We start from the raw sequence: 72,089 nt of genomic DNA, 5'->3' as shown, positions 1-72,089 counted from the left end.
CCCGTCAACCGTAGCAATAGCAAAGGCGCTGCGATTGCCCAAATTTTATCACCTGCCTGATAAAGACTGAATAACACAAATATTGGAAAATGCCTTAAATGAAGGGTGAAAAGGAAAATCAAGTGATTTTTTTTATCAATTCTTCTATTAATTATTAGACAAATTTCCAAATCCTGCGAAGTGAAACATCCAAGCAATAACAACGAATTATTTTAAAATAACAATAAGTTTGAAATTTCATGGATCATTTCAAATAAGTACCTCCGCCAATGGCATAACGCTCAGCCTTTCTGTTGACAAAATTCTCGTGGCATGCTCCAAGTTTCTTTGCCATGATTGTCACATCGGGAGCAATAAATTTCTTTCGATACTGAGTATACCACGAGAATTTTGTCAACAAAACACGATTGCTCGGAGGCACTTATTTATAATTATCCCTGAGACTTCGAACAAATTCTAGTTTTAAAATAATTCGGTGTTAGTTCTTGGATGTTTCACTATGCAGGTTGGATTTATAATAAGTAGAAGAATGACTTGATTTTCCATATCACCCTCCTTCAGAACTATTTTCCGGGAAAGAAATGAAGACCTTTGTTTGCTCACCCCCGAGGGATTGTGACGTCATTATCGAGTCTTTAAAAAAGAATTCAACGGTCCGCCGACCTTTTAACAGTCCCTTTGAAGTGAAATTATTTACCCTGTAAAAAGAGCAGGACCGATAGACACTACATCGGACAGAAATTGAAAGACCACTCCAGCAATTAAGCAAGGCCCGACTGTCCTCAACAAGGGCCAAGTGATTGACTCTCTTTGATATTTGGTTCTATTTCGTTCTTCCGAAAATCTTTCAATTTCATCGCCATCAAATATAGTCTCAGCTTGGGGCTTCCAGTGTTTTTCGAAAATGCGCGAGACAGTTAGCGCTCGCTCCGCGTCATTCAAGTCGTACACGTCCGATGGCTCCAGGTTTTTCTTCCAGCCTTTCCACAGGGCGCTACAATTCGTTTAAAATTTAAATAAAAAGTGTGAAAGTTAGAATTAGAATACAATTAGCTGCTCTATAAAAACTTCAAGTAATCGCAATACATGAGAACGCGTGAAAGGAATCAGATTTACCTGGTAAGCCATGAATGAACTATGCGTGAACAAAACGATGCATCATCTTCCCTTGATTTCTTTATGTATGAAAATAATCTTTTTGTCAAGGAATTTTTATAGAAAAATAAAGTTCATATGTTCCATAAGGCTCGTTTACATGTGAGCGAGAATTAAAAGGCCCGTTCGCAAAGGTGCTTTTAGCTCAAGCTGATTGCTGATAGAACAGAATGCAGTTCCCGCTTCCAATTTACTCAATAAGCGTCTGCTTTACGGCGTCAGCTTCAGCTTCCGCGAATTCGTTCACATAAATAGTAGTTTGGTCGCGCTGATTCTTGAATCGAATCACTGGCGTCAAGAAAATAGAGGACGAACACAGGTGTCTAGTCAAATAGGATCGCGATAAAAGAGCAAAATATTGATGAATTTGATGCTAAGCCATAGGAAAATTTCAACAGGTCAAAAGTATGGGATATTTAGGACCTTTCGTGAAATTATAGGATAATATAGGACAGTTTCAGAAATATAAATATGGGTATTGCTTCTGTGGGTTTTAGCAAACGAAAAAAAAATAATGCTGATCAGCTATATATCTTGCAGCGATAGATCGAGGCTGACTTCGACAATCAGCCTCTGCTACCAGCGTACGCTCATATGAAACCCGCCTAAGCTCTTTTGAGAACAGTCATGGAAGACGCCGAGAGCGAACTCCGCATATTCACTCAGCAATCAGCTTGAGCTAAAAGCGCCTTTGCGAACGGTCCTACTTAAAGCTGAGAGTAGAAGTTGAAAGTCGAATATTTTACTCGCACCTAAAAATCGCGTCTGCCAAAAGCGTTTGTTCCCGCTGCTCCACCCGCTCCTTCGTTTACATACGAGCTGGGCGGTAGCATGAGCCTAGATTGCAGAGTTTCCTTTCGGTCGGAAGTAAACAACTAAAATGGCGTCGACTGTCGTTAGTTTACTTCTACTTAAAAAGAAACTATTGCTTTCGAAAAACATTCGACATTTATAACAAAGAAACAACATAAAATTAGAACGGAACGTCGTTGGTGGGTACATCCTATAAGGAGAAATAGAAACAGAGAAGGCTATTTTCGCCTTTTGAAACGTTACTTGATATAATTTGTCAAGGTGCGTATATTTTCTCTACTTGAGCTTGAGAATAATTTTCATTTAATTGTCGAGCTTGAAAGAATGAGGCAATGTGATTACATGTATTTCAAAAATTTTATCTTGTTCTTTTAAAGACATTCTCAATGGTGGTGCCAAGGCCTATTTCGCGAGATAAACAAACGCAAAAATATCAAACGGTAGTCCTTGGATATTATTGGCTTGGAAAATCACGTGACTCTTTGCAACAAGCAAACATGAGCTGAAAAATCTATCACGGCAGATCGGAGCTTATTCGGAACACCCGCTTTATCTATGAGCAACAAGCGCGACTTGAAAAGTTCTAGCTTGTTCGTAAACGGTACGCCTAGGGAACTCAAACCCCAATAGGCCTCATCTCTCAGCTTTATGCTTCGACTTTTTCCATTTCTCGCGCACATGTAAACGAGCCTTCACAGGCGTACATACATACATCATGCAGGAATCATTGTATAGTCACTTTCTCATCGTGTCTAAGCGGATTTTGTGGGAAAAACTAGACTATCATTATGCATGAACAATTTCACCTGCCGAACAATCCATCTCGCTGCACGTTTAACTTTGCGTGCGCACCCGACATCGCATTACTACTAACCCAGAAATTACCACAGTTAGAGAGACGTCAGAATTATGAGTCCTGACTAACCCACAAAACCGTGGGAGATATGGGGGCACAATGATTCCTTTTAGCTCCGTAAGTATGACAATAAAACTTAACTGAGAGCTAAATCGAGAACGGCAAGCGTTACCATTTTGACTTCGATTGCGAAGTTATGTTTTTCGTAGTGCGGAGAGACATCACTCAGTGTGTGTAAGACTAGGGTAACTACTACTAAAGGGTAAATTACCGACTCAATTACCAACCCGAAAAAGTCCTGTCTGTCATTCTGAAATATTTCACGTTTATATTTTGCCGTAATATTAATATTATAAAATGTAAAATAAACCTGAGCTTACTTGTAAATAGTATTTCATGATAATGGATCTCAGTGTGATAGTTTGCGTTAGTGTTAAGAGGAACCAAAACATTGTCAATATTGCGGACAGCACCGTGCCACTCCCTCTGCCGTAAATTATAAGGAATAAAGCCAAGATCTGCAACACGCGAGTGCATTTTATTTCATTAAAAAGTTTTGGATTTTTTTTAAATTGTCTTACATAGGTTCCAAATTGAAGGACAACCGCCAAATTGTCTACGACTTGAAAATCGCCGTAGTATATTTGTTTACCAAATTTTAAGACGCTAATTGCGGCCAGTAACAAAACCAAGTGCTAAAAACACAAAGGAAAACTAGTGTTTTACGAAGTTTTAGGAACTTTTCAATCCCTTGACTGGGATAGACTAATCTGCTGAATGTCTGAACGTCTGAACTGCTGAAAATAGTAGAATTCCTACAATAAAATTCTCCCATCCTACCAAACCGTAAACTGTCTGAACCTTTCTGACTATTTTGCTGAAATGCCGAATTCTGAACAGTGAACATTGAAAATAAAGTAAGAGATCGTCTGAACCTTTTTGACTATTTTGCTGAAATGCTGAATTCTGAACTGTGAGACAGTTTTTAGAAATAATTGTAATGATCATAGATATATTAAATAATTATGAACTTAAGATATTGAAACTTTATTAAAGAGGTTCGTTTTAACGTCTAGGGGAAATATTTGATAATAATAATAATAAAATAAAGCTTACTGCTTTTAAAACATATTAAACTGTCGTCATTGAAATAATAAAAATAATAATAGTTTTAATGATTTAAAATAAAAATAGTTCGTAACCCTGGCTGGGTTTAATATAAATAAAAAATAGTTTATCGAGTTTATATTTACGAATGAATTGATGAGTTGAAACCCGCACAAAAGCGTCCGGCGCGAAAAGTAGATCGTCCATGTACCGGCGCGTTGATTAAGTTTAAGTCCGGAGACTTCACGAAATCCGCGGCGTGGCCCCGAAGGATCCACGCCCGAGGGCGTCGAGCCCGAGGGCTGCAGCGACAGAAAGTCGACCAGATAGGACCAAGGTGAAAGTCAGAGAGAGCCCTAAACAAAGGCCGGGGACCCTTTTTATATCGCGAGCGCGTTAATATTTTCGCGCACAAACACGTGGACCACTCGAGGGTCCATCTTCACGATGTTTACGTTGTTCGGGTTTTTCGTCGACGTCATCATTGACGTCATGGGTAGAATTTATAAAACCACCAGCCAGGTTAGGAAAATAAAGGGAGAGCGTCCATAAAATACTGTTACAACTGCGAACTTTGAAATTAATGTAAGATAGAGACCGTCTGAACGTTTTTGACTATTTTGCTGAAATGCTGAATTCTGAACCGTGAATTTTGAAAATGAAGTAGAATGGAGACCGTCTGAACGTTTTTGACTATTTTGCTGAAATTCCGAATTCTGATCCGTGAATTTTGAAAATGAAGTAGAATGGAGACCGTCTGAACTTTTTTGACTATTTTGCTGAAATGCCGAATTCTGAACCGTGAACTTTGAAATTAATGTAAGATAGAGACCGTCTGAAATATTTTGACTATTTTGCTGAAATGCTGAATTCTGAACCGTGAATTTTGAAAATGAAGTAGAATGGAGACCGTCTGAACTTTTTTGACTATTTTGCTGAAATGCCGAATTCTGAACCGTGAACTTTGAAATTAATGTAAGACAGAGAGACCGTCTGAACTTTTTTGACTATTTTGCTGAAATGCTGAATTCTGAACCGTGAATTTTGAAAATGAAGTAGAATGGAGACCGTCTGAACGTTTTTGACTATTTTGCTGAAATTCCGAATTCTGAACCGTGAACTTTGAAATTAATGTAAGATAGAGACCGTCTGAACTTTTTTGACTATTTTGCTGAAATGCTGAATTCTGAACCGTGAATTTTGAAAATGAAGTAGAATGGAGACCGTCTGAACTTTTTTGACTATTTTGCTGAAATGCCGAATTCTGAACCGAAATTAATGTAAGATAGAGACCGTCTGAACGTTTTTGACTATTTTGCTGAAATGCCGAATTCTGAACCGTGAACTTCGAAATTAATGTAAGACAGAGACCGTCTGAACTTTTTTGACTATTTTGCAGAAATTCTGAATTCTGAACCGTGAACTTTGAAAATGAAAATATTGTTGTTTATCTTCATTGACTTCCCAAATAAAAATATAGTTTTTCCAAACAATAACTGTTTACAATTATCTACTTCCAAAATAAAATAACCTTTCTCGAATTATATTATGCCTTTTCCAAAACATTACTGTTTACAATTATCTACTTCCGAAATAAAATAACCTTTCTCAAATTATAATATGCCTTTTCCAAAAAATTACTGTTTAGAATTATCTACTTCCGAAATAAAATAACCTTTCTCGACTTATAATATGCCTTTTCCAAAAAATTACTTTAACAAAATAACCTTTCTCGAATTATAATATGCCTTTTACAAAAAATTACTGTTTTGAATTATCTACTTCCGAAATAAAATAACCTTTCTCAAATTATAATATGCCTTTTCCAAAAAATTACTGTTTAGAATTTTCTACTTCCGAAATAAAATAACCTTTCTCCTCCATTCTACTTCATTTCCAAAATTCACGGTTCAGAATTCGGCATTTCAGCAAAATAGTCATAAAAGTTCAGACGGTCTCTATCTTACATTAATTTCAAAGTTCACGGTTCAGAATTCAGCATTTCAGCAAAACAGTCAAAAAAGTTCAGAGGGTCTCCATTCTACTTCATTTTCAAAATTCACGGTTCAGAATTCAGCATTTCAGCAAAATAGTCAAAAAGGTTCAGACGGTCTCCATTCTACTTCATTTTCAAAATTCACGGTTCAGAATTCAGCATTTCAGCAAAATAGTCGAAAAAGTTCAGACGGTCTCCATTCTACTTCATTTTCAAAATTCACGGTTCAGAATTCGGCATTTCAGAAAAATAGTTAAAAAAGTTCAGACGGTCTCTATCTTACATTAATTTCAAAATTCACGGTTCAGAATTCAGAATTTCAGCAAAATAGTCGAAAAAGTTCAGACGGTCTCCATTCTACTTCATTTTCAAAATTCACTGTTCAGAATTCGGCATTTCAGCAAAATAGTCAAAAACGTTCAGACGGTCTCCATTCTACTTCATTTTCAAAATTCACTGTTCAGAATTCGGCATTTCAGCAAAATAGTCAAAAACGTTCAGACAGTTTATGGTTTGGTAGGATGGGAGAATTTTATAGTAGGAATTCTACTATTTTCAGCAGTTCAGACGTTCAGACATTCAGCAGATTAGTCGATCCCCATTTGACTTTAAATTAATTCCCAGTAGGAGGCATAATCAGTTGGAAGAATCCTGTGCAACGCATTTTGTGTCGTACAACGATGATCCTCGCTCAATAAGGACTTACACTTTTCGTAATGCAGAGATGAGAATAATGGACGCTTCGCCGTACCGACTTGGCGATCAGCACAACTTCCAACGGAAGGAACAACCAGAGTATCGCGCATGGCACCCAGACCAGAATGGTCTTTTGAAAACACGGAGTCAAGTCCGGATCATCCGTGTACCAAGTCAAATTAGCGTCCTTTACAAAATAATTACAGACTTCATAATTAAAACCGTACGCCATCAATTAATATAATCAGATTCTTGGTGAAGTAATAAAAACGTATCATACCCAAAATGGTGATTTACAAAAGTCATCCAATATGAAGGAACCCATTTGGAAATGAATAACCTTAACTCCGAGCAAATTGTATTAGAGACTAGTCGCCGTGGCTTAACCGGTTATTTAACAAAGCCTTACAACGTTTTCCACTAAACCGTTGTTTTGATGTTTTAAAACAGTACATTAAAAGATCTTGAAAGAGTCTCACTCACAAAAAACACGTGGTTTTTGGGGGCGATAACATCGTTCTAGTATGAACTCCTGTACATTTTGCCCTTATTCGTAATAAAAGTTATATGATAGTCTATGAATCGCTGATTACAGACTATATTTTTTTAACTTAAAAGATAAATTTATTCTAATCGTTAAACGAATAGAAGAATTGGTTTCAATTTGACGAAAGATACGATAGGTCTTAAACTCAATTTACAAAGAAGAAAACAATGACAAAGTTGTAAAGAATACATGGCTCTTCTAAAACCAAATCCAAGACAGTGGATCTCATGGGATGTTAATCAAAATTAGACTTTTAGGCATAAACATTTAGAGGAGGTGACTAAATTCTTTTAGAACCAAATATATATGTTAAACAATCAGGGGATCTTATCACGTGCTTTCTGCGGGCAATTCAGGTCTTTCTCCGCCCCCACAAAATAGCCATGAGGCGTCAAAAATTAATGGTTCACTTTAAGAATTAATTCAAATCGAGATTATTTTACTCAGATTTTAAAATTCTCCGTTTTCGATGAAGGTTATTGAGGTTATCGACTTTTTGCAATTAACAGTGACTGTGCGTAGAGGAAGGAAGTTCAAACCTCTGTACTGTAGACCTTGGTAATAAACGCGAGTATTTTATATCAAAAACCAAATGCCAGGCTTCTCCCTTTCAACGCTTTTAATGGACCTTTTTCTTTTTTTTGCTAGCGTTGCTATTTAAGTAGATCTGTATGGGCTTAAGATTAAAATTCATTGATGTTATATAAAAGCAATGAAAAATCCTCTGATTATACGGTATCGCTGGGATGTATAAAATATAGAAGATAAATTTAAGGATTAAAAGAAAAGTCGCTTATAATAGGCGATAATATAAAGTACTATCCACCAGGGGCGCTCTCATAGACGTGGAAGGGAGAAATGCCTTAAAACTCTGCTTTTCCCCCGTTCCACATTAACAACACGGAGTAGACATTATCGGCAATTGACCGGGACTATTGAAAACGTGTATAATTATTGTCACCAATCGCGTCCACGATTTTTGGAGTCCACTTACCTATTTTTGGATTTTTGTTTTATTTTGCTAAGGTTAATTGAAGAAATGCTTTGGAATTTCAATTTCTAGGCATTAGTAAGGACTTTACGGAATTTAATTACGATAAGGTTAACTGAATGACTGGTTAGAAATTCAAATATCTTGAGAAGGTTGATTTACTAAGCAAATTGAATTTATTTTATACGACCGGGGCTTCGTAACTTTGAGTATGAAGTAAATAGTCCTTCGTTCGTAAGTCTAGGGCAGTTTCATAACTTCAACGGGACTATGAAACAAATCGAAAAGTATTTTTTTTTATTTAATAAAAATTAATCAAAGAGCAAAATTATGTATGTAATAGTAAAGCAAATAAAATTATGTTATAGAGCTTAGATTCTGAAAAGTTTTAAAAATCATATTTTTAAAATTGATGGTGAAGGACAAGCGTCTACTATTTCCTAGTTCGTGTAGAATGTATTGCCGTCTATTAACAAGTTACTAAATATCAAATTACTCGTGATGTTAATTTATAGTAATCGCATCCTATTTAGAGTTTCTGAATGAATGCCTAGTATCATTGTATATGCTTGATCGAAAACTTGGCTATAAACTAAAATAGCATTTTATACATTAGCGTGACTTGAAAAAAAACAGCAAGCTGAATACAAAATAATGAACACAAGTTAAAACAAGTTATGTACTTGAACTAAAACCTCGATATGCTATAAACTGTGAATATATTTAAACAACAATTGTGAGATTCTTAAAAATGCATCGTTACAGGTTACACGGCATCAGAAGAACTAGCCAGACGCATCTATCAGACTGCTTAAACATCGACTCAAATCTATTCATTTTCATAGACGGTAGATAATTTTAGTTATATATCACTCTTTAGAATGATGAATTTCCATTTTCATACTCTACTAGGCCAGATTTTAAAGATTTTATGCCTATATAACGACGACCTAATTTTAAGGCATATCAAATGCCGTCAATTTAATAATCCTTTCTGCGCCATATTTCTAATTGTTTTTAGCAATTACCTTCGCAAGGACTGAAAATGAAATAAAGTATTTTCAAGATAAATATCGATTTTTCAAAAAATTACCAATTCTGACCGTATTGTCTATAAAGTTCGAGGCAAATGTTAAATCGTCTTGCTAAAATAGTTTATTCTAATTTCGAAAAACGGAGTAAATACTTTAAGCAGCATTTGTTTACTAGTAGAGGTTTAAACAAGCAGAACCTTTGGAGAATTTTTTGATTTAGTCTTTTTTATTTCTAAGGAAACAAAGTTTGCGAAATAAGGGCGCGTTGATTAATGAAAGCCGCTAATCGCGTTAGAGAGAAGTTTTAAAGAGGAACGTGGTAAAGCCGTGTTTAGGCACGACGCCTCTTCCAGATCTTTACTAACTTCTGCTTAGACAAGGCTTGAAACGCAACCGGATGGGGACCTTAGAGATTTAGTACAGTATGGATTGTTAAATGTTATAGGAAGGCGGTTTTACCAATGTTTGAAAATATGGTTCTGTGTATTATACTGTGCAGGTTGCGATGAAGCTGAAGACTACACAATTTGACAATCAAGTTCAAAGGTGTACAGATTAAAAAATTTTAACTGTAACTTAATTTGGCTTTAAAATATCTATTACAAGTAAAACAACAGTAAGAACGTCTATAAGTAAAACCATACGTTCATGGCTACTGAGAGGTTGTCATCACATGACGTAAGTGAAACGTCATAGATTCTCGTTAGGCGACGCTGTCAAAAGCTTAGTTTAGACTAAATAGGGAGATGGACTTCAATACCGAGGGTAGTCAATTCACGCGAGGTTGTCGATGTAGCTTTTAGTAAGTCTAATAGCCTTACTAAGTATAGGTTATGTCATACTTATGCCATACGTATCTTATGGTCAAAAGTGTAATGTATTTAGTTTATATGTCATTAAAAACGTATAAAAAATGAAATTATTTTAAAAAACTTTTATTTTATTCTCGGTCATGGTGTTTTTTTTTTTGCAGATAGAATTGAAAAGAAAAACTATTTTGAAGTTGTTGATCTTTCGAAAGAATCAAACGGCATCAAAAAATTTACTTCTACGGTAATTATAAATTGGAAGATCCTCGCGGTATTTGTTAAAAATGTACAGAAAAATTCAGAGTTATTATTATTCTTTAATTGTACGTTTAAATAAAATTCATCGTATCACAATGGTGCCACATTAGTCGTAGAAATTCGATCAGCCTGAATCCCTTTATATTCGGGAGTAATTTAATTAAATTTAGAAACCCTCAATTATTGGGAGGCGATTGGAAATGGGGGCGTTTGTCGCGCAGGGAACATAAGCTCCTCTCTTCTAGAACGAATCCCGAGTCGGCGAAAATTTCGGACAATCGCGAAAAGAGCCTAACAAATTAAATTACGGTTTCAAAGAGTGGAGGCTATTTTTACTCGATAAGTTTTAAACTCTCCTCACCCTCGCTCTCTAAGGTGCAATCTAGAAGATGCAATTTATATGCATATCTTACATTAAAGTTAATGTGAGTTCATGTACATGATTTTCGTGATAAAATGATAGTCATGGTTCATTACATTTTTTGCAGTTCATGTACATGATATTCGTGTTAAAATGATAGTCATGGTTCATTCATTTTTGCTAAACTACTATGAGCTCTTTCATCTTGGATGTGTACCTCGAACGAAAATAACTTCAAAGAACTTCTTTCTATGCGATTCGTTAATGCATTGAAACGAAGTAGCGCAATGTCGATTGATTTCTAAGTCAATGGAGTTTTAGGTCTAGTTGAGATACGTAAATTAAAGGTGCTAAATTGGTACCTAATTAGTAGTTAAAACCAAATCACGTGTTTTCACATCGCCTAGTGACGATGACGTCACGGAGAGGTATTTTACTGGACCTGCTGCGGTGTGTGTCTGTCACCACGTTTGCAGTTGGGAAATTGGAGCAAGCGTGTTCGCAATATCCGGACCTAGTTTGCAGTAAGCAATTTTTTGCTTCTACTCCATTATCCTCGTTAGGGTTAAGATGAACGCTGCGATCGGCTAGGGTTACGAGAAACGGTAGGCTATCAATGGCAGGGCTTTCACCAAAGCTTCACGCAATTGCTCTGTTTCTTATCCATTATAGGGAATCGATCAACTTATATACCCTAAATTTTCAAAAATTACGGTAGAATTCAAACAACAATGGTTTTAGGAATAACGTTTCTTAAAACGACTTAAGTAGAATTAAGGGAAATTACCGACGATTAAAATGATTTATATCAATTATATATATATTCAATAATATTAGACAACCCTCTTCGGTCTGTGGATAGATAGACCTCTTCTCGACTTGGAGAGGTTTATTTTGGTCTCCCAACTTGTTTTAATTTCAGCTTCGCATTCTCCTTTGCTTTATTTGTAATAAAATACCCATTCCAACGTCTCGCTAAATGCATTTAGTCCCTTCTTCAATTATTTTGATTTTTGTCTATTTGCTGCAAAAAATTCATACCTAGTTTCTTTTACATTTGTTGATATTTATTTGCTATTTGCGTTCGATCATTAAACACTAATTATTGGCCGAATGTGTATACCTTTATAACCTTGATCACAGACTGCTGAAAACTCTTTACAAAATTTTATATTTTGGGCTACGTGTGGTAGATTGATATGTTGCGAAATGAAAATGCGATCGCGTGAAATTTCGGTTCAATGAGACTCAATCACACGCGAAAGTGCTTCATTGTGTAAGTTTTGTTTTTTTAGTGACAATACTAAGATTTATTTTTCAAATCGTTAGCCGCCTTGCAAAAAACAACCACAAATGTAAAATTTCTTACAGAAGGAAAAAGTAGAGAATATTTCAATTGATATGACTGACTAATGTTTAAGTCTGTCTCCGGTAGGCAATAAAAAGGGGAACACAGTGAAGTGCCTGCAAAACGTTTGGAGCCCATTTGTTACTTATCAAAAAAGAGCAACAATTGCATATCTTGGTAAATAAGTCTCTCGACTTGGAGAAATATTATTTTGGTTTTCTGAACTTGTTTTTTAAAACAAATCTTTTTATAATTTTACCCAAGTTTGGTTTAACGAACTCATTTCAACTTTAACCCTTACAGAAATCATTCGATTTCTTCTCAACCATTTAACTAATTGGTTATACTAGCTCTTACCCTCGACGTCGCTCGCGTGTAATAAGAACTTCCATCAAAATGATGTAAAGAATGGGTAGATTTTACAGATGACTAATATTTTTGTAGTACCCTAGGTGCGAAGGCACTCGGCGTTGCCCGTCAGCCCCTCGGGACATTTTTATTAGTTTTCATGCGGGCATTATTGTATAAAAGATTATTAAAAAGATGGCAACCAATCGATCCCGAAAGACCACTATAGGTTAAAGGAAACCAGTGTGCTAAATATTGTGCGTTGCGGATTTTGTTGCATGGAGAAGATGTTTTACATTTCTGCGCGCCATTTTTTAAGATGGCGACGGATTGGAAAAATCTTTCTTAGAACGCGCCTACTACTTATGTGTAACGTTTCTGCAAATTTTCAGCCTTCTAGGGCAAGCGGTTTGGGCTGGGCGTTGATTATCAGTCAGTCTTAGAAGCATTCCTCACACGATAAATAGTTAAAAATAAAAAATTAAAAAAAAACTTGTGTAGTAGACAAGTAGCTGTAATTCTAGGGTTTTAGTCCCAATATATATCTTTTGGTTCTTCAGTTCTTTCTTCCTTCAAACGATAATGGTGGTAGCAAAATTTTCTCAATATACGACATACTATGCCTTAAAGATTATAAGGGCATGAGAGCTGGAGAAGAAGCTCATCTTTTTAATTTTCGGAAAAGTTAGAAAGGCGTTATTGATTTCCTTAGTTTCAATTAAAGTCGATAATAAGTTTCGACTTTCATCTGTAAAACGAGGCTTTAATTTTGGGTCGATATTAAGGCCAGCCTTTGAGCGAGATATCTATTTTAGAAAATCAGTTGATTTAGTATCGGCGGCACATTGTAACTAGATTTTTCGTATAGGACCATGAATTTTTTTTAAAACTTAATTAGTAGCAGATGATTTATAAAAGAGAGCTTAATCTTTCTGACGCCAAGGGAATTAAAATGCACCGTACGAAGGTAAGTTAGTTACAGCAAAGAGAATAAATTATTCTAAAGGAGTAGAAGATGCAGCATTATTTAGTAGCCTGGAGTCCGCATGATCAGGGCCGGAAATAAGCACAGGACACTGGATATTGTTCAATAAAATTTTATAATGTCTTATTTCCCATGATCGTGTGATTCGTGTCGTCTGTCTTGTATTCTGCTTACCCCTTGCACTTTTAGATAAAATATTCATTTTTTCGCAAGCCTTTATTATGATTATTTGATGAAATTTCAATATTAAAATCAGAGCAAATTTAGATTAAAACTTGTCCTTGTTATCTTGTCTTTTTTATTACTTATTATTTGGCTTTTCTCGAAATCATATTCAATTTGGAAACCCTAAACCACGGCTCAAAAAATATTCCAGTCTTTAGCAGATAATATATTCCAGCTAATGAGAGATAAGCCAATCGCCCGAAATCCGGATGTAGTTCCATAAAACTAGAAGGAATTTTTTTAACTAATTTTTGTTTTTGCAAGTTGATTAAGATCTTCCGCTCTTTGGTTATGGGTACGAGTTTTAGGATACTTGATCTCTACAATATCAAAGGATTATAGATTACTGCATGAAGGTAAGTTAGCTAAACGTACGAGTTATGGGGATGGTTAATCTCTCTAATGTCGGGATAAGAACAGGGACTTTGTCAAAACAGCGTGGTATCAACTTTGAAAAGTTTTATTCTTACTTTAATCATAAGTTTGTAAGATACATTCGAGAACGACGCGAGAATTGACTACACTCGGTTTTACAGTCCATCTTCCAATTTAGTTTGTACTAAGCATTGACAGGGTCGTTTCAGGAGGATCTATAAAGTTTCAACAAAGTCACTTCATAACAAGCTCTCAGTTACCATTGACAAACTCATGGAACATACTTATTAACTTATGCTTTTGTATATAAGAATACTTTTAACCCTTTATAATAACGACATAATTGTACCATTTAAAAGTAGATTAACCTTAGCTAATATTGTTGATTGATGTGCACATGGAAAGATCTTAATCAATTAACTTATTGTTCTTAGTTGCAAATTTTTCGAAAAGTTACTATTGTTAAATATTCTAGTACTAAAGTATAACGACGGCTTTCTAAAATCTAAACAGATGTGTTCTCTTAAATTTTATACGAAATAGAATAAACAATTTGAGAGAAAATGACTTCCGCGACGCTGAGCTTTTCTCCCGGTCGACCTTTTATATCATAAGCCCAAGGAATTCCATTCTGAACCGACGGATTCTTCTAGAAAGCAAGGAAGCTTTAGTATAAAGGTAGGGAAGTAAATATAACTTTAACTTCATGCCGACTTTTGGCCTTTGCGAAGCACGATCGACATCGCCAGTCTTTACTTCGAGGGGTTCGTCCCTCTTACTCACCTGGACGCACGAGCAAAGCAAAAATGCGTGTTTCATAAAATCGTTCGAGTCCTTTCAGAATGATTTACTTCTTATATGGAAAGCACAAAGTTGTGTTCAGCTGCAATTTCCCAGAAGACAAGTTTGCCTCGGTCAGTGCAGCCTACAACAAGTGCAAAACTTTCAACGGTCATCTTTTAGTTTCTTATGCTCTGTCCACTTTGGGCTAGCGCTCGCGTCTTTGCGCCTTCGTCTAATCACGTCTTCACGAAAACATTTGCGCTACTGTTCAGATACATGCATATATTATGCTTTTCCTATTCTGTGAGCCAATCAAATTTGAGCAATCATTGTGACATCTACGTTGTCCATAATTATTACTAGTGACACAATGCTTCCACCATTGTGAAAAAGTGACAGAAACGAAATTAATAGAGGCTCTCCACACCCCATCCTTTCTCTCGTCTGTGATTGGCGCTTTTCTCGGATAGGCGCAAAATATTTGGCCTCGTTGCTACAGATTTGTATCTTAGGGAATCGAGGACGCAAAGTAGCGAAAACTTAGTAGCGCGATCTTGCCAACTAGAAAATCGAAGCTGCGTACAAGTAAAATGTGCCAGACTGGATAGGTCTTTAAACTAATGTAAGCATATTCCCAGGTTCTAAATTACTTCGTTTTGTGACTTTGGTGCAGTACAAATTTTATTTGACGTAATGGTAAGGCTTTTTATTCAAAACTTAAAAATGAAAGCTAAACTAGATTGGTTTATGTTACATTTAGGTTTCTTTTATGATATATGGAGTAAAGTTAAAACAAGTTTCGCTTTGTACTTATGTAAATTAATCACAACAAAATGATAGGAAAATTTATAGGTTAGTAAAACATTTCTTAGCATTTTGAATGGAATTTTATTTCTTATATGGGATGTATTTTAGTTTTGGTGGTACGAAAGTGGCTTAGTAAATTAAATGGTTTCCCGATATTATTTTGAAAATTTTGTCGAAGTCAAACCATAACTCAAATTCTTAGACAAAACGCAGCGAAATTTTTAAAAAACAAGATTTAGAACTTGCCGACGTAGTTGAAAATATTTCATGCTTTCAAGTTTCTTTGTGCGTGTTGGACCTCTCGGATCTTATAAAGGAGAAATTTCATTTCGGTAGCTTTTCCCCAAGGGCCTGGCGACTCCATCAATTTCCAATCCCGTCCGACCATTATAGGTTTCGCTCTTTCAAACTCTAATTTCTCCACCCATTCCGAAGCATTCGTAGGCGTTGTATTGCATGCTTGCGCCTTGCACATAGATTCTATTTCTCTATTCAATACACCTAAATCCGAGAATGTAGGTCAAACCTAAACTTTGTTTTCTTGAACTTTATATATCAATTAGAGCTGAATTCACTTTGTATATAAATTACTGCAACTTCGGTACGAGAATTTATGAAAACTCCCGCCGTGTTAGAATTAGTGATTTGACTCGATTTTTAAAAATATATGAAACAATAAGACTAATGAGACGTTTTAAAGGTCGGTTCTGTACTAAGCTGTTTCTAGAATTGATGTATAAACATTTTGTTTTGTTTTCAGCTAGCTAATTGGACCAAGTCATCGTGCGACTTATTGCCACTTATCTACTTAAATAGTAGAAGTCAACAGAGAATATAGAAACTTATAAATTATAAGAAAAATCTAGGTATCCTAATTTTCATGTTACCGTAGCAGACGATGCATGTTCACCTCTCGCCCCATCACTGACAGTTTTTGGGTAGGTTCAGTAACGAAAATTTCAAGGAAGTCTCTGTTTTCTTGATGTTTGGTTGATGGGCTCGAGATGTCAAAGTGATGTCAATGACCTTTTGAAGTTAGATGGTTTTTTAAATGGGCAAGCGCTGAGCATCATGACGTCAAAACCGGAAACGCGAAAAAGCGTACATTAGGGAAAGTCTGACATCGCTTAGTAAGCGTGGTCGTCAAAGAGGGTTGCTCAGCGTACCTTTTGCTCCGTCATAATAGCAAATATTTTTCTGGCCTTAGTTGACCTATGCGTAACTACTGAGCGCACTGTCTTGTTCATTTATCCCGTTAGAGTGTACCTTCAACAATTTTTTCTTTTTTTGTTGCAGAAAAAAATCAGCTTATAATGGACAGTCTGTGAGAATGATAGTTCCACAACAACTTAAACCTCTGTTTGAAAGATAAAAGTTAATTTTAAACAGCGTAATTTACACAAATTAGATTCTGATAGAAGGGTTCGAATACCTCGAGACTTTATTGTTGCAATAAATACATAAGTAATAATCACAGTAAGTCCTTTCTAACTGAACTAATTGAGAACTTGGCCCTAATAACAAGTTCACTACTCACATGCAGCTTGGAGATGCATTTCAAGTTAATGAACAAATTGAACGTAAATTGGTCAACATAATGGTCGTAAGCTTTAAAGTGCTGACACCGAGAACGTAATAAAGTTTGTTTTTGCAAAATATAAAATTATTTACTTTTTTATTATAAACTTTGCCTGTGATTGTTTAAATGAAAATTTAAAATTTTCTCCAAATAAAATCTAAAATATAAATACTATTATTAAATATTATACGGATCATAAAAGCTGTAAGTATGACAACAATAGAAAATCATATTTATGGTCTCTTTGTATCTTATTACACTAAAGACCCTATAGGTTTCTTTATATTTCAACCCATAATAACGCGAATAAAAGCAAAGAAAAAAGATGGTGCTTGGGCTAACAAAAATTAATTTCCCCTTTCTCTTTCACTTTAACCATACATAGCACCAAAGCTTTATGACAAGGTTCTAGACTGGTTGGTGGCAAAGGTTTCCACCCTGTAAATAACCGGGCTTATAGTTCAAATATTGCAATGTTTAAGACGTTAATATATTGACCTCGAAGGATTCAAATCGGGCAGAACATTGTGGCTCTTTAGGTGGTTCTCTTATCATTTTCTGTTCTATAGAAAGAAAAATGTAGGCGTATGCCGCTCCGAAAGAGCATTTTAAATTCTGACACGTGTCCTCTTATGGAAAGGTTAGATCTGGTAAGCCTCGGCATTCGGAGCACGGACGCCTCGTTTTGATCATCTTCCTGATTGTGTTCGTTCGCGTCCTCTCGTTTCTCTTTTGTTTTATTCAGTTTGGCGGTACTAGAAAGGGAATCGGGGGAGCTCCTCTTCCAACGGTTCTTGTTAAGCCTTCAAAAGTAGCTGTCTCGACGACGAGTTTTTCCAATGAATCGAGATGGTGATTAATTATTAGATCTATTTGCTAAGTTTCCGCGCGTGGGGGTATATCTCGTACTGCAAAGTGAACAACGGGAACCACGGTCGAAGGGAAATAATTAAACTTTTCTATAATGCAAGCGTACTAATTTAATCCTTCGTGAGAGATATTGAAAGACATCGGTTTCTAAAAGTTAGGTCTCTCTTCTAACATTCTCTGGAATCGTGATCTCTTCCATGTCTATTTTTTTAAAGTAGAGTTTGATAACTTTAACAAAATCTCCTTGCTTCGCTGCTAATCGTTCGCTTCCATCAGTAAACAAAGAGCAATAAGTAGGGTTCGAAAATTACCGTAATTTTGGAAAATGGTAAATTACGCCGTAATTTACCGCGTAAATTACCGTTCATGGTAATTTACGAAAATTAAAAAATTAAATTATATTGATTGTTTTTAAGCTAAATAATGAAAATATCACTTGAACACAGCTATTCTTTTTATAGCATAGTGTTTTACAATATTTAAACACCGAGTTTTGATGTTTGCAGCTCAAAATACTTTTGAACAGCAACATCCACTTTCTTCTTCTTACCAATTTTGCGAATTTTTGCTATTTCACGTTTTTAAAACAAAATTCTAGAGAAGGGCCGATAACAGTTTAGTCAAATTTCGGTGCCGATATATCGGTTTAGTCAAATTTCGGTGCCGATATTGGTATCGGTATGGGCCCCTCTCTAGAAAATTCTAACAACTACAGCTTTCCAGCTAAAGCAAACGAACTCGACAACAAGAATAGACGAGAAAATCAAATTTCATTTCCTTAATCAAATTTTTCCCACGCTTGCCGTTCAACCTTTTATGACTTACTCATATATCATGGGAAGAAATAAGTGTGCATGCACGGGTAGAGCAAAATATGGAGCTTTAGGACCATTTTCCAAATGTTAGAAATGAAAATTCGGTGGTAAATTACCATCGTGGTAATTTACCAGTGTAAATTACCACCGTAATTACCAGGGTAATTACCGTTTTCGTAATTTACCCGAGAAAATCGTAAATTACAGTTACCCTGGTAAATTACCGTGTAAATTACCATGGTAATTTACCGATTTAGAACCCTAGCAATAAGTATGACAGAAAATCAAATAAGTAAAAAGATGCTTGCTATTTGAGAAAACTTCAAACACTTCAGAACATATTTGATTTAGTTCTGGCTAATATTTTTCCATACTTTTTTCCGCAAACCACTATTTATAACTTATAACCCATTTTTTTTAATTTAGGCATAACGAATATAGCAGTTATTATTGTGTTAACTATCGTTGTATTGTTTATCAATGGCTACAATTAACACTTAGTGTTTCACTTAAAATATCATAGCAACTTTACATTGCAAAATAAGTTAAAGCAAAACAATTAAATCACAGTGATGATAAATCTCTAATTTATTTAAATTGAAAGACTATGATGTAAACTGTTTTAAACCCGTTTTATGCTCCAATTTAAGCGTTGTCCACATTGAAATGGTCAAAGAAATCACGCACCAACTGTTTTGGTGATTGGGTCAATTTGGAGGGAGATGAGAAATTTGGAGAATGAGTCAAATGTAAACGGTCTTTTCAATACTGGCCATCAGGGCTCTAATTGTTGCTCGCGGAAAGCTATGGAATACAGAGACTCATTTGCGTAATATTTTATCAAACACTCGGCTGTAGACTGAGAGTTAGGCTAAGCACATAGCGATTAGAGCAAGGAGCATACCGGCGAATGAAAGTGGCGGGGATGAAAGAGTTCGAAATACATAGTAGAGCAGAGAGCATAGCAGAGATGATAGCGGAATAATATTTTGGCGGGAAAACAAATATGCAACAATTTAAGTAAAAAACATGGATTCCTTTCTATTAGCCGAGAATTCTTCACTTAAAACTTGGTATTTTCTTCAAAATAAGAAATATATGAAATGGTTAACCATAGATACGTGACTATTTATAACATATCTATGGTATTAAAGGGTGTATTTTTTCTTATACGGCAAAAAAGAAACCTAGAAACCTATGAGGTTATCTACACTTGTGGAACTTCATTGTTGCTGAGATATGTTGTCTTGCGTTACATTGTGCAAATGTGTCACTTGGGGTAGATTCATTTGTTCAGCATAAACAAAATTGTAAACAAGTTCTTGCATTTTGATTCTCAGTAACATTTTATTTGGAGGCGTGAGAGTGCGTATATGTGGAGCCAGACTTTGAAAAAAACTGTCGTCTACATCGGGTTCTTTTTTGTTCTGATTTTCTAGAATTCTTAATTTATTCTCTTCAAGTCCATTTTTCACAGTAACAAAAATGGGCAAAAAAGAGCGCCAAAACCCTCGGGAATAATAGTTTTTGCCGAACGCCACCGCTGCATCGGAACCGGATTGTACCGGTTTTTTGAGAGAGCAAAGCGGGAAAATCAAACTTGTTTAAAAGCTTCGCTTTGCTCGTTTGTAACAGCGCTCTTACCTCAATGTAATGTAGATCGCTCCACTATGCGTGGTTCAATTGGAACTTTAGTGTTTGATTTCGCCGCTATGCTCGCCCCTTTAATTGTTGCTGTGCTCTTCGCTCCACTATGTGCTTAGCCTAAGGGTTTTGAATAATTATAAAACGACCGTTGTTAATTACTAACCATTTTTCTGCCGGTTTGTAATTTAGAAAATATTTTCATTTGAGTTTCAAATCTGCTCTTTTTTTCATGTCCTTCAAATGAGTCAACAGCGACAACAAGAAATTTAGACCTGGTTCATTATTATACCCAGAATTTTGACTTAATATTTGAACAAGGTGTTCTTGATAGAATCGCCTGTCTTTGGTTGTTGCCTTTTGTTTCACCCGGTTAGATATTTGGGGTTTCATCCTTCAAATTTTGTTTGGAATCAATAGAGTCGGAGCGAACGTGGAAAAGGTAATTTCGCAGCAAGTGTAATTTTTGGCTGGGTTTCAGGCCAAAGTGTCCAAGGCCTTTGGTATAGTTAGTCGTCGGCAACGCCGACGCCATGTGGTGAGAAGTGTAATCCCAGATAGTCCAACAAGTTTTCAAATGTCACCGTTAGGATCATAGCGTTCTCTATAGAGTAAATGGGAACTATTAGCAAGAGAAGCTTCTTACGTTTGCCATCCTTGCGCCGTATTAAAGATCTGGACTTGGTCGCATTTAGGTGTAGAGAACGACTGGCGAAAAAAGTGGTTGTGACTCTCAGTAATTTCCGCATACCATTAACAAGACTTCGCGCTATAGACGCCCCAACACAGTCCGGAAGTTGGTCGAAAAGCTCGTCCATAACGGCATAAAAGAGAATAGGGGACATGCAGTCACCCTGCTTCACACCAGGGTGACAGGGCCGTTGGAAACCCTTAAAGCACCACAAGTAATCGTCGTCGTACAGTCGTCGTAAATACTAATTATGTAAGATATCATTCGCGTCTTTAGGCCCATTCGTAGGGAGTGATGGGATACCCCATCGTTGGCTTTCGCTACATCGAGAGAGACAATAGACAAACCCTTTATCTTGTTTTTACAATCTCTGACGATGTGGTCCAATAATGCCGTATTGGCTCATAAACCGTCAACAGGAAGAAACCCCGGTTGCGCAAGATGCAATGGTAGAGTAGCCATAGGACGTTTTGACATAATAAGATGGAAAAATCTGTACTTCACTTGAGATGGTTATTGGTCGCCAATTGGTAGCCAGAGAGAGATTGCCTTTCTTCGAGATAAGGCTTGTTCGCGAATCCCTGAAGACCGTCGGAGGAACTCCCAAAAATAGTGCAACGTTATAGGTGAGACACAGCAACTCTGAGTCGAAACGACGTAAGTCCGACAGCAGAAGGCCGTCAGGACCAGGGGCACTGTCCTTACGGCTATGGAAGCATGATGTTAATGCAGCGACAGTGATAGGGTAGTAGGTAGGATTTTTTAAAATTTTCCTGCCGAACGTCGACGAATCGGGTACTGAGAGCGAGGAAAATAAGCCCCCGAATATCTGCTTCAGTTGGTGTAGCGGTAAATTCCGGTTGTGCGTCAAATATTTCGGACGCTTGACGATTTTTATCGCGACGAAAAAGAATTTGATGGAGTCTATATTTTGCGCGTTTATCTAAACGACGCTTTTGACGTTTACCATCTCGATCTCTTGGTGGAGGGCTCCCCCGCCCGCTCCCTCGGGGTCGTCGTCCCGTTGGAGCAGAGCCCTAACCCTTGATAACCTGGAAAACCTGGATATGTCAGGGATATGGAAAGTAGGGGAAAAAATCAGGGATAAGTCAGGGATAACCTGGAAATAGTGCTTCCAACCGTCGTCTATGTTCGGTTACGCCAACTGATAAACTGGTTGAAGTTCAAACCGTTTTAATAAAAGATTAATGGATTTTTTCAACCAACTGCAGTTGACAGCTACCTGCTGTGATCCTATTTATACTCGTTAATGTTACATGTGTTTTATCCGTTTTTTTATCTAGTCTTACAATCCGCGATAACTGTTTATAGACATTTTTATCATTGAGTTTACGTCATTTGATACACAAAACCCTTTGGTTAGTTATCCGTTTGAGACAATGTGATCATATCGTAAATTATCATCGCTACGTTCAGTTTTGATTTGAAAAACAATCAATCGGGCTTTAAATGGCTACTTGTTCGGAAACGCGGAGTAGCAACGCGGAGCGGGGAAAAAGAAGTGAGGTTTGGAACCACTTTACCAAGGACAATGTTATCCAATCTGATGGTACATTTAAAGTATATGCTAAATGCGTTCATTGCTCTGGGTAAGTGAAATTGAACTTAAATTTAAACTAAATTTGTTAGCGGTCGTGGAATTATATTTTTCACTGTAATATTACATAACATTGGTAGTGGTAGATATTGCCAAGACTCAAAGACAAACCGTAGTACGGGAAATTTGCGCCATCACCTAGTTACTAAACACCCGGACAAGGTGCAACCTATGTTTGCAAAGGCAGGGAAACATCCTGACGTACCACTAGGCAAGAATCAAGTAAAAACGCTTATTAAATAGCAATACATACATTCCCCTGTTAGGTTTAGTGTTGTAAGTTGGTATCAAGGTATATTATTCAACTGGTTGCTTGACGACGAGAGAATCCATTACTAACCAAACAAAATCATCTATTCAAAATAACCTAGCAGGTTTGCCAACATTGATCGTGATGTTCCAACTAGCTACCATTAAACCAATGGGAAATGTACTTTTATTTTTAACCAAGTGCTTAAGTTTTTTAACTTTGATCATTCCAAGTCTGAATTAGTAAACGCAAGGTTGCAACTGGTTAGATTTGTCGTTTTATCAGACCAAGCATTTCAAATTGTTGAAGATAAAAGTTTCCGAGATATGTTATGCTCCCTGAATCCTGTCATGTTTCTTACCCATTTACAAATATCAGATACTACAATTAAAACTGATATTATAAAGGAATACCATACCGAATTAGAAGTAATAACCAATTTAGTTAAGGTTAGTAAAGTCATATCAGTTGTAAACTTAGTCAAATGATTGGACTTGGAATGTTTACTTTTTAGTTGAATAGAACTCTGAGAGGCAATTGTCCTTCACACATGATTGTTGGACATCAGCAAATATGTTACCCTTCATTGCTGTAACGTGTCACTGGGTCGACGAATCATGGAATGGACACGACATCTTGTTGGGGTTTATGTTTTTTCCTGGGCGTCATACAGGAAAAAATATTTGCGATAAATTCTTAAAGCTTCTGAGCGACCGCCAAATAACTAAAGTAATTGTTTTAAAACCTTTTAAGAATATTTAAGAAGTGTTGACTAAACCCCTGCTTAGGTGCTAGCCGTGACAATGGATAACGCGGGAAATAACGATACATTTACCGAAGAATTACAAACGCGTTCCGCCGAGTTGGGTTTTCGATTTTCATCTGAAAATCGAATTCGATGTTTCGCTCATGTTTTGAACATTGTCGTGCAGGATTTATTAAAATCTTTGAGGTCGGTTGCCACTCATGAGAATGAATACGATTCAAATTTAACGCAACCAAACGAATCTGCTGAAACGACGACAATAACTATTGGTTCAGCAGTGACTAAAGTAAATGAGTTTGTACCCAAATATACTTAAAGTATTTAATGGTTGCGCGTTTAACAGGTAAGACGTCTTGTAAGCACAATTAGAATATCACGCACAAAATCAGAGAGATTTTCAGAGCTGAATGTGATTTATGATCTTCCTGATAACAAATTGCTCTTGGATGTCAAGACAAGATGGGGATCTACTTATACAATGCTAAAGAGAGCAATTACGCAAAGAGCTGTACATACGCACGGTTCCATATTATTCTTCAAGGTTTCTCATATTTCTTCACGTTTGCAGGCTTTGGACGCAATTACAAGTTCGGACAGAGATTTACTTAACCTACAGTTGAATACAGAAGAATGGCATCTAATAGAGTCTTTGATTGATATTTTAAGAGTAATGTCTGCTCTAGTAACCTTTTCCACATTCGCTTATAAAATTTCGAGAGAATTCGCCTCATTAGTATTTTGCAGACGGTTCTCGAGACAAGCAAAATATTATTGTTTTCTTGTTTATTATTATTACTTGGCTTGGTTAAGATTTTTCTTGTAATTGAATTTTATATCATCATCAAGGACTTTGATTTTGCCACAAATCGCATCTCCGAATCGAAGTATCCTACAGCAGCTATAATCATGCCAATGTACAAGTTAATCCTGGACAAATTGGACGAAACCGAAAAGACGTCAGCTGGAACCATGAAAGACGCTAGTAAGAATGCCCTTTGTAAACTAAAGACGTATTTCAAACATTCCGATACTTCTGCTTTGTGGATTGCTATGGGTATGTTATGATCTGTATCATTATGAAAACATTGCAATATTATATTACATGTGCGATTCATCAAGTTTTCAAAGGATTGAGCTAAATTAACGATATCTTATTGTTAGCAATGAATCCAACACTGAAGCTTGAATGGCTTAAAGACCATTATGACGTAACCTTTTGCAAAAAGGTTAAAAGTGTCATTGTATCAGTTTTCGCTTCGCACTACGATGACGTATCAACCTTGCACCAAATAAATGATGTACATAATGAGTCATGTACGCAAGACAATTATACCGGGGTCAACGTGTCAGCATTATATCCCAAAAGAGCCAAACGAACAACAAAAGCCTCTGAATTACTTATTTATTTGAAAGCTGAAGTAGCGCCACCGCATAGCGATATTTTGCAATGGTGGAAGGTAATACATTAACCTACAATACACGTGGACGATTAATCCTTTAGTTGTAGTCCAAAATAACTTGACATTATTTAATGCAGATGCACGAGACCGATTATAAGAAAGTCTCGATCATGGCCCGCGATTACCTTGGAATTCCTGGATCTTCAGTACCCTCTGAACGACTTTTTTCACTTGGAACTGACGTTGTGACTCCCAAACGGGGGTCTTTATGTCCTGAAACCATTACGGCTCTACTTTGTCTTAAAAATTGGTGGAATCGCTGAATACGTCAATTTATGTACTATTGTTCCTATTTGTTAATGAAACATTCAATTGAAATGAAATCTGATAAATAAATATGACTTGTATCTACTACCAAAGTCATTCATATATTTTACAGTACGCATGGACTCTGTGTGTAACTGCTTTATCACCTGTTTAGCTATACTAAACCAGTTTTGATAATTATATCAAATTAACCACAGATAACGAGCACGGATAATAGAATTTCGGTTTATAGGCGGTTGTAGATAAACAAATTAATCAGTTTATGTAACCGGCTTTCATCTGTTTTGAGGTTTGTATAGCGGTTACGTGCAAAACAGATAGAAGTTAGAAGCACTACCTGGAAAAGTCAGGGATTTTCAGTGTAAAAATTACGTAAGAACCCGGGCTCGGCCGCCTCGCCCCCGTCCAGGTGTTGCTATGGCTCATCCCCAGCTCTTGGCAACCCTCTGGGGGCCACGGATACATTGTTTGGATCGTATGGCACTGCTGTGCTAGGAGGGCACTCCCCCGGCCTCTCGAGCCTTCTGCTGCCTTAGTCCTTCCCTGTCAGCGACCACCTCCTGGCTGGGCTCGCCGCTGACGGTGTAGCGCGCGGCTCTCGTCACCTGCTCAAAGGGCGTTTGTCGCGGCTGCTGGCCGATCACGGTTTCGCAGGTTCCATTGGGAACAATGATGAGAGACGATTGGGGGCGCTGATTAGGAATTGACTTTAGAATTGTTTTTCAGTCGCTAATTTTAGAGTATTCTTAGCTCTCCCACTCTTGAGCAACCCCTCGGCCAAAATCCCATTACAGTCCCATGCACAAAAAAGTATCCTATTGGAAGCTTCCAGCTACTGTTCATTCCGACCACCATGAAGACCAAAGTGGATGTGGCAATGCTATTATTGTCTCCGTTTGCTTCCTTTTTTGTTACCAAATCAACATAACCATCAAAGAATTTACCATTCCATCTTACCTCTTTTCTAATAGACTTTTCACTCAACATCAATTTGACAAGGAGAGGATGCTTTGATTTTACAACTTGTGATTTGAGAAACTGAAAGCTTTGCTTTGTAAACCCAGGATCTCCATCAACCTTCGCAGCCCATTTTCTAATTATTCTGGGATTAGGCAAGCATAAATGTTTTCGCAGGTATCGATAGGCTTTAGGGCTGTACTACAGAAGAGTAGTGGCAACAACCGAAGAGTGGCGCTGTAGGTGGACTTTTTAGAGTTTTTTAGGCCCATTTCTCTCAGCTGTTTTAAAAGCTCCTTTGCTGTTTGTGAAAATGTCTCCTCTATGTACTGCACATTTTCTTCTTGCATAAGGTTTTTCTTTCGCAAGGTTGTACTTAGGTTTTTGAAATTCTCAATTTTCTTAGTTTGGTGCCACATCTTTTTCCTTGCTTCAGAGACCTGCACGGGCCGAGTTTTTCAGGCCCGACCCAAGCCCGGCCCGGTTTTAGCATTTTGAATAAGCCCGAAACCCGGCCCTTGTCCGAGTACATAGTTGGTTTTTCGGCCCGGTCCGGCCCGCCCCGTTACGTGCATTAACCAAGCCCGGCCCGACACATTGCATGAATTGAACAGGCCCGGACCGGCCCGTTACACATAGTGCAGTTGTAATTCTTATTTTACATAATATCAATGAATTGAATTCATATTTTCTTTAGCGACGTATATTATTCATTTCTTACGATAATTGTTCGTCACATTTGTTCTTAGAAGCTTATACTCATTTTAATTTTCATTCAATTGAATTTTGGATTAAATGAGAATCAAGTTCGGCCCGGCCCGATTTTTGAAATATGAACAAAAGCCCGGCCTTTACCTTAGATCCGCATGGTCACGTCACCCGTGCTGTTGATCGTGCCAACAGTCTTTTGGCTGTTATTAAACAAAACCTTCCTGGTCAGTCGTTGAAGACGTTGACTGTGTTATACAATGCTTTGGTCAGACCCTTCGCCTATGGAGTCCTTACCGTCTGCGAGACATCAACCTCTTGGAAAATGTACAAGGGCTCGGCCTTCGAATCTTCCGTTTGCTTTGCAACATTTCAATAGGCAGGATCGATTGCAGGCTCTAAACTGGTTGTCCCTAAAAGATCGTAGTCTCAACCTACACCTGGTTCTCCTATTTAAAATTCTGCACCCTCCATGACAAAGTTACTTTTCATACACTGCATCAACGATAACAACGCGTAGCAATAGCCGGAAACTCCATCTCCCGCATTCCAGAAGTGATGCGGTCAAATATTCTTTCACCGAGTGATCATTCCGTGGAATAATCTACCTGAGGATGTCGTCAGTGCGCGTTCTACAAACAAACTCTTGCACTTCATGCACCCCAGGCTATATGGCTAACCAGCCCCAGCCTGTCCCTGGACATATAGCAAACGGGAAAAGACCGAAACCAGCGTATCGAAGCATAGAGTTGGTGCTTGATGGTGAATTGGACAAAGTGGTGTTCTGGTGAGCGAGTTGACAAAAACGTTCACGAAAAGAGGACCACTTGACCTAGAAGACTAAAAACACTCAAACACACTTCGCGAAACTTAGTTTTGCATGTAGAACAATAAAAACAACCCAAGTTGCGATCGCGAAAAAACTCAAATTAAGACGAAAATTACGGAGCGGGAAAAAAAGCAACTGATGACCTCCGTAGTCAAGTGAGTCACGAGTAGGGTTCTAAATCGGTAAATTACCATGGTAATTTACACGGTAATTTACCAGGGTAACTGTAATTTACGATTTTCTCGGGTAAATTACGAAAACGGTAATTACCCTGGTAATTACGGTGGTAATTTACCACCGAATTTTCATTTCTAACATTTGGAAAATGGTCCTAAAGCTCCATATTTTGCTCTACCCGTGCATGCACACTTATTTCTTCCCATGATATATGAGTAAGTCATAAAAGGTTGAACGGCAAGCGTGGGAAAAATTTGATTAAGGAAATGAAATTTGATTTTCTCGTCTATTCTTGTTGTCGAGTTCGTTTGCTTTAGCTGGAAAGCTGTAGTTGTTAGAATTTTCTAGAGAGGGGCCCATACCGATACCAATATCGGCACCGAAATTTGACTAAACCGATATATCGGCACCGAAATTTGACTAAACTGTTATCGGCCCTTCTCTAGAATTTTGTTTTAAAAACGTGAAATAGCAAAAATTCGCAAAATTGGTAAGAAGAAGAAAGTGGATGTTGCTGTTCAAAAGTATTTTGAGCTGCAAACATCAAAACTCGGTGTTTAAATATTGTAAAACACTATGCTATAAAAAGAATAGCTGTGTTCAAGTGATATTTTCATTATTTAGCTTAAAAACAATCAATATAATTTAATTTTTTAATTTTCGTAAATTACCATGAACGGTAATTTACGCGGTAAATTACGGCGTAATTTACCATTTTCCAAAATTACGGTAATTTTCGAACCCTAGTCACGAGCCGCTTCACCGTCGGCTCCTTAACTGCGTTTGATCGTATGACAAAGTCATTCGTTAGGCGCACCTTGGGCTTACCCCACTACTCACCCGTGGCATTTTTCTTTGCTTCGGGTAAAGATGGTGGCCTCGGTCTTATGTCGGCACAGTACTTGATCCCGCTACATTGGTATAACCAGTTATTGAACCTACAGAATAATGTTGCCGCGGCGGTTAAGGTGTACTGCCAGCTGTCATCTTACGCCAAGGCTCTCCGCCACCTAACTACTATCATGTCACCATTGGAGCCAGAAAAATTGGCTGTGTAACACTTTTGGCGAATCTCATGAGAGGCTACCATATATGGGGCTGGTTTGAATACCGGTAATCAACGACTTTCGTGCGCTTGAATGCATCGTACTGATGTCGTTTCAAAAGAATTTATTTATCAAAACTTAATCAAGACAAAATTAAACCTCTTACCGTGTCGCCGTACACCGTCAAATCGCGTTGATTGGTCATGCCGAAATGGATGTGGTCGGATTGTAAGTCTCTCTCATATTTCGCAACAATGTCCCCGTTCACACACTTCGAGAATCGCCCGTCACGATAAACTCTTAAATTACCTCTGTTACCCGGGTCGAAAAAAGATCTTTACGGTCCACAAGTAACCGTGCCTGGTCTGCACAGACGGTAACATGAGAAAGCCTGATGTAATTTTCCTCTGCAATAACGAACAAGTTCTGGTAGACGTTACTGTTCCTTGGGAGACGCAACGCCCTCTAGAGTGGCATTACCGTCAGAAGCAACGTTATTATTCGCAGCCGGCGGTGCGTCATCACCTACAATTCCTTTCCCCAAACCACCTGCAGGTTGCGCGTATTGAGGCTTTCGTTGTTTCGGCACGGGGTAAATTTTGCCATGACAATACTGCCAACGGTCTTTTTTGGGCCTCACACTCCATCAACAAAGGCTGCTGAGTCTCGTGGCTATCGAGGGCACCTTACGAGTGCACACGCAATATATGAAACTGATTTGAGTCTTAACCATACGTGCCTGCTACGACCTTTATTACTGAGGTTAGTTTTGGCAGTGCGATCCTTAGTTTCGTAATAACTAAAGATTAAAAAGTAAAATGAAAGGAGGGAAAAAAGGACAAACTGTGTAAACAGAAAAATAATATTTTAGTCATAATTGTTAAGAAATTTCTCGGGTGAATAAGATTAAGAAACAACGGTGAACATCGCGAAGGGGATTTTTTTCGGTGATTGTTGACCGCCAAGGCAGCTATGGACGGCGAGCTTTTTTGGTCTTCTTTCGCGCTGTGAGGCTGAAAGTAGATTGAGATACTTGGGCCGACTACGGTTCACGGACTCCTCTCGTGTTATTAAGAAAATCTATGGTTATGTTCGTTTCTCGGGCTTAAGAACACATTGGATGTCGAGAATGTCACAACTAGATCGCACATTTGGGAGCCGTCAGTCCCGTGTAGCCTTTGGCGTGCTGAATTAAACAAGCATCCTAGTCTCACATTGTACCGTGAACATAAATCTTCGCCACGCTTAGAATCATTTTACTCCAATGAGAAAAGCATTCACTTGCTTTTCCAAGCTCGGACAGGGTACCTACCTACAGCTGGTCGAATCTCAACAATATTTGGAGGGGACCCTTCTTGCCCTGGATGTCCCAATACGGTTGAAGACGTCGAACATATAGTCATGGTATGCCCTGATTTTGCCTCGGTTCGCGTAGCCTGTTCTACTCGGGCTTCAACCCTCGTGATACGTCTAGGGTACATTGAAGCCCACATATTCTCCTCAGACATTTCAATTACAATGGGGCCAACGCCTTTAAAACACATTAACTAACAAACAATAACAGTTCTCCCCGTTTTGCTAGTGTGCTGCGCCTCCTCTCACTCCGTTGGAAGAAAGAAGGAAAAAAAAAACAATTATTGTATCATTATCATTGTACTATATTCATATTGTATTTAGTTTGTATTTAATCTTGTAAATTTTATCTTACTAATGCTGAAAAAGATTTAAAAGGTATGTTCCAATTGCTTGCGAGCCAGTAGTGGCTCCTCCCTGTTTCAAAAGGGATCTACTTAGAAAGCAAATAAAGATTCATTCATTCATTAAATGAAAGTAGACATTTAATCGAGATACAAATTGCATGACGTTACACGGAAAGATCTACTAATGAGACATTGCGATACTACATCGACATGAGTGAAGGCCATGCCTGTACGTCTACCAAGTGATCAAGGTAACGAAAATTTTAACCAAATATTTTGTGTTTCAAAGCATAATTGAAAAAGAATTGGTATTTTTCTGTTTTCTGTTGTTTTCCTGATAATTAGCAAACCCAAAAATGTTAAAATCAAGTGAATTTTTATGGCTTATTGTACTAATTTTAAGAAAATATGCTCATTGAAACATCACCTCCAAATCATATAAAATTTTTTTTGAGATTTCCAAAACAATTTTAAATTTTCACCCCCGAATTATCAACTGACGCCGTGCCTTTTGGTTAACCAAATTTACGTAACACACTTTATATCTAGCGCCATGATTATCACATCGCGCTAAATTTTTATCAAACCTCGGCCTCGCACTTTTCAGCATGGTGTGTGGCACGGGACTTTGAACAACCAGAAGACATGGCGTTACGAGATTTAACGGAGGTGGAGAGGTATTACAATGGACGCATGTGTGTGTCTGTAACTGCGTTCGCAGTTCGCAAATCGGAGTAACCACATATGCAATATCCGGACCGCGTTCGCAGTTCAAAAAAAGCAATATTGGCTTCTACTCCATCATCATAATAGGGTTAAGATGTACGCGACGATAAACGCGTAGCCTCCCAATGGCAGGGCTTCTACCAAAGGTTCACTCAATTGCAGGTTTTCTTGTTATTTATTGTGAATGAATCGCATTATATACCCTAAATTTACAAAAGTTCTTATAGAGGCATACGCTAGAATTGAAACGTCAACAATAACTATGTTTAAAATGATTTAAGGAATAACGTTTCTTAAAACGACTCAACTAGAATTCAAGAAAATTACTGACAATTAAAATAATCGAAATCAATTATATTTATTTAATTATTCATGAAAAACCTCTTAATTTTTTATCGACTCGGAGAGGTTTATTTTGATTTACCAATTTGTTTCAATTGTTAAAGTCATTCAAAGGTTTTGCCCGGATACAAATTGATCTTATTTCATTTGAATTTCCTTTCACTCTCCCTTTAGTGAAATTGCAATCCATTGTATATTATCTTTTACGATGAAATTCGTTTTGGGATGAAAGCAAGCACAATAGCATTATATCAGAGATAAGGTCTTAAATGTGACAGACTAATTAAAAGTTGGTATTAGAAGAAACTAGTAAAAGAGCACGAAGAGATTTACAGAAATTGAAAGTCTTTAATAAGTTATCTCGTAACATTTCTTAGGGGATTGGTCCGAGGCAAGAATAACAATTAGCGCTAGAATATTCTTTTTCAGGATAACCGCATGGGGGCGTGGCGGAGAAGCGGGCGCTGCGGGAACGTTATTCGTGGCGCTATAGATAAAGGTTAGCCACGGCTTTTAAAAGAGACAACTGGCCTGGGATGTTGCGGCCTGGATTCCAAGTCATTCTTGTAATGATGATCACCCCCGAAGGAGCCATAACGTGGTGCGTTGGCTCTGTCTAACACTCTCTGGTCATTATGTAATTGCGCCATGTACAAGAACTCGTTTTCGACTTAGCAGTTTTAGGCATAGATATGGCAGTCCAATTACGCTCACCAACACTTAACTTCACATCGAAACTAAGTTTAATCAACATTTGTAATCTTACAGTTCTACTTTGATGAAAATGTTCAAAATTTAATATGCACCATCTTCCATTGAATTTTATTTCGTCACGATAGTTTGAACGAATTAAGGATTATTCAAAATTTAACTGGGTTCAGGTCAATTGCAATACAACGCTGTCATTGAACTAAGTATGCCATTGAAATTCTCATCGAATAATCGCACAGTACTTTTATTTTCTATTAGATGAGATACGGGTTTGTAATCTAGATGACATTCGAATTCCCGTATGAACCTCCTCATTTTCGTAAATTCCCAATGCTACATAGCCATGGAGTCAACAGAAACGACATACTACACATTATTTCCAAAATTTGCCTCATTTGAACACGTGCAAAACCGACAATAAAGACACCTAACGAACATTTGTCTTTCTTCGCCCCTTGAAAGTTTATGCGTATATGCTCCAAAATATTACGCTCTAAGATAAATGCACTGTTGAAGGTTTTACTGAATTTCTGAGTGGTAATCAACTCCCGCCGCAAACCTCTTTAAGAAAAAGGCACCCACTTGCGAAGATATTTTCAAAGCACCAATTTTGGAAATTGTTACAAAAGATTTGACCTCTTTTATTATATTATATTTCGAAATTTCGGTTTGAATATTTAGAATACAAATTACAATAAGCAATTTTAAATGTAAATTAATATACACTATTTAAAATATAAATTCATATATGCTATTTAAAATATAAATTCATATATGCTATTTAAAATATAAATTCATATATGCTATTTAAAGTACAAATTACTATATGAAATTTAAAATATAAATTAATATGTGCTTTTTCAAATATAAATTAATATGTGCTTTTTCAAATATAAATTAATATGTGCTTTTTCAAATATAAATTAGTATGTGCTATAATTAATATGTGCTATTTAAAATATAAATTAATATGTTCTATTTAAAATTTAATTTAATATGTGCTATTTAAAAAATAGTTTAATATGTGCTAATTATAATATGATTTTAAATGGCGACCAGAAGAGTAGACAAAAAGGCTGAATCTCTTATCTACTAGAAGCAAACGTTCTGACTGACTGATTGATTTATCAACACCCAGACAAAAACAATTTCTCTAGGATACTGGGATAGTAACTGCCCTCCATAAAAGATATTCCACAGCTCTCTTGGAAAACGAAGGCCAGATATGTAAAACTTGCCTGATAGAATAACGTCCATTTTGTTTCAATGTTTCAATCTATTTTACGGACATTTAGTCCTACAGATGTTCTTATGTTAAATCGTATTTTAATAATAAAATGGTGTTAAGCTAGTTAACGTCCATACGTTTTGGCGAGTTTGACAAATGAGGTGAGGTTTTATTTTTAGTTTGCGACCATCTTGGAATATCAGGGCCAAAGACAAAGGGGTAAAATGTACAGTACTTATTATTTTACCCTTTTTCATAGTGGCGAACCTTTGCTACTAGTATATGAGGAAAGTCGTAATTCAGGGACGCTCTGTGGACTTGCCACAGTGTTCCTTAAAGTTTTAGAAATAGCGACACTTATTCGCACGATTTTCTAAAAATATATGACTTATCTTCCCATGTGATTTCTTTTAGGATTTAAGATACTAGCAAATGTTTGTTGATAATATAATTTTATATCTCAGTACGTATATTTGAATGCGTTAAAAACTACTTAGTTCAATTTCGGTATTATTTTATGCCAATTTTGTATGTGAACCTTACTTATGACTTTTTGATTCGGAATATGAAAGTTTAACTAAAAATTCTACGACGTGGCAATGTGTCCAAACACATAATTTTGGAAATACTGTGAGCGAAATCTTTTGTTTAAAGGCCACCAAACCTACAAACATTTTTCTAATTTGCGAACAGGCAAAATGACAGCGTTAGCTCTTGGTTTGTTTTTCTTCGAATTGCCTTTCTTACGATAAACCTCAGCTCGGATATTAAAGGCCGCGGTGTGGTATTTCCATTTTACAGCGTTCCAACGCAAAGCCATTAACGTTCATTTGTCGCTACATTTAGCAGCGAAATGAATCGAAAAATAGTAAAATACATTATTGGAGCTAAACGAAAACGGCGAATTCTTATTAAACTTTTCGATGGCGTAAAATATAAATATCAACAGCCTTTGGCTTTAAGCAGTTTTTCACCTATAATCGTCAGATACAACGTCCGGAATTGAATGTTAGCTTGTATTGCCGGTATTATAGTTTTATAAACAGACAATTATGGCTGTACGTCTTTTAGTAAAGCTAGCGACGTAAGCTTTGTAGATCAAATTAAAAGTAAATTTTGAATAATAAAAAGAGTTGAAATAAGATATTAGCAAAAACGAATTAATGTAATATACACATCGGATCATATTTTAGGCCTCTGATACCATCATCGAATATTTCATTGAAAAACTTCGTCTGCTTATATTTTGGCTCCACCCACAAAGTTTGTACATAGCGACTTCAAGTGGTCAAAAATATCATTCTTATCTCTATTTTCCTGGTTAATAATTCCTTCGGAAATTTCGCCAGTGATAAAGAGGCAAAATGGACATCGATGCGATTTAACTCTTATTTAGTGAAATTAAGTTTTAAAGTTAAAATTTTATTTAATTGATGTTTCTTAAAGTATGTGTTTTGTCTTGCTTTTACTTGAATTATACAGTATCCATCTTTAAAGTCCAAAATATGAGAGAAGAAGGCCGATAGATGGCGAGCGCGAGTTTAGAAATTATAAGCCACTCCCAACAAAACATTCAAAGTAGTCGTGGACGGCTAGGGAATTTGCTATGTTCAACGTTCTTCTTACATTAATCCGTTTTTGATATTACTAAAAAAGGTCTATGAAACAATTGAGGCAAATATAAACCACTTTTGAGTTACGATTAATCTTAATGTCTCAAGGAAGTTAGTCTAGAGATAATTTTTAAAATTCTATTTTCATCAAACATTTTGGTCGTATAGGGCAGAGAGAAATGTAAAAATTATTCAAACTAAATTCTCTGAAGTACAAAAATGTACATTGTTAAAGGATTTGCCATATATTTATAATCGGACCACATATTGCTAAAGGCAAACTATCGGTAATTCACAGCGCCATTTGGTAAATGACCATTAATGTAGAGTGTTATTTAGTAACACATGGGAAATTTATAGCGTTATTTGGTAAATTCCCTGTAGGTTATGGGCAATGTTATTGTCTCGTATCTCCATTAACTCTATGCCTTGATTTGTTCGTCACTTCACTCAAACCAGTGATTATTGATTGGTAAGGAGAGAATTCTTCAACTCTTGATCTGCCATCTCCTTGAGATAAAGTTATGACCTTTTAAACTTTAAAATTAAATTAATGTAATTCACATTACCTTTGAAAATGCGCTGAACATAATTAGGTCTATTTTACCTTTATAAAAATATTTCTTCAAATCATTTATATTATGTTTTAAATATATTATTAATTACACTGACATTAAACCTAATGTTCTAACTTCCTTTAGATAATCTCAATCTATATTTAAAATACTTAAAATTCAATCACTTTATTTTTTTAAAGAATCGATTGTATCACCTAGATGTCGCCTCTAAATTAAATCTTTTATGGTAGGAAGAATCTCAATCGAAACATTGAGTAGAAGATACCTTACCCAACCACTGCGAAAGGTCACGGCATTTCGATCTGTCCTGGACTCCTGGTTAGACATGCTCATCTCAGATGTACTTGTATCTTGACATTACATGTGTGATGAAGCATGGTTCAAAGGCGAGCTTTCTACATGTTAGACTTCACCCTTTTTAGCTTCACCATGTTCCTCTTTAACTTATCATTTTAACTTTGTGGAATTGATGTAAATATTTTTAAATAAATTTACTTCATCTCAATTTGGATACAATTGCATTAAAACAATTAGTTTCCATTTAATTTGATTTTATTTTCGATCCAATTCAGTTTCAATCGTATTTTTAAGTATTTACCCCGGCTTTTATAAACCGGAATCAAAACATTCCGAGCAATTCCGCTTTTACATCTACAGATATAAAGCGGTTCTAATTCGAAAAAATATTTTGTTTGTTCTTTATTAACGGTCATATTTTGTAGACAAATTTGACCAAATTGCATGTTAATAACAATAAGAAATGGTTTTAGAACGGTGTTTTTTTAGTTCCTCTCTAGCGTTGGTATAACATCCCCGTCACATTAAGGCTATGGTTAACCTCTTTTTGTGCGTAAGTTTATGTAAATGAAAAACTTTGATTTCTGAAAAAAAAAAACCATCATGAAGAGATTTCATACTTATTTTATAGTGTCTGCTAGAAATTATTTCTGGTTTCTAGTCCCTCAAAATAGGCCTACCCGCTGACAGTTTGGGTTAGGTTTCGAGGGATTTCATAACGATAAAGACAGATTTGTTCAAAAATTGTATAGTGATTTTAATTTTAAGACTCGTTTGTCGTATTTTCAAACAATGGTCCGAATTGTTGTGAAGCATTTGAACGCTCGAATTATCAGTAGTGTTAATTCCTGAAACGTGATGAACCCGTGTAGTATTTGGCGCTCACAAACGATTATTTTAATCCAAATTGTAGAAAAGTACGGACATATTATAGTGATCCTGATTTAGCGAAGTTTAAGAATGGTATCTATAACGGAGGAAAAGAGAGTTACCACCGTTATACCCAGGAGATAACAACGATTGCGGTTCTGGCGCGCTCTATAAGCCAGGTTCGTTCTGCGAGGGGATTTGCTCGAATTGAATAAATTGAAGATGACACGAGGAAGCCGCAATTTTCACCGTGCGTTGTACGAAATAACTCGATCTGGCTGCGGGTACACTTTGTTAGAGCTTGTTAGCGGCTGGACTTGATTCGACGCATCACGGCGATAAATTAACCCTCGTATCTTCTCCTCTATAAAACTACTCTAGAAAATTACTAAGCTTCGCGTAGCAATTTCTGATTTTCTTCTTGGCTCTGGCTTGCTTCTCATTATAAAGCATTGTCTAATAAGGTATAGTTAGTCGCGCAATGCCCATCGGCGTCATTATCCCAAGCTTCTTATTGATGGTAGGCTAAAATAGACTTCGCTTCCTGACTTAAGGGAGTTGCAGTTTTCCCCTCGCGATTAACGCTGGTGCGTCTGACTAACAAGGGAGACTAATTCCGAGACAAAGAAATTAATTTGCAAATACGCGTATCAGGGCGGATACCTATATAATTAATTCGGGATTTTTTTTCTTTTCGAATTAACATTACATTCACTGTGTTGTTTTGTTTTTTACTTTCCGTGGTGTGGTGCTTGAGAAATACCTGAAAGGTAGATAAGTAATGCAGTTTAATATCAAATTAAAGAGATAGTAACGTATATGCCGATTATAAAATTTTGTTTCCTAAACATTTTTACTCGAAATCTTGTAAAAACTATTGATGTCATGTTTTAAAAAATACCTATTTGAAATATACCTGTTTGAAATAAGCTTTTTTAAATGAAAGTTCTTGAAGGAAACAAGACTGTTATATCGTAAAACCTTTCCTACAGCATAACACTCTTTATGCAGCAGACGCCACTCGTGACGTACGGGTTTTTACTAGAAGGCGACAACGGGAGGCTAAGACGTCGCAACTCAGTAGAGTTTCGATCAACGTTTTTTGATGTATTTTGGATATTCAAAATTTCAAATGAAAAACCCAACTTATTATTTATTCTAGGCGAAATGAAAACGAATGCCCCTTTATCGAGGCATAGTGATAACCTTTAATTTTGAACTCTAAGGAACAGAGAAGTAAAACGGGTGGAGTTGGCTTAGGAACAGTGTAAGAACAAAATTCATTCAAGATAACAAATTTAAAAATCGCTTGAAATTGGTTAGCCACTACATTGTAAGCTTAATTTAATATCTATTGACAATTTTGTGCTCTTTCATCGTTACACGGGTGCTCTTTCATCGTTACACGGGATAAAATTATAGGACAGTGTTTTCCAAATTTAAGATAGGGCTTATATGCAAAAATCATATCATGTATTATTGAAAACATGTGTATGCCACGTGGTAGTTTTTAGTCCTTATTGGCAAACAATTTGTCTCACTATCTTTTGTTAACTTCTTTGACACATTCTATAAAATCATATTTTCGCCAACCTATAAGGATCTATAGGGCAAAACATAAAATAGAACTTCTACAAAACAAAGTTCTTTGAAATCCAAAAAATATATGTTCACATGGAACAACGCGTTACATATTTATAATTTAGCAACTTTAGGGAAATAGGGTCAAAGGGTAACTACCTAAAATGATTTCTGTGTCAATGTTGGAAAACGAAGGTAAACTAGAAATTAACAACGGGGTCGTACGCTTATTTGAAATAAATTGAATGCGTATTAAATGGAGAAAAGATCATTGAAGCGTCCAATTTTAAGAAGATCAATTATCGATATAGTAGAATAATGGAGGTCATGGATCGGTAGACCAGTAAATAAGTCGATATCTTATACTTTGAACTGACGCTTGCGAATAAGGCCGAGTCGCGCCTTAATTCGATTTTAGTTAACATAATTTAAGTGCGCGATGGCCAACAGAAACGGGAGAATGAGTAGATTTGGGCTTATCGGATGCAACATTGCGACTCCATTCGTAGGAGGTGGTTAAACCAGTTTGGTCAGTCGGTGCAAAATGTTAAACGCTTGAGCAACGGAGTGATTAACGAGAAAGGGACTTTATCGAACTGCACGCCAAATAGCGCAAGACCTCCTGAGGGATGAAGGAAGAGACTCATGAATATCCATAAATCCGAATGGCCTTCAACAGAGTCGGATGCAATGAATCATTTATGCCTAGGACGCCAACGCTTTTGTACATTATATCCTTTAAGAAGGCAACATTACGTTTTCTGTCCGTCAGTCTAGGAAAGAATACTAAAGACGATCTAAAAGATTCATTAATTAGTTCTATAAAATTTACATAAATAGGGCGACTCTGTTTTAATATTATTCAAAAATCACAAGAAAAACTATAGCCTTCTAGATATTTTTATTAAGTGGGTATATAGACAGAGGAGTTTCAAGTTAGACTGGTAAAGATAAGCTGTTTATATTATAATTAGAATAAACACTGGCTTTGTGGACCAAAAGTGCATTTGCCCAAATTAATTTATCTTGAAATTTTTATACCTATCCATAGTATTTTCTCTGTCATAGGTTTAGCTTTTCGGTCTAGGAAAAATATTACTATTTTTACTACTATCCTACTAAAAAATGTCTCACAATGGAAGGATGCCTCGTTGATAGGAATGATCCGGAAATATTATCTGTTATTTTGAAATTTTAATTGTTGTTATTGTATTATGAATATAAATATAGAAATCGTCTCAAAGTGATTTGCATTTTTATTAATAAGTTGGGTTATAATTCTTTTCTATACCTTTGTTTACATTTTATAAAAATAATTACAATTCGCTGCTAGAAAGAATCTTAAATAAGTCTATCAATTTCGACGCAAATTCAACTTTCCCACATAAACTTTTATCGTACTAAACATTTAAAACTTTAATTACATTGTTCCCTTAACTTAATCCTTCCTTGACACCATATGTGCCTGCCCTTGCTGGAACCTAAACCAAGAATCTGTTGACAGACACAATAAAGTTCTATTCTATTTTATTAAGTAGTTTTTCTTGGGGCTCCCCTATATAAAAAATATCTGCATGATTTTGTTCAGCTTCAATGAAGGGAGCGTAACTAGAAGTTAATTATAAAGCTATTTTTATTGGGTCTGTAATAGGACGTTATTGCCAGGCATAATAGTTATAATAGTATAACCAAGAGAAGTATAAAAAAAAACATTAAATCAATTTTTTCTAACGAACAACATTCTGAATAATGTATAAGATAACATTTTTAATTCAAACGTCTTGCATATTTTGCTAATTGCACACAAATAAATCACCGTATTACTATTTCAGTTATTGAACACCTCTAAATTTTTGGCGACTTATTTCAACCAAAATAAAATTTGGGGTTGAAGGTTTTGAAATGAAAAATTTTTCAAAGTGAATCGTTGTGACCTTAATTTGATTTTAATCTCTTTTCCGGACGATTGCTCTTTTGCACCCCGACAATTTCTCGTCGAGGTCTACCATCTCTTTTCGATTTTTCCAATAAACGGTTTGTTTCGAAGCCTTCTTGATAGGCGTCTGTTTTAGGTCTTTATAAAATCATTTGCGTCTATCCCCTTCGAACTGCGTTCGCACGATTCATTCTCCTTCTAAATAGAGTACTTCCACAGAGTTTTAAGCGACTTTTAAATGTTAAATATTATAGATACTATAAGGGCTATGAAGCAAACTTTTGCCCTCGAAATTTGATTATACAAAGATGAAAACAGGGGTTCTTTCAACCAAAGAGAATGTACCAAGAGGAGTGGAAGAGGAAACATTACTTTTTAAAACTGGTTTCATTGTTATAGTTCCGGTAAGTCACGTGATTGTGTCATCTTACCCAAGTACGGTAAAATGAAAATTAAGACAATTCTTCGGAACCTTATATTAGGATTATATCAAACTTTAAATAAAAACTTCCCTTGCTATTTTAAATATTTAACTTAATACGTATTTAAAAATATATTTTCGTTTTGTAGCCCCAAGGCTACGCTATGAAGTATTTTATCTTCTGCTACTCTTAGTGTATTCTCTTTGTCTCGACGAAAAACATTAATTTTTGATGTTTGCTTGTACAACGCAGTAACGTTTCTACACTGTGTTAATTCCGTTGAAACAAAGGATCGAAGACTTTATTCCTTGCAAAAGGGTTTAAGTTGACTCGTACGAAAGCCTTACGTAGCGTCAAACGTACACCTCGTAACTCTTCGAGTCGACTTTTCCTTCACTGGTTCTAAAATCTAAAAAGTCGATAAAGTCTATACATTTTCATGTATCTCTTATATTTTACGAAGTTATCCGTTCTTGGAGCGGCTTCGCGAAAGTAGCGGAGTTTCCTAAGCTCCCATCTTTTTCTTTGACTTCTTGTTCCAAAGAAGATGTATCTAATTTCACGGATAGATATTCGAGATCTCTTCCTACGGGCTAGCTAAAGGGGTTTCGAAGCCTTGCAGGATTTCATTTACAAAACCACGTATATTCGCTTATAATGACAGTGCAAAGGTCAGACGTTGATTTTTATTGTTTTATTAAAATACGAAAACTGTAATTGAAATATGAGTTGGCGTAAATTCCTCTTACGTTTGCAATAGATTCGGAATCTAGGGGATTTAGTTAAACTCTTGTACGAAAGATCTAATATCTCAAAGTCATTTGAGACTCCCTTTCAAAACCAAACTTTTAAGGGTTACTTAAGAAAGGTCATGTTACTTACGCTTATAACTGTTACTATCGGAAGAGGATTATTATAAAACGGTGTTTATTATAACGGGACTTACTATGAGCGATGATTTTTTACTGTGATTGGCGTTGGTGATGGATATTTTTTGAAAACTCTATTTTCGTACACATGGGGGTGAAAATTGATTCTTCTTTTAAAACACAGACGACATGAGATTAATGGGGACTGGAGGGAACTTTTTTCTGAGCGCATTGACATCACCGTAACTATATCCCATCCAAATTCGAATTTAAAAAAAAAACATTCACCAGATTTTGTCTATATCTACTTTTAGCAGGATTATTCTTTCTCACATCTACCTTGCTGTCTTTCTGACTGTCACAAAAACTACGACATCCTTTTAGCTATTGGGTTTCAATATTTATTTTCTTTTTTTGGTGATCAGGAATCGAAATTTACGCATGGTTCACTGCTTTCGCAGCAAAATAAAAATTCGTCGTAAACACCGTGATATGAACTTCGTTGGGTTGTAAGCTTCTGTTAATAACGGAAGCTCGCAACATCGTTTTTCGAGGTTTTGGGGCTTCGCTCAGCTCTTGGCTAAGATCAAATAGACGAAAACCAACTTTGGTGAAAGACAGTTGAGAAAAGATGAACTGTCGGCTCCGAGTTCGTATTGCGAGAGAAAGAATTAGTGCATTTATAGCCTTTCAGCGGGCCTTTGTGGTGTAGTGGACATTATCATATTTCCTATTCAATCTTTATATAACCGATAACCGAAGATTTTACACTATTGCAAAGAATTGGGCTGATACACATGATCTGGGCCGGAGTTGCATTATATATAGTCGAAAAAACTTGGTTGAACCTTACCATAGTATTTACTATGTTTTGCCTTTGAAGCTGGCTGTGTCAGTGACCTGATGCCTGAAATACCCTTCTTTACATACTAAACAAAGTAATACCTCTCGCGATATTGTCAGAAGGCTTCGATCTATAGAGACAGAGGCAAAGATCTTACGTAAAACAAAACAGTCTTTATTCCTTCTTCGCAAAGGCTCTAACATTTGTCAGTGTTAAGAAGAGATGCTAAAAGGAATCAACAATATGCCATAAGCCTATTAATCTCAATATAAGTATGTGTAGAAAGGATATTTGCCACTTGTTCACGTCCACATATAATTCAGGAAGTGTTTCATTTTTCTTTGGAGGTTCAATATTTATGCACAGTCACAATTCGTAATCGAATTTAACAAAACTGAATGATTGATGTATGTAAAGGTAGAGCAAAGGTTTAGTTGTGGTTTTCTTGAGATAGCCAAGGTGGGGTCCGCGAACCCCAAGGCCTGTTTAGAACGACTTATTTTATACTCGTATTGTTGTAGCTTTATGGCTGTGTCTTCTACGTACCCGTAACCACTCTCAAGAAATCGCCCATTTGGTTCAGGTTCGGAGCAAAAACTATTGCCCTCTTTTTAATTTGTTTCGCATGGACGATGCATGTAAGCCGCTACGCCAGCCTCAAACTTACGCGTTATATGGTTATGTAGATACTGATACTCAAAACATAAAAAAGAAATTACGTAAAAAACTAGTTTACCATTTGAATATAAATTACTTTTAAGGCTGTTTCTCTTTACATTTTATTATCGGTTCTTTTTTTTCGCATTATTTCTATTCAAATCATCTGAAGTCTGTCTATGGCCCTTTTTTTACACTGTTTTGTCCCCTAACCTCATTACAGAGGGTCTTGTGAAAAATACGTTATTTGTGAATAGGGAAATAGTAAAACACTGTAAATAGGATTGATTTATTAGATTTCTAAAGCTTGTACCACTTCCAATTTGAATTCGAAACGAGATTTTATTTCGATTTAAAGACTGGAATAAGCTTATCATTAAAAAAAGTGTTTCAGTCTTCTATTTCCTCAACAAGCGGAGACGGTTGCGATTTTAAATCCTTGCAACAATCAGCTGTTCCGTCAACACAGACGCTATTAATGGAGCTTGCGTGGTCGTCGAAAATCATAACTACGCTTGAGTGCTACGTAAAAAGCGATTTTACTACGGAGTATCATTTTAGGCTTGTAAAATACAAATAAAATCGTTAGTACTACTTTAACAGTGCTGTATTAAAGGGGAAAGGCTGGTGAAAATCCTCTTCCCTAAAATGAGTTTCTCATTTTATATGACACAACCAACTTAAATTCTTATTAATTTCATAAATAGGACGTACTTACATGATTTTTTGTTAGATGTTCAGTGACGTAGTCTAAGTGGGCGGGTTTTAGTAAATATTTCCTTCCATTTTAAAAAATGCTTAAATTGAGCTGGTAGCAGTAGTGCTTTCCATTAATATTAAATTTTGTCAGTAAAAATTTCAATAGATTTCTACGCCTTGTTAAATACAAAGCTCCAAGGCTAATTATAATTAGACTGCAAGTTTTTGACGTTACCCCAAACTTCACAACCATTAAAAAAATTGCAATCTCTTTTTCAAATTGGTGTAATTCGTACCGTCACCTTGAATATTACATTGAATTTCTCCACTTTTGAATGATAATTTATAGTTTTTGAACTTTTAAATAATTTATAATATAAAAATTAATGTTTCTTTGTTTGCATGTTTGTCCTGTAATCGTTCCTATACCATTAATCCGATTGCAATGAAACTTCGGTGATTTGTTACGGTTACGAGCACACAATGGAAGGTTTTAGAATTGGTGTGGTATAGTTACCACCAAGATCAGCACCATTGGCGGCTCCAGGCGAGTTTACGCTCAGCGCCTCTGCGCCATTCCTACTCACCACGGCTTAAAACACCATAGTTTACTCGGCTGCGGCGGCTGGAGCGCCTTCCATTTTCAGGGCAGGTTGAGTTGTTACACACTCCTTAGCGGATAGTGACTTCCATTTCCACCGTCCTGCTGTCTAAAGCAACCAACACCTTTCTTGGGATCTCATGAGGGTCACGTATCGGACCCCTTAACCCGGCGTTTGGTTCATCCCACAGCTGGGCTACCAATAGTGGCCCACTTGGCACTCGCATCCAAGTTGCCGTCCGAGCAAACTGGTCTTTTCACCCATTTAAAGTTTGAGAATAGGTTGAGGTCTTTTAGACCCCAAGGACTCTAATCATTCGTTTTACCAGATGAGACTGCATTCTCCGAGAGAAACTTCGGAGGGAACCAGCTATTACATTTTGATATATTTTTTTACACATATTGTTTGCGGCATAAAAAATTAAAAGCTTATTTTCAGAAAGGGGATTTTCACCTCCGCTTCTCTAATTTAATACAGCACTACCATAGTGGTAACAGCGACTTTATTTTGCTTTGACTAGTTTGTAGTAAAATTGCATTTTACAGTGATCCCAAGCAGAATTATTATTACGCCTGCAGTATAAAGTGCTTTGACATTCCCATGAGCAGCGGCACAAACGCAAATCAAGAGTGTCTAAAGAGACTAATTCTTTTGCATTTTTCTCTTAAACAGAAGTAACGGAACTTTGCTGATAAAATTTCATCAGATCAGAAAGTCAGAAATTAGAGTAAAAATATCAATGTCAATAGTTAGTGTTAATCATATCTATGATTCAGTAATTAATGTTAAAAATATGTAAGTAATTAGTGTAAAAATATCAAAAAGTCATTATTAGTTTTAAAAATATCAAAAAGTCAGTAATTAGTGTTAAAAATCTCAAAAGTCACTATTAGTTGTAAAAATATCACTAAGTCAGTAATTAGTGTAAAAATATCAAAAAGTCAGTAATTAGTGTTAAAAATATCAAAAAGTCAGTAATTAGTGTTAAAAATATCCATTAATCAGTAATAAGTGTTAATAATATCAATGAATCAAAATATTTAGTGTTAAAAATATCTGTAAATCAGAATAATTGTTCTGAAAATAAGTGTTAAAACTTTCAAAATTGCAGAGTATTTATTGGCAAAAATACTAAAATTCAGAGTATTTACTGTTAGAAATATCAATAAGTTAATGTGTTAACATTATAATTTAAACCTCAGTAACTAATGTTAAGATTTTCAAAACATCAGAGTATTTAGCGTTACAAATTTCAGTAAGGCTTAAGATCCGAACCCTTCCTGTTTTCCCAGCGAAAATACTATAAAAGTCGACACAAGTCGTATAGGTAGAAGGTAAACCGCTATAAAATGTACCTCATTCTGTCCCCAAAGTTTGCTCGCTATCATTCTTAACGATCGGATCACCCCTAACACGAACCGGGAAGTCGATTTTGCATTTTATATACAACCTAAGGGATAACGTAGTTTTTTAGGCTTTTTTTTATAGAAGAACGAAGATACCGGTGTAAAGTCTTATAATAGACCTTTATATCGATGCTCAATTTATATGGAAATTTATATATTTTTTTCTTCTATTTCCAAGGGGGTTTAATATTCTCTCATCCTTTCGATCGGAATTTTTTTCCTTTTCTCAAGAAATCGAGGTCTACGTTTTTCATTCTTTTCTTTCAAGGACCAGCAACGGAAATCGTTATGTTTTCGAGTATATCTGGCCCTTTTCGTTTACAGACACGCGTAATATTTTAGAGTTGCACCAAGAATATTTTCACGATACGTGAAATAAACATGAATTCAAAAAAAACAACGCAAAGCGGTGAAAAGTACGAGAAATCATCTATTTTAAGTAAAATATTTTATTTTAGAATTCAGCTTATTACACGGATTTATCGAATAAGTAGAAAAACCAACGATTTTTAAGCTTAGTAAACAGATGTGCAGCTTGTTTTTAATATCTACTATTTATATTTAATATCTAATTTTTATTTTTAATATCTAATTTTTATTTTAATATCTAATTTTTATATTTAATATCTAATTTTTATTTTTAATATCTAATTTTTATTTTTAATATCTAATTTTTATTTTTAATATCTAATTTTTATTTTTAATATCTAATTTTTATTTTTAACATCTAACTTTTATTTTTAATATCTAACTTTTATTTTTAATATCTAATTTTTATTTTTAATATGTGACTTTTATTTTTAATGTCTAATTTTATTTTTAATATCTAATTTTCATTTTTAATATCTACTTTTTATTATATGATAGTATCAGAATAAGTTGGATTATTCCTGATTTTGCAGTGACTGATAGTGATTATATTAAAGTTTTTTTTTTCAAGGGAAATGTTTAGGTAGCATAACATTATATTTTAAAAAGATACTCTCAATATTTTTCGACTGGTATTAGATGATGGCAAGTTATACGTAGAAAAATGAGCCTAAAATTATGTGTGATACAAAAAATCTCGACTTAAAGCTTTTAAAATTATGAAAATTACATTAGATATTTTGAAATTCACACCAACCGCGAAATACCGACTATCTTGTTTTCCCCGTTACGACGTCATAAAGGAGGCCATGTTTCCTTTTTTCATTGGTTGTTTGGAAATGGGAGAATTTGGAGAGCTCTAGACGACTGTATAGTAGTTTTTCACCAAGACTGAGAAACGGCGCATATTTGAGAAACATTTTTAAACATAATTTTGATTTTTCATGTTTATTATCCATTGTTCTCTTAACTCTTGGTTACGTTGTAGAGTAAGGATGATAGCGATTTATCCCAATTGTTACAGGTAATATTCAAAACACCACATTTTATGCTATTTTGAAAAACCAATGGCAGCACAATAGTCCTCGTTCTTAAGACAAATTATATGCTAATTATTTTTTTATCATTTATTATTTTTTTTTAACATTTTTCCTTTTATATTTCGAAAAAGATTGTTCTTTTTAGGCATAATGTTATGTTACCCACCATTTTAACTGTTTGTGCGAAAGGACTCAAAAGCGTTTAAAATTTAATCTTTCTAAATCAGATATTCTACATAATTGTATACAGTTGGTTTTTTTAACATTGTTTTCTAATCAATAGGCTATATTTCCAATTTTCCTTCTTTTATTTTATCTTCATATGTAATTTAAAATATTTCGTGTTAGTTAGATAATTCTAAGCAAATTATTAAGTCCATTTATCCTTATATTTCATTGATCTTTTTCTATGTCGCTGGTCCGTTGAAAACCTTTATAGATCTCTCAATTTTGGGGCGGCCTCAACCCTGATAAAACATTTTCGCACGCGATGCGATAACACTGACTTCCAGGATTAAACGAAAGAGGGAAAGAAAATGAAAATCGTAAGAATAATCCGCCGATTTCTAAGCTGCAGATTGGAAGAACTCGCCTTTAAATCCAAACTCCCACATCGGCCTGAAATATAGGCTATATACAGTGTGGAACAGATCATACCACCACTTACTTTAAGAAAAATGTTGGGGTTCTGATCACGGAAAAAATGGTATGAAAAATAACAGACCCATGATTAAGAGATATCATTTAAAGCTAAACGACTAATGTGATTTTTAATGTACTTAATATTTGATTCTCATTCGCTATCGACGTTTTACAGCTAGGCCTGCATTTTATTAAACAAAAAGGTAATAACGCTTGTTTATAACGTTATTGATATGGCCCCAAAATAACTCTGTTTTTAAAGGGAATGAGAAGCTTCGTTTGAAAAACGTCTGATTTATGTAACAAAAGATAGAATTTATTTCTATGAATTTAAAAATATCAAGCTTTTAATTCTCCGATTTCTGTTTATTTGGCAATATGCATTTGAAAATACTTCATATGAAATTATTTGAAATCCACTTGTTATGACAGGCTAAAACGTTTCCCGTAGGCCAACGTCACCGATATATTTTTCACGTGAGATGGTGCCACTCTTTCCGCTATCAGACCCAGAGTTTAGACTGGCGAGAGGCTCGAGACGCGTATACGATTCCCGCGTTTTTTAAGCTTTTTGACCATAGCAAAAGCTTTATACGGAGACCCCATGAAGCAGGCTGGCTGGCTAGCTGGCTAGATGGCTAGATGGCAGGACGGCTGGCGGTTTCGCGATCGCGTACATTTTCGTAAATTTAAATTACGCGGTAGAGCTCGCCGGAATTTGATTCTCCACCACACTAGCAACATCTATACTAAATTCGATCATATTTTCGACGAGAAAATGCTTACTCGCGGAGGTAGCGGGAATAGAACTGACGTTGCCGGTTGTGGGATGCGGATACTTTACGTCTGCGCCACTACGGATTGTTGTTAAGCTAACGATATTTTTCCTATACTTTTCCACGCCTTTGCTTATTGGTAGCGGGAATCGAACTGACGTTGAATATCCCTAATTTCGGGTTTTGTTAAAGACAATATCACACTGCAAAAAGCGTTAATATACCTTGGGGCATATCTTGTTTCCTCTCGTCATAGTGATGTTATTAAATGGGCGAACAAGCTCGACAAGACAAAATTATTGATATGTCGAAATTGAGTTTTCGTGATTTTTCAATGGATTTAAAAATAGAAACTTTGGTTCAATTATATTAAAAACGTGATATTTTGAAAGTAGAGACTTGAAAGTGAAACATAATACCACTTTCGTGTTAAAATATGATATGAAATTGTAAATTTACATTCCCTTTAATAACAAAATAGATTTAAAATTAGCGTGTTCCCATGTGGTAACACGTAACTGTATGAACTCTAAATCGTCGATATTACTCGTGAAATAACACCAATAATTTTTTTACTGACATTAAAAGCAGCGCCATAGGTCTGACCTTTATCATACTATTAATTATACCTTTGGCAGTTCTGGGGCATTTTACTGAAATTATTGTTCCAATTTTCTGTTCTACACTGTATATATTATTCCAATACGGAAGTTTTATTAAATAAGTATTTTATTTAGTTTTTTTCACAATAATTCTACAATTTTATATTATTATTGCATGAAATTTAGTATAAAAATATTTTGTATTATCAAAGATAACAGATAAGCTAACTGTATATATTTTTAACTTTGGTAAATTCTCAAATGGAAAATTTCAAGGACACTAGCTGAACGATATTCCAATGTAGAAAGCGCTAGTACGTCTTAGATAGCACCTCAGGTGTCTAACGTTTTATCTTGAACTGAGCCATTAACATTTCTGGCTGTGGAACAAAAGGACAAACTAAAAATTTGATGCGAATTGTTATGTCAATTCAGAACTTATAAAAGAATATCGGAAAATTATAAAAGATGTTGGAATATTTAGAAAAATATTGGAAGATACCGAAAGATATTGGAAAATTTAGAAAAATATTTGGAAGATTTAGAAACTTAAAATTTAAAATGATATTGGAAAATTTAGAAACTTAAAATTTAAAATGATATTGGAAGATTTTGAAAGATATTGGAAAATATAGAAAGATGACTTATGTCGCATAAATAAGAAATAAATTGAAAAAATTATAAATAAACTGAAAAAATTATAAATAAACTGAAAAATTTATAAATAAACTGAATATATTATAAATAAACTGAATAAGTTATTAATAAACTGAATAAATTATAAACAAACTAAATAAATTTAACAAACTTTAAGTAAATTAATCAAATAGAAATAATTTGAATAAACTAGAAACAAATTGAATAAAATAGAAACAAATTGAAAAAATTTGAAATGAATTGAATTCCTTAGGAAACTTGAAGAAAAGTGAAATGCTTAGCTTTCTCCTAAGACTTGGTAACAAACGAAATTCTAAACAAAAGTCCATAGTATATCCTGGGTAGGCCCGTAAGAGGAAGAAGCCTTTAGTGTTATATCACCTTATCTTATTGAACCTTTAATTACACGTCCTTAGTGAGTTGTGTCAATGGGCGAACCTTTAGAGTAAAAACTTGCGTTACTAAAGAAATTAGCTTTATTTGTTACTTAGTCATCTGTGGCATGACGGTTCGCTGATGCACTGCTATGGAATAACAGTAATCAGTACTTTTTCTAGGTAATAAAAACTGCGCTGTGAATCCTAAATTAGATATATCAGTCAGGGAAAAAGGGACCCTACACGCTCAATAATTTGAGCAAAAAGCGTAGGGCCCGTTGTTGAGTTTAATCCATATATTTGTCCAATAAAGATTTAAGTTTTTTTTCTTCTAAATATTGGGCATTCAACACCATGTTTGATTTTTATTTGCACAATTAGTGAAAAATTTTGGGAATAGTCTTAAGATTATGAATTTTATAGATGTCCCCCATTAAATTTGGGCAAAATATTGAGCGTGTAAAGGCCGCATAAACTAGAAAAGATCTAGTTACGTAGTATTTGTTCGATGTAATACTCACATTGTAAGTCCAGCAACCTCAGGCGTGCTTAACAGTGATTTTTTCTAGCCCCTTCCTTTCTTTTTCAATAAGAAATATTAAGCGAGGGTTTCTCGCAGCGCAGAAACGTATTCCTCGTGACACTGGCAGGCGGTCCTCGCTATTAGAAGACGGTTATAAGGCCACGAGCATCTTGAGATGACACGGCAAATAGTAATCAACATTCTAGAGATGGTTCCTTCTCTCTCTGGCCATAGCCTTCGTAATGGCTTTTCCCAGCTAAAACACTCGGCCCATATATATATTATATGGATTGGTATGCTCTGATATCAACGGTTTATATCCTCCAAGGCGCAATTCTCTCCCGGATCAAAGCTATATTCCAACTTTAATTGGAAATCGACTGCAAGCACCCCTATATTTCAGCTTACCCTATTCTATCCAATACCAGAAGTGAGATGAGACCAGAAGTACTTAGCTAACCAAATTCTACACTCGGCGAAAGTGAATATTCTTTATAACACACCAACGGTTGGCCCTCTAGTAGCGGTTTCTGAATTTTCCCTCCAAAACGTGAGACGCTCGTGGTGGTAGACGGCCGAACTAGATTCAAGGAGACGCGTCCGAGTTCCGCAGCTTTACGTTGAGGGTAGTGGGTAGGAAATGTTTTTGGAACTCGACCAATTTTTTTCTCAGTAGTGTAGGCGCGTGGGAAGGGGCATAAAATCCTCAAATTTGTTCACTAGTGCCAGGATCTACTATCAATGCTAGAGTCCTTCACTTCTAGTCTCATCTCACTTCTGCCAATACTTATGAACTGAAGCAGTCCTCGCTCCGATTAGGTGAAGAATTTGGGACAATTACGTTTAGGATAATTGTGAAATAATGATTTACCTTTTTAATTGAAAAGCTTTAGAGTCGTTAAAAGTTGCGGATTGCCCGTCTGTTTACTACATTAGCGGGTTACCTTTCGTTAATGTTTGTTAATTAGTTACTAGATAGTCGCTAATATTAACGGATATAACCTTTCGCCCCTCATAATATAATATATCCTGTTTTATCGTGTAAGTAATTATACATGTCTGAAACAAAGAGAATAAACTTACAGACTGGAAGAGCAGATTTTACAGGGTATTTGTAATTTTTAGCTTCGTTTGGCTGCATGACTGGTGTCTTTTAAAGTAGTGTTTAATAGCTGTTGGAGTTACAGCTTCCGAATGTTAGATTTTTTAACTTTAACTCTGGGTCTCAAAGCGAATTACAACTCAGATTAATAACCCCTGGATATGAAAGGCAAGCAAAACCGTTCGTTTTCAAATATCGCCATGTGGCGCTCTCAGACGGCAAAACGTAGAACTTTATCACCCCATGCTGACGACGCAGTATGAATTTTACGGTTGTAACAGCAAGGCCTGGTAAACGTAAACGGTTTTTTTTTTTGAGTCTTTGATATTAAGTTAAAGACATTAAATATTTTCAAAAAATGGCTAGCAAACTCTGTTTTTACGCAAGTTGTCATTTGATTTATCAAATTTATAGTTTAATCTAATTTTTACATAAATAAACAACCAAAAACCTACCTAATTTAGTGACCCAAACCTCCGGACCAGGTACCGGGATGAGAAGAGAAAAAGAAACGGGAACCGCGGATAAAAAATAGCCGAGGCTTAAAAAGCATAGAGTAGCACGCGCTTACTGAGTCTGTTTGGGGTAACGTTTTTCCAAGTTTTGACTATAGGGGCGCTAGAGATGCCGATGCCCCATTCAAGTATGCCTCCCTATTTCCTTACATATCCAGGGGTAATTAATTTGAGATTACAACAACATTTTATTTCAAATTTAGGACTATCGTAAAGAAACAAGGTGGATATGTAATTAAAACTAACATTAATACGAACCTCTTTAAATTTTAAATTATATAAAACCAATTCTTAAATTAATATATAAAACCAATTCTTAAATTAATATATAAAACCAATTCTTAAATTAATATATAAAACCAATTCTTAAATTAATATATAAAACCAATTCTTAAATTAATATATAAAACCAATTCTTAAATTAATATATAAAACCAATTCTTAAATTAATATATAAAACCAATTCTTAAATTAATATATAAAACCAATTCTTAAATTAATATATAAAACCAATCCTTAAATTAATATATAAAACCAATTCTTAAATTAATATATAAAACCAATTCTTAAATTAATATATAAAACCAATTCTTAAATTAATATATAAAACCAATTCTTAAATTAATATATAAAACCAATTCTTAAATTAATATATAAAACCAATTCTTAAATTAGTTAAACGAATAACAAAAACTCAACACCTTTTTCACAGAAATACTGGATTTTATATATATTAAACAATACGTTTTCGGTTGCCGTTTCTCGGGAGTAATCAGGGCTGTTTATTTTTTTGAAAAAAATCAATAAAATAGATTTTTTTGATTTAAATCGGATTTTTTTATTTTATTTTATTTTTATTTTTATTGAACTACGAATTAGTAAATTACCAACCTGAAATCTTTTGAGTCAAAATTAATCACAAACAAAATAATCATGTTATTTAAGTAGCTATTAGATATTTTCTATAGAGTTATTCTTATTGTTACATTCAAATGCTTGTAAAAAAACTAGACCAGTATTTCATTTCAGCCTGTTTCGAATCTTACTCCAGTTAAAATTGACCACATGAGTGACAAGAAAACTTGGAGTTCTGGAAACTGAAATATGCCAAAACCATGATTTTTTTTAATTAGAGGCCTTTTCTAGTCAAGTTTCTTAAACTTTTTCTTGAAATCTTAGAAAATATCATTTTTTAATTAAATAAATATTTGATTTTAATCGATTATATTAAAAAAAATGGCTTGATTTAAATCCAACTGAAACCCTGGGAGTAACAGACCATTCGATCAAGTACTTGCAGAGAATCCAACGCACAGGGGAGGGGGCGCCATACTAGGCTAATTCCTTTGCGCAAAGATTAAACGCCAAACGGAGCTTGCGTTCGCTCCATTTTCGCTGATTCTTGGCTCGAGGGAAATAGACGCTTATGGTGGCCGAACCCCATATGCTGTTTGCTTTTCCCTTTGCATTGCAGGAATGATCTATATCTCAGAATTTTTAATTTAGATGGATTTCCGAAGCTCAAATCAAGTTGGCTTACAGTTATTTAATCAACTGCTAGTCTATTGGATACTTAAAGGAATAGACAAGCCTACTTTTTTCTCCTTGATATATTTATAAGTAGCGTAAGTGCAAAGATCCGGGTTTTATTTTTTAAATACGATTCCAGCTTCTCAATTAAATACCATTAATTAACTTATATGGGCGCCGCCATTCACCCCTGTAACGAAGCTTCTCTGTATTTTGCGTGACGTGTTAGTCCAAATGATGATAGGCTCATACACTCCGCCAGTAAGATAGATTACACGTAGCCTGCTGCTAGAAACGTTCCCTTAAATTTCGTTTTCTGGATCGTCTCACTCTTTTTAAAGATATATTATTGGCCAACAGAGGGTGAGCAAAAGCCAATAAGTTTTAGACTAGGAATTTGGCGAAATTTTTGAAAATACAGAATGGCCTAACGCAAAGGGGCCAGTGTATTAGGTTACATGCTCATATCTTCCTTAATATTGTGGATAAATACATGGTTCCAATTTTAAATATCCATATTTTTATATGATCTTTATAATAAAAAATAAAAAATTATAAGGTGAACCATTCCTTTAAGGAAAATAAGCCGATACGTTCGATGTGTGTCCAAGTGATATAATCGTTAATATTCTATTGGAGAGAGAGAGGAATATTATAGACGAGGGCATCCCTATTAGCGACATGTCTACTTCGCGTACGGATGACGATTATCCAATTTCCCGAAACAGGCTCGCGGGATTAGGACTTAGTCGGCGGGACTCCTCCAGAATCTAAGAATCCTGTTAATACGAATAGGAAGAGAGCCTCGCGTTATTTGGAACGCGAAAAGCTGGGATTAACGTCAAATTGTTTTTTATTAAGATTGCTGATGGCTCGCGCAGTTTCGCTTGCGGCTTGAAAGGAAACGTAGAAACTCCTTGAGAGATAGATAACGGAATATACTTTATGTAAAGCTAGATTCTCACTAGGCCAGAAAATACCGACGGAAATAGCGCTTCTAACGGTAGTAATTTGAACTCAGGCGGCCTCCGGTGGTAAGCAGTTCACACTACGGTTGTTATGACTTTAACGGTAGATATTTTTTGGGCACGGGACACACGGAACTGTTTTCACGAATGTGCATATTGAAACGACATCTATCTTTCTTGGTGGGGTTGTTTACAAAACGCGTAAACAACTTATTGTAAAAGTTAGTATCAAACACATTAAATAGATGGCGGCTCTCCATCGATCCCGTGTACACATGCACTCGAGAAAGGTATGACTTCTGTTAATCCGATTAATTTCATTGGCTAAGAATCCGGCGCAACCCCTAACACGACCCAAAACGTAGAATGCATGTTATGGAACTCGAAGTAAACCATTTTTTTTCTTCTGCGTTTCCGTCGTGTTTGCGGTCGAGTGGAAATCTAGCTTATGTCTTTCTATATTCCGGCGTTATTATCTTTTTCATCAATATTCTTAGACTTGCTTAAACATATACAATAGTTACTCGATTTAAGTGTTGCACGACTATCGTACTGAAAGTTAATGCAACATCATATCTGAAACAGTTTAATTTATGTGGCCTTTAATCTACACCAGCTTTAAAAGCAGTTTTATTGTTGGGAAAGACATAAATCTTCTTTTGCTTATTAGCATGAATATTAGGCTCAGATAGACCAAAATCTCCATCCCCCCTTGAAAACCTTCAGAGCTCTGGCTGTGTCCTACAAATCCGCACATGGGCAAGCATAGCAACAAGGAAAACAATCAGACAGAAATTAAAGTAAAATGTCTCGATTTTTGGAATGAATTCAGTTAGGAAAATATCGTTGTTATCGACAACTATCCTCAAGCTTTGTAATGGGGTGTAAATGAAGAAATAGCATACGCTTAACGCAGTGACGTACCTAGCTACTTGAATTTGAGTAAAATATTCGTGGCTAGTTTTCGAAGTTGGTAAAGAATGTGCATCAACTTCAAAGTAAGACACATTCGAACTTCCATCTGGATTTAAAATTGTCTTTTCTTGTAAACGACTTGGGCATTTTATTTCCAAAATTATGTTTGGGTTTCCAAGTACAACGCCATCGGGGTTGCAACATAACCAATTTTGCAATGGACTTCTAAAAACACCAGGAACTACTACAATGGAATGTGGGGCAAACTTTTGGTTGAAGTCATTACGTGCTGTATTTTCCATTTGGATTCCATACTTCATTCTGGCCGTTTGAATATTTTTAGCATTAGGAAAAGAACTGGCTAGTTTTTCAAAATCCACACGCCTAGCCTTTATTCGATGAGCTTTAGTCGCTGAAATTCTAATTTTTCTAACTTTTATCCATGTTCCAGTTTTATCGCTTAACTCTAGTCTTGTTATGAAATAAACTTGTTAAATATCAGTGGAGGTCTTCTCAATATTTTCTCTCCAGAAAGTAGCCTCTTTCTCTTCCAATGTAGTTATAATCAAATTCTCTCATGATACGAATTGTATTTGCGTTTAGAAAAAAACGCATTTTCTTTTCAACTCTCGCTCAAGTTCTTGGCTCAAATATTTTATCAAACGCTCTTCTTCGCTTCAAACAATGGTAGACACTAACCCTTCTAAAACATCTTTGCATGTTATTTCATCTTCATCTCTTACTTCATACTTTTTTCATACTTTAAAATTGTTGACACTGGACAATTAATATTTTCCCACATGTTGTATAATTCTCGTTTGCTCTCTTCTAATGGTTCTCGCTCTTGAGATGGAGGGCGGAAAAATTATTTCGTATTGTTTCACCTTGATCATATTGTTTATCTTGATGCGCTGATGGTCTTATGGCTTGGGGTTGGCTTGTTTTGGCGTCGTCTTTCTCTTTTTCCAAATAGAGGGTGGTAGCGGCTGTGTTTGTTTCTCCCAGAGAGCCAACCCTTACAGATACAGTTATGTTTCTGTCTGGAAGCACCTGCAAGTTAATTTAATTAACTTACTAAATAAACATGACTATTTAATTTGAACACTAACATTGATGGTAATGTCATAAACCTTTTTAGTTACAGAAGTTTCCCTTATACACTGTCCAAAGACAGTATTAACTTCCTTTACGTTAAAAATGTGTGCACATTTTATTAGATTTTCGGCTTTTCGAAGAGTTGAATTCCTAAAATAATTTTTTAAACCATCTAATGCTATAAATCCGACACATTTTAAAATTGTAGTGCACCAAATTTTTGAACTGCCAATCTACCATTCGCGAATTTCCCGCCAATATTTTTCAATTTAGTCCGCTAGAGGCGCTGCGTCTTAGTTTGCGCCTCAATCCTCTACGCGTATATGGGCGGGACTCGGGAGTAACTATGACAGGGGTCATCAGTCCTACCATAAAAATAGTAAAAAATAACTAAATTCTTTTTAAAATTTTTGGACTTACCATTCTGAGAAGTTGGCTTTTGGTTTTTAATTTGGGAGTTCGACCACTGGGTCGCGTCCCTGGCGTAAAACAAAAAAAATTGTGTTGACTCAACGAATTGACCACCTGGTCCTATGTTGGTTCGAAAAATGATGTTTTCAGTGTTTTTTATTTTGTGTTTGAAATTTTAGGGGTGGGTTAGTTGTTAACTTCCCTGGAAGCTAAGAATTTATTTCCAACCCGGTCGGGAGTGTGGCGCACTCCTGTAAGCCAAGCTTCTGGGCGGCAAAGTTTGAGGGAATACGACACATGTCGGCGATCCTTCCCTATAGGTGCCGTCTGTCCCGTGTCTGCCGGGGGTGACTTACCCCCATTCCACCTTCCGTCACCTCCCAAGTAAACCTCATTTCCTTCCCTGTTTACACACATATACGACCTAGCAGCCCCCGTCAGTGTTGGGCCGCGCTGGGTCTCAATCTCCATCAATTCTTCCTGGAGCACAAAGCCTCACGGCTACACGCTCTAAGTGTGGGTAGTAGTACAAAAAAAAAGTGCCATCCCGTTAGCTTCCCGTAATTGTAGGGCAATGGTCAGAAAGGGACCACCTTTACCCGTTTATAATATTACCTTGATTATATTCATCTTGATGACTTATGTCGTTCTATGAATGGCGGGTTTCTTAACGACCTTTACGTATCCCGTTATCTCAGACAATTTCGTGACCACCTAACATGGCGTTCTCATCTCAATTCTCATGAAATATCCGACATTACTTACCTTTGTCGCTTTTGCTCTTGTGTATTTGGGTCTATACACGCCGTTGCCGCGCACTCTCTTCGAAATGCTAGAATTTACCAGACCAACCTTACCACCACCCGCGGCTGCCACTCAAGTCTCTCGCCCTCATTGCCTCACCAGACTTGTAAAACTTTCGCTGGCCTTCAGGTACTTATACGTCGCGTTCATCTCACCATTCTTTTTTCGAGACAACGCCGTAAACCCTTCTAACCGATGGAGCGAGGAGCAGACAACTATGGTGGCTAGAGCCAAGATCGAACTTTATGGTTCGTCTTGTATAAATGACGATTTACATTCGCGCTTCCCATTTATAACCCATGCCGCGATCAAGAGCAAGAGTCGCCAACCTGCTTACAAAGAGCTTGTCAGCATGCTTCTTGCGACACAAGTCTCTATTAGACTCCCACCGGCTAATATTGGCAGTCCAACGCCGTCAAATATCCAGTCACGTTCGTCCTCTCTGGACACATCTTTGGAGAATGTTGACTCGGTGGACCACCATTCTACTTTATCGCCATCGCTTGATGCCTATGCGTCCCCACCGTAGTACACCCTTGATCCCTTGGCGCCAGTCTTCGTATCACAGAATCATGGCCCTAGAAGGAACTTAAGTCCACACGCAGTTCATGAAACTGGTTGAAGTTTCCTAGTCTAATTTGCCTTGCCACACTGAAAATAAAAAATATTACCTAGTTTCTGGGGATTTACCTACCTAGACCAATACAACAGAATAAATACAAATTACTTACTTTGTTTACGGGTCTATCCTAATTCATCGAGAGATAGCCAAATATTACAGGATGATCTTGTTGCTTATAATAACCTTTCAATTAATCCCATAAAATCGGTGCATGTCACGTATACGAGACTTGTTTGTAGGAAGGTTCGATAGGGAACTTTTTTTTCGGGAACTTCTCAACGACACTGTCAATCGTTGTCGCAGGACTCTTTCTGCAGTTCTTAAACATTCTCGAAAAATACGATCTAAAGTTCACTTCCGTGTTTTGCTTATCTCACTTGTGCAATCTCGACAAATGTTTGGCAGTACGGTGAGGAGGAACTGCAGTCAATACCTACAAAGTAGGGTTGAGTCAGTTCAACGTAAATTTGTGGAATATATGCACACTTCTTTATTAACGTCGTCAATTATGATTACCCTGTAATTTTAGATCTATTGCAATTAAAAGAATTATACCACATCTGGCAAATAAAAGACAATATTTATTTATAAACTTATAAATAATATAATTTCCCTTCCAGTATATTGATGATGTTATACCTGATATTTTATGCATGCATGCATGCTTTAGTTGGTCATAGGTGAGGTCAGCATTAAAGGAACAATTTATTTTAAAGACTATTATTTAATGCAGGGTACATTAATAGGATTGTGCATTAAATGACGGTTAAGAAGCTTTTATGCTTAGTGTAGAAGACTTTTGCTCTTGGTTTTTATTGACAAGCTAACGTTGGTGAATAGTGTTCGCGTCGCGATAGTTTTCAGTTGTTTATTGGCTCAATATTTCGCCGGCTAGCATCGATCGTAGACATTTATTAGTGGCGAAGCTACGGCCTTAAATACAGCCAAGATAAGACTGTTTACCGTTTTGTAACCCCTCTTTCTTAGAAACGATTATAGTACGCGTGTAGCTGCGTGGTAGAATGTTGTAACTCAATATTTCATGAAAATGTTGGTAAACACATAATATTTTGGCTAGTTTACTGCGAGTTACTAATTTAAGGATTGAAGTAAGCTAATTTGATAACTAACTGCTATTGAATCTGAAACCTACGAATGTTATGATGCATATTTTAAGAGACTTAGTAAATTAAAAATTACTTTCTCATAATTCATGTTTCAATATTTGATGATTTTTATTATCTGTGAAAAATTGTTTGATGGAGTAAGGTCAAATGGTCCTTTGTAGATGAAACGATCGTCGTTAGGTTTTCCATGAGATTGCAGCAAAAAAAAATTTCTTAGAGACAAAAGGATGTAGAGCAGAATTGTCACTAAACTCAATAAGTTCTAACTGAACGTATTTTTCACCACTGTAACCTTTAGTATGTAATAAAACCGTAAAAAAGATATTCCATTTGAGTAATCTCGGTGAGTTCCGATGATTTTAATGTAGAATTCTTATCGAGTAATTGAAGAACTAGCAGATGTAATCGAAGCTAACTACTCTCTAGATATTTAGATATTGTACTACATGATACCTACAATGTAATATCTGATTTACACTGTGATTTCGTTAGCATCTGTTTTTTTTTAATTGGAGCAATAACCATATGGTTTGTCCTATTTTTATATGTTCCAGTAAGCCATCTTTGATTAAAACGCACTAGAAAATTATATTTTAGGTGTTAATTAACTCTCTTCTTGCAGCGCTTTGCTGGATTAAATCGAATGCAGATTTTAACAGCGAAAAGCCTCGACAGATGGCGCCTTCTTCATAGTTTCGAAAAACTTCACTTCCAAAAAGCCGAAACAAATCGATCGTATGAACTAAGGTCTATATTTCTACACTGCTACATTATATTAAAAATTTATATTAAATCCAAGTAACCTTACCGTATTTCTCGCTGTTCAAATACACTTTTGATATTAAGTTCGAGGCTTAAAAGGCACTTTCATTAAACTTATATCCTATTTCTCAAAACCTAATCCCCGCAGAGATACATGCTAGAAATTAAAAAAGATCAAAAGGATTCCAATAAAAGCGAATAGCATTAAATCAAACTTTGTTCATAATTGAATGAATCATTTGTGTGACAATTCTAATTCATACGAAACTCCGGTCTACGCGTAAAATGAGAAGTATTCAATTCGGCTGTTAAGTAACCTGTTAAGTAACGGCAGAAGCAAGATGAGACTAGAAGTGAAGGGCTCTAGCATTGGTAGTAGATCCTGGCACTAGTGAACAAATTTGAGGATTTTATGCCGCTTCCATCGCGCAAACACTAGAGAGAACAATTGGTCGAGTTCCGAAAACATTTCCTACCCCCTTCCCCTCAACCTAAAACCGCGGAACACGGACGCGGGTGCTTGAATCTAGTTTGGCCGTCTACCGCCACGAGCGTCTCACGTTTTGGATGGAAAATTCAGAAACCGCTACAAGAGGGCCAACCGTTGGTGTGTTATCAAGAATATTCACTTTCGCCGAGTGAAGAATTTGGTTAGCTCAGTACTTCTAGTCTCATCTCACTTCTGGTAACGGTAGTGTTTTCATCAAATCCCGAAAAAGTTTCACGGTGGTTTGCTAGATTTGGCTTTTTTTGTATAAAGAATAGAAAACTTTATTTTGTGTTCGTCAACAGAATGATATCGTACAAAAGAGTCCAGCATGGGCAAACACACCAATAAAGGGGTTTTAAATTATTGGGGAGGGTATTATCTGGAAGCCAAAAGTTTTAGGACTTAGCTTCTGGTTTTTAAATGTGACTTTTAATTCTTTATTGAGTTGTTGCGTTATTGTAGTAAAATTGAATTTCTATTTTTAACTTCTCTTTTTACTACTTAAAACCATTCCTCAATTCGTTAGTTTTACACCCACGCGCTTCTGGCATTCGTTCTAATATATCCACTGGCTTTCTGCTTACCTCTTAGCAAAAGCAAATATTGATCCAAAGTTTCCAACTACATGACTGCTGTAAGTGATAATGGGGCAATTCTCTTAAGTTTTTAAGCGTGTTATCGCAAGTGATAACTATCGTCTAAAAGGTTCGTGTCAACCTCGTGCATTCTATGAGAGCACGGTATCTAAATTATAAAAAAAAACGTCTTGGTTTGGACCAAGGCCGAAAAAACAAACGATATGTGTGAGGTTTATCAATTGGCTGAAGTTTGAGATGATTAGTCATAGGTGTCATCAAACCTTGAACGAAAAGTGGCGTTTGTCTCTTGAATTCCCCTCGTGCTAAAAAGCAAGTAGGCAAATTAAACTTCAACCGTTTTAAAACTTCACGGGAATGGTAACTCAGACAAAGGGTTCAGGTGGGTTAATTACATTATAGTAAATTAAAATAATTTTAACTAACAATTAATGGCACTATCAGCTTCAAATAAATTACATATTTTGGTAAAAGCGTTACCCTACCCCGCCATACATTTTCAAAATAAGCTGTATAGTAAAAACGCGACAAAAAAAGATGTTTCTTTGGACTCAAAAACTAACCAAAATTGACGCCAACGCCCTGTTCCGTAATATATTCATAATATATATTTTCGTCATAGAAAAGCTTCTTTTACTGGTTTTCCAAAATTTCCGGTTATTCAATACCAAAACCATGAAATTTTTGTTCAGTCCGTAGCCAGTTAAACCTAAAATATGCATCAACACGTTATCACATGAAAATAATTCGCTTAAATTTTTAGCCACCATTTTAAATTAAGGCGGCACATTCACACCAAAAATAAATCTGTAGGATTAATGTATCATAATGTTAAGTGCGAGAAAAATCTGTTTGGCTGATATTTTCCAAGCTGACCGTGATTTAGAGAAATCTTTTTATGAGTACTTACGTTTTCAGATAATTCACCTCTATAAATATAGATTAATAAAGCAGTTATTTAAACTAAAATAGAACATTAACAAAAACTGAAAAAGAAAATGCACCTTATGGAACTTGAAAATGTTTTGCAAAAGAAATATTTACCGACCTTCTAGTTTAGTCGTTGTTAGTTTCTGTTGAAAGGAATTTTAGAGAAGTTATGTTTGAATGTAAATATACTCACAGAAATCTAAAAAGTAGACAAACATGTCTTATATTTGAAAGTTTCCAGTATTGCTCTCGACTTTATTAACAGGGTTCACTTATAGGAAAAGATCCCCGTTCTATACACTAGGCCTATACCATAAAAGAACGGGTTTTTTCTAAATATAAAAGGAAAAATATATAAAAATAATTATCAGTCATTACAAAATAATTTGCGTTTAATTAGCCTTTAAAACAAGGACTAGTGCGCCATCCGCCATTGGTTTAGGGGCGTCTGCTAAAACGAACCTTTTACCTCTACGGAATTGGCTAGCAGATACCTATAAACATGGAGAGGCAGTAGTCAGTGTTTTTAAGACCAAATTAATAATAATTTCTTTTAAATAATTAAGACCTGATTTCTTTTTTTAATATTTTCCCTTCAACTTTTAGAAAAATGATGTTCTTTTAAGGTATAATGCTGTCTGAACTTCTTCTTTATAATATTCGCTAGCACAAGCCAAAAATATTCACATTCAATGCCGACGACCCTTTTTACCTCTCCGTGTGACGTAGTCCAGGAGAGGTTCTGTAACGGCCGTGTCTGTGTGTCTGTCTGTGTGTCTGTCTGTGTGTCTGTGTGTCTGTCTGTTGTTACACCCACGTGACCGCGTTCGCAGTTTGCGTATCGGAGCAAACGTGTTCGCCATTTCCGAACTGCTTTCACAGTCACGGAAATGGCTCCTCTACTTGAGTTCTCATACCACCATCTTCTTGGTCTTCGTCCATTCGACTTGGGCACCAGTCTGTACATACTGGCTTCTAATCACCACCATCTTCTGTTCTTTGTCAATCCCACATTGACACCAGTCTGCACTTACACTGGCTACTAACACCACCATCCACTGGTCTTCCGTCTATTCCACATAGACACCAATCTGTATCATTGGCTTCTACTCCATTATCATCGTTTGGTTTTAGGATATACGCGGCGATCAGCTAGGGTTACGAGAAACGTCTAGCCTCCCTAAGGTGGGATCGCCACCAAAGGTTTTCGCAATTGCGCTTTTTCCTTACTATTATAATGGAAACGAATAGTATATATACCCCAAAATCTGAAGGAAGCGGGCAGGAGGGGTACTTTTCACTTTAAACGTCAATATTAGCAAAGTATGAGATAATAATAGGTATAACTTTATTTTAAACGATGTAACTATTATTAATGTTAATTATTGAAGATTAAAATAATTAAAAATAATTATATTTATTTAAATATTAAAGATAAACCTCTCGTGCAAAGAGAGAGAGATTAAATCATTGCCTCCAATATCTACCAAGGCCCGTGAATGCGATATATTTCCTTCATTGCCTCCTATATTTATCAAGGCCCGTGCATTGCGATATATTTTTCAAAACAACAACCAAAATGGGAAGCTCCTCTCAGAAACATAATAATTTCTTTTCTCTGTATATGAATTGAAAATATGGATAATATTGCGCTCCTTCTTTAATGGTATGAATCCTTGCCTGTCTATTAATATTTTACGTAGGAGTAATACGTTCGTTTTGTTTTGATGTGTAAAGTCATCCTACAGAACTATAATATTCCCTTTATCCATAATATAAAGTGAATATGTGGAAATATTTTTCGTAATTATGATGCATTTTGTAGTTTTGTAGCTTTAAAGCTCTGTTTCATTTAGATATTCCAAGGATAGTTTTTAATATTATTATTTGAAATGGCTGTTTATATATTACTTGAGCTATACTACATCTGTATATAGAATAATCCTTGATCTAATGATTTCGTGAAGAAGGCTAAGGTCTGGACTCTGTCGGGTAAATCAAGTATTATCCGCTATAGGCGTAGTGAACCAAAGAGTAAATAATTGTGACCTGAGGTGTAGTAAACTTTGGGTTTTGATGTTCGTGTCTGTAATGAAGGACATTAACGGTTCAGAGTGAGCCGAAAGTTAAATACACGTTTAAATAATCAGGTTTAAATTTTATAATAGAAGAAAGCATCATGGTAGAAATTAGATCACAAAGAAAGGGCTAATCGTAATCGGGTTATAGCTTTGAAGTTTTATTCTTGTTATGGAGCGCATTGACTTCTTGACACGGAGAGGTAATATTTTGGTTTTCCCAACTTGTCTAATAATAAAGTTATCTCATTTTCAATAGAAATAGCTTTTCGGTAAAGAAACCCGTGCCCTTTTAGTTTTAGACTTTGAAATATTATTTGCTTTTGTCTTAACGGCTGCGGAATTTTTCAGCCTCTTCCGAATATAAGTTCACTCGGCCTCTAGGGTGACGACCGCCATGCTAATTTGCGAGCAAAAGCTTTTAGCCTTTACTACGAGGTCAAGGCGTATATGTAACGAATCCAAAGTACTCGGAATTAAAATAGGCTCCTTGCAGGTGGCAAGAAGCGTAATTAGATAGAAGCCACGGAAATAATTGTTATTTCCTGAACTAAAGATATATATTATGGGTATAACGCTGAAAGGTTTTCTTCGCACTCCCCTCATACTGAAGCCATTTATTGCTTTCGAGTAATTAGAGTTTCGATAGTAGCTTTTAATTAATTTCGCCGGGGTCTCTACCAATGCATTTAAGTTTCAGAGACTTTCTTAGTTTTCCACGATTGTAAGATTTGGAGAAATAAGTTCACCTTTATGCAAATTTCCTTATTTTGAAAAGTATATAAACCGAAGTCAAATTTCTTATTTTTCGAATCGAATTCTATAGTTGCGTCATAATAATTTCTTCGAATCAAAATAGACTCAAATTGTTGAGTTTCAAAGAGAAATGTTTTGGGGGGGAATACAATTAAATTACAGTTTTATAAAGAATTACTTTATTTGATGTTTTATGATCATCTGTTCAAAAGTGAAAATTGAATATCTGTTACTTCAGGCAATTAATTTTCTACACTTATCTCTTACACTTTCCCGTCTTTGTCTATAAAGACAGTTTTTATTAATTTGTTATGACGCGATTTGATTACATCTGAATGAAGTATCGCTTGATTCAACGTAATTTAAATAAAATCGAAAAAAAATGTTTTCCTTTAATCACAATTAAAAAATCATTTAATTCAATGAAATTTTATGAAAACTGACAAAAATTATTATAATATAGTAGCGCGGGATTAATATAGGGATAAAATAAAGAAAATTTATAAACTTTAATTTTCTACATAATTGAAATATGGGGAACATGTGGCCAAATGATAAATTGTGTAGCAATAGATGTACTGTACTACATATAAGGGTGTCATGGTAGCAGTTAGGGGTATTAATAAAAGACAATTTGTCTCTCTATTTATTAGCGACGCTTGGTCACAGGACGGTTGTGGTCAAGGAATTTCACGCTTGAGAGTCTAAATATTAAAGTTGAAGTCAGTGTTTTACAACAAATGTAAAAACAAGGATTTCAGGTTAAATTTCAATAAAGTATCGAACAAAAGAGGATTAAGAATGAAGTGCAAATATCGTAGCATTGAATGATGATTAAGAATACTGTAGTTTTTAATTCAAATATAATATTAAGCTAAATCTAAAACCATTAAACACAGATGGACTAGAATGGAGATACGACGCGTGGATATTTAGGGCAGCGTCTCTCTAGCGCCACACCAAGACAAATATTGAATATTTTTCGAATCAAACCATAGCCATAAAATGATATATGAGTCGAAAAGATTCGGGACTCTCCCGCTAGGGGCAAAGACAGGCAACGCCATTAGAAGAATTGCGGTTTTAGCTTGTCATTCCAGTCCATTTGTATTTAATGGTCTTAGGTTAAATATACCTGTATAAAATCAAAACTGTTAACTGTAGTTTACCAGTACATTTACGTTTTTCCCTTATGACTATCGGGAAATTCCAAGATTACTTTCTCATTTATTTAAACTTAAACCGGTGTAAGAAGTTGGGCCACGTGGGAGCTGGTATAAGCGAAATAAAATGAATATCAAGCATCTCGGTTCGATTCTCGCCGATGTATTATATGTAAATCTTATTCCGAAATACCATTTTAACCCAAGCGCTTACGAGCCGAGTCGTCTTTGTAAACGGAGCGACAAGCGACCTGAAAGAGTGGTACGAAGCCAAAGGGAATATACCAAGAGAAGCAGATCCTCAGCCAAGACTTTTCAAAAATATGCCCGTTGGTTTTTGGGAACTATTTATTCGCTAAAGCTTTCATCAAAAACGGATTTATGTACTAAGAACGTCGGATCGTAGCTTTAGCCTCTAGTACCATCCTCGCATACTTTATTGAGAAACTTCGTCTGCTTATGTTTTGACTCCACCCACAAATTTGTATATAGCGACTTCTAGTGATCGAAAATGTCATTCTTATCTCTATTTTCGTGGTTAAATTTTTTTTTCGAAATTACTATATACAGAATTTGTGGGTGGAGTCAAAATATAAGCAAACGAAGTTTCTCATTAAAGTATGCGAGGATGGATAGTGAATTTGCTTTCATTGGTTAGAATATGAAGTGAACTCATTGAGCCTAGCTTCAGTGTTAACAAAACGAATATGTGTTTCATATAAGTTAGAAAGTAATGAAAAAGCGTGATATCAAGGAAAGGTTTTAATTAGAATTTTTTCTGTTTCTTATATTGAAACTATACCAAATAATAACCTTGCATAAAATGTGATTGAGCATTTTATTTAAAGGTACAGCACACATAAGACGACTGCTTAAACTGATTACTAAACATAGGACGCGAATCATACAATAACTTGACTATAGAAGTGTTGTTCCACGAAAGGCTTTTGGTGCCATCTTGCGGCGTAATTTTCGTCCCATAGACGCTAATGTTAAAAAATGGAATTTGAAAATGTACTTTCAAACATCAAAATGTACTTTTCGTACTGAAGACTTTAAAAAGCACTAAAAAAGTACAATTGTACTACCAAGAACAACACACTGTAGCCGCTTTAGAACCCAAATGACGAATCGTTCTGGGTCCTCGCGAAGTGCATTTATGAAGCAATAAAAAATGGAAGGCCCTGATTCCGCAAACGCAGTGTTTAAGAATGCTGGAAACGACTTCTCTCGTGTTTATAATTGCTCCATTGAAATTCCCCATAAATGTCAGCGCACTACCAACGAGATGTACAAGGCCCATGCAAGCTCACTTCGAAGGGGGGGGGGTCCCTCACCCAAGTATATTTGACTTGTGTGGTTGATAGATGGCGCTTCTTAGTCTCTTTAATACACTTACTGATTAGGCTTAATGCACATGAAATCCCTTCGCGCGCTCCATCGCTCGAGGTTCGAAACTTAGAGCAGTCACATAGTCACGTGAGGTTTACGTAATTTTTTACGGTCCAGAAAAATAAAAAAAAATGGCTCCCGCATGGGCCTTGTATATCTCGTTGGTAGTGCTCACTGTCACCAAATAATGTTTTATCTTCTACTCCTGTTGGTATTTTCTCTTTGACGAAACCTATCGGGTACGAATCGAACGGTGTCATTTGCATCTTTAATTTATTCATAGTTCTACTCTCTCTTCTCCTTGATATGGTTGAGTTAAACGCTTCTTCGTAACTTTTTCCTCTTCTATTGGCCGGGATACGACGACGTTACGATCAATACGTACCACGCGTTGGACGACAAACAGCGTCGAAAATCAGTCTATAAGGTAGGAAGTGAGTGGTAATGGGGTTAGGGGTGAAGCCTTCGTGACCGCGATGACTTACTGGCTGCAATGTGGCGTTCATAGGCTCGATGCTCTCTTCGAAAGTAATTCTCAGCTTTGCCTCTTCTAAGGCACCGGCGCTTTACTTCTCTCCTAATGACTTGTTTGGGAGAAAATAAGAAGAAAGTACTTGATACGCTTATAATCGAGGGACCGGGTGTAAATATAACCCCCGAAATTTAAATAAAAATTCGACATGGGATTTTTTTTTCTTTCAGACTTTTTTTTTGAAACCCAAGAAAACTAAAAACAAAATCAATAATAGCGGAGAGCTGAGTGATCATAAATTATATTAGAAACTCTTTTAGAGGAATTTAAGTAATAAATATAAAGTTCTTTAAAGGATTTTAAGTAATAAATATAAAGTTCTTTAAAGGATTTTAAGTAAAAAATATTAAAACCTTTAAAGAATTTTAAGTAAAAAATATAAAAATAAGTAAAAATTATTAAAACCTTTAAAGAATTTAAGTAAAAAATATAAAAATAAGTAAAAAATATAAAAATAAGTAAAAAATATTAAAACCTTTAAAGAATTTTAAGTAAAAAAAATATTAAAACCTTTAAAGGATTTGAAGTTAAAGTGTTAGTGACATAATTTTCGTCATCCTCAAACTTAAAATGCGAAAAAAATCCTTGAAAAATCTAGTTTATTATGATATGTTTACTTTTTTATTTGGTTTCGTAGCAATTTATTAAATTGCAATCAAAGTTTTGTGTTTGGAAAAGGCCTAGTTGAGATTTTCTTTCGTTTGATGACGTAGTAAGGAGAAATTATCACTCTAGATGTCGCTCACGTGACGCGCCTGTTAGTGTCGCCGCGCCGCGTTAAGCCTAATTTATTCTTGGAAGAGAGAAGTACTGGAATGGAAAATAGGATACCTCTAACATAAGCCGTACGTACCCAGGCGCGGGACAGGAGGGGGCGAATTTGGTTGAACGTCAGTCTGTAGCGGCACCTAGTGTTGAAATTTATTCTTATTTTGTGAAATTCGTCTGCTTTTTTCAGTTTCGAAAAAAATAAATTCAGTGACGGGCGGGAGGCAGGTTTAGGCTAACTTTTCTCTTCCAAAGTTTAGCAACGCGCAATTCGCAACGGTTTTTATTATTTTGACTCTGTTTAGTTATGGGGAAGTACTGCTGTTACATTAATTGTAAAAGTGACTTCCGATATCATAAAAATGTAAATAAAGGTTACTTCCCTCTTCCAAGCCTGAACATTCCGTTCGCCATAAAAATAAAAGTACTTTTACTTCAAAATTACTCTTAAAGGTGGCAGCACTATATGACGTTCAAGCAATTGCGCAATTCCGTGTCCCGAGCTTGGGTACCGCAAGATTTCCCTTCCAGTTACTTTCCTCTTCCAAGATTTATTCAGATTCGCGCGCGAGCCCCATTAGTAGACTCGGGAGTCTCGCGCTTGGCTTTTCCGCGAGATGCCGTGAGTGACGTATCAAGGAGAAAACCCGCCAAAAATCTTCTCCGCAAATTTGCCTTTGTCCCCCAAATTTCAAGTTTTCAAGGTGTTTTTCTGTGTTTTCCCTCATAATTAAATATTATTCAAGCATATTTTTGGAATCAGAAGAGTTTAAACTCTCAAAAAAGAAAGGTTTTCTTTAGATTTGAGATAATTTTTAAATCACGTCGCTATTCCTTTAAAAACATTTACTGGAATAAAGAAAAAACAATAATGAAGATATAGGAAAACACTATGAGCAAGTATTATCACCTGGGACATCCCACTATTTAACCTCCCAGAAAGTAGTGTTATCACTTTTGAAAGAAAATCTTTATAGTATACATCGAAACTATTTTACATTTTACAGTTATAGGAAATTACATTATTTATTTTTAAAGGCAGGTAAAGTGGTTATCAGTGAGGGTGAATATACGTTTATTTTTAAATTTTAAAATATAACAGCTTTTTATCCTTTGAAGTCGTAAAACCAATCTCTAAGATATATCGAAAAATAAACATTAATGGCTGCAGTTTCAAAAATATTTATAAATTTGTACCTATTATTTAAGAGTAAGACATATGCAAAAATTCAGTTTCTTATGTAAAGAGGTTAGGAATGGCCGTCGAGGTTTACATTACATAAATATAATAAAGGAAAATATGACTATATGGATAGTTAACTTCAATCCAGGTGGTCTCTTTACCTCAGAATAAATTCAAACAAAAAAATTACAAACCCAAAAAGGTTTAGTAAATATTACTTACCCTATCCACTGACATACATACTGCGATTTTTTGTGATGTAGTAATTAATAGTTTTCACCAATTGAAAAGTATTTTAATGTGGTTTCGGTCTATAACCAACTTGCAAGTCATTGTTTAGTGAAAGACAGTTCAGAATATGTAGACTTCTTCATTTGGTTGGACGGAGTGGACATCCAGCCAAAATGGCATGGCCGGGCAGAGAAATAGTCACTCTGTTGGAAGAAACTTAATAACAAAAGAATAAATAATGAAATTCTGTAAAACAATTCCGAGAACTGGTCATCCGGGTGTCTTTTTTTCTGGCATGTCCAAGCCCTCGCATCATAGTAGTGGGGCGTAGGGAATTAAGGGTGGGCGTAAGTTAGGCTGCTCTATCGGAGGTGACTGGCCTCTTTAGTTAGCGAGCCTGTTAACGGGGCGGGTGAACAAAGCGAAAAACGATATTTCTTTCGTCAAGCTCACGGGGCAACAACGGCCCGATAAGATAAATTTTGGTATTATTGTTCGGGCCTCTCTCGAACGCTTTGCCAAAACAACTAGGTACGTAAGTTTCGATTTACCAAATCGCGAGTGCACGCTAGATTTATTTTGGGGCGTTAATTTGTTATCCAGGACCAATACCTCCACTCCTAGTTAATTTAATAACTTCAAACGAATAAACTAAATGCGCAATTTCATTAGTCTTGGAAATTATCCTGGAAAATTAAATTAATGAATAATAATTCAATTCTGATATAGCTTCTTGAAATTTTCATTAACACTACTTCATTTCTTTTGATCTTAAGAGTAGCTAAGATGCCTGGCTTTACACCAAGGTTTTTTGGAAATTAAAACTTAGAAGATTTAAATCTCTTTATAGTTTTTGGGTAAATTAGTATAAAATATACAGT

At 35.8% G+C, this 72,089-nt stretch overlaps 2 protein-coding genes across 3 annotated transcripts; one reads left to right on the top strand and one right to left on the bottom strand.

The window, feature by feature from the left end:
• Positions 1-24,760: 24,760 nt before the first annotated feature.
• LOC149627444 (uncharacterized) lies at positions 24,761-25,509 on the top strand. Its single transcript, XM_089851399.1, has 2 exons — positions 24,761-25,184; positions 25,265-25,509. The coding sequence occupies exons 1-2, from the start codon at positions 24,891-24,893 to the stop codon at positions 25,448-25,450; spliced, it is 480 nt and encodes a 159-aa protein (XP_089707525.1). The 5' UTR covers positions 24,761-24,890; the 3' UTR covers positions 25,451-25,509.
• Positions 25,510-53,494: 27,985 nt separating this feature from the next.
• LOC149627443 (uncharacterized) lies at positions 53,495-59,219 on the bottom strand. 2 transcript variants are annotated; one of them, XM_089852148.1, is made up of 5 exons: positions 58,390-59,219; positions 57,784-58,284; positions 57,378-57,728; positions 56,278-57,318; positions 53,495-55,929 (listed from the first exon to the last, which is right to left on the bottom strand). In XM_089852148.1, the coding sequence occupies exons 4-5, from the start codon at positions 56,586-56,588 to the stop codon at positions 55,857-55,859; spliced, it is 384 nt and encodes a 127-aa protein (XP_089708274.1). In that variant the 5' UTR covers positions 56,589-57,318; positions 57,378-57,728; positions 57,784-58,284; positions 58,390-59,219; the 3' UTR covers positions 53,495-55,856. The 2 variants fall into 2 exon arrangements, 1 of the variants encoding a protein (XP_089708274.1); XR_016374599.1 differs by having other exon boundaries at positions 53,495-57,318; positions 57,378-57,513; positions 57,601-58,284.
• Between the last annotated feature and the right edge of the window lie 12,870 nt (positions 59,220-72,089).

The sequence above is a fragment of the Phalangium opilio genome, unplaced genomic scaffold, assembly GCF_054372755.1.
Source record: "Phalangium opilio isolate 3A_F unplaced genomic scaffold, DU_Popi_V2 ptg000105l_1, whole genome shotgun sequence".
Classification (NCBI taxonomy): Eukaryota; Metazoa; Arthropoda; class Arachnida; order Opiliones; family Phalangiidae; genus Phalangium; species Phalangium opilio.
This window is presented reverse-complemented; position numbering and strand designations above follow the sequence as displayed.

Bases quoted from the DNA above. Each gene is read 5' to 3' on its own strand.
- LOC149627443 (XM_089852148.1), bottom strand. From the start codon at position 56,588: ATGAAGTATGGAATCCAAATGGAAAATACAGCACGTAATGACTTCAAC. The intron at 55,930-56,277 runs GTACGTCACTGC...AAACTGTTTCAG, and splicing joins ACTCAAATTCAAGTAGCTAG to ATATGATGTTGCATTAACTT.
- LOC149627444 (XM_089851399.1), top strand. From the start codon at position 24,891: ATGAATCCAACACTGAAGCTTGAATGGCTTAAAGACCATTATGACGTA. The intron at 25,185-25,264 runs GTAATACATTAA...TATTTAATGCAG, and splicing joins ATATTTTGCAATGGTGGAAG to ATGCACGAGACCGATTATAA.